Source organism: Macaca nemestrina, chromosome 8 (assembly GCF_043159975.1).
Source record: "Macaca nemestrina isolate mMacNem1 chromosome 8, mMacNem.hap1, whole genome shotgun sequence".
NCBI lineage: Eukaryota > Metazoa > Chordata > Mammalia > Primates > Cercopithecidae > Macaca > Macaca nemestrina.
The window spans coordinates 143,685,656-143,757,744 of record NC_092132.1 but is presented as its reverse complement, the minus strand read 5'-3'; the positions used below and the strand labels follow the sequence as shown (position 1 = coordinate 143,757,744).

At 43.1% G+C, this 72,089-nt stretch overlaps 2 long non-coding RNA genes and 1 pseudogene across 4 annotated transcripts; 2 read left to right on the top strand and 1 right to left on the bottom strand.

Moving 5' to 3' along the window:
• Nucleotides 1-38,277: 38,277 nt before the first annotated feature.
• LOC105491149 (uncharacterized) lies at nucleotides 38,278-42,679 on the bottom strand. Of its 3 annotated transcripts, XR_011607254.1 has the most exons (4): nucleotides 42,093-42,679; nucleotides 39,816-39,905; nucleotides 39,317-39,413; nucleotides 38,278-39,148 (listed from the first exon to the last, which is right to left on the bottom strand). It is a non-coding gene; the product is annotated as an uncharacterized lncRNA (long non-coding RNA). The 3 variants fall into 3 exon arrangements; XR_011607255.1 differs by lacking the exon at nucleotides 39,317-39,413 and having other exon boundaries at nucleotides 39,816-39,916; XR_011607253.1 differs by lacking the exon at nucleotides 39,317-39,413.
• Nucleotides 42,680-48,136: 5,457 nt separating this feature from the next.
• On the top strand, nucleotides 48,137-54,891 carry LOC105491151 (uncharacterized). The gene is made up of 3 exons (XR_011606574.1): nucleotides 48,137-48,369; nucleotides 50,205-50,435; nucleotides 54,628-54,891. It is a non-coding gene; the product is annotated as an uncharacterized lncRNA (long non-coding RNA).
• On the top strand, nucleotides 52,096-52,196 carry LOC112428269 (U6 spliceosomal RNA; annotated as a pseudogene).
• Nucleotides 54,892-72,089: the final 17,198 nt, after the last annotated feature.

Below are 72,089 nucleotides of genomic sequence, written 5' to 3'. Positions count from 1 at the left end.
GGCCATCAGGCTTCTACTAGCAATCTCTATAATATTCTTCAGGCTTTCACTAACACTGCCCTCAAAGTCCTTCCAGCTCCTGACCAATAGTCTGGATTTACACCCACATTTTTGGTTTTTTATTATGACTTACTCAACTGCCAGGTACCGAAGCCTTCATACTCAAAATGAACTCCAAAACTTAGCACCTTAAAACAATAATAAACATTGTACATAGTTTCTGTGTGTCAGGAATTCAGGAGTGATGTAAGCAGGTGGCTCTGGTTTGGGGGTCTCTCATGAACTTACTGTCAAGGTGTTGACTGGGGACTGAAGTCACTTGAAGACTTGACTCTGTTGAGTATCTTCCAGGGTGGCTCAGTCTGGTGGTCGGTAAGGTATGCTGGTGTTGTCCGGCTCCTGGCCCTAAGGCTGCTTGAGTGTCATCGTTAATTGTATCATGAGAACTGGCTTCTTCCAGGGCAATTGATCTAAGAGACCAAGCTGAAAGCCCCAATTTCTCTTTATAACCTAGCTTTAAAACTCACACACCACCATTTCTGCAAAATCGTAGTTGTTACATGGTCAGCCCTACTGAATATGGGAAGAGATTATACAAGGATATGAAAACCGGAATGCAGGCTCATTAGGGACTGTCTCAGAAGCTGTGTATCAGTATTTTTTCTCATTATATTTTCCTGTAATTAATAATTACCTGATTTGTTTATTTGATTAGCTTTACATGTCTTAATCTTTATTTTTTTCTCTAAGGCTTTATCATCTTTCAAATACCTGGAAATTATTTTTGCAAACCTTGAAATGTATTAGATTATTTCTGCTTCCATTGTTTTCTTATGAACATCATCCTTCATATTCCTCCATCCTTTTTTTTTGGCGGGGGACAGGGGACGGAGTCTCACTCTGCTGCCCAGGTTGGAGTGCAGTGGTGTGATCCTGACCCACTCCCGGGTTCAACTGATTCTCCCACTGCAGCCTCCTGAGTAGCGGGGACTACAGGCACCCGCCACCATGCCTGGCTAACTTTTGTATTTTTAATAGAGAGGGGGTTTCACCTTGTTGGCCAGGCTGGTCTTGAACTCCTGACCTCAAGTGATGCCTCCGCCTCGTCCTCCCAAGGTGCTGGGGTTACAGGCATAAGCCACCATGCCCAGTCGTATTTCTCCATCTTCCTGCTCCATCCAGGCTCATTCCTTCCTAAGCTTGATGCACAGTTGCGATCCCAGGACTTCCCTTCACTGCTATTTTGTATTATAACTCTTGTTTACTGGATCCCACGTCTTCCTCTTTGTTGGGTTTCTTGTTTATTTTTGCCACAGCACAGGCTACAGGAGTTTGAAGAACAGTGCATGGGAGAAGAAGTTTGTGAGTTCTGTGAAATGTCTTTATTCCACCCTCACTTGTTCCTTGGCTGTCCTTGCACTTGTAAAATTGAAGAACTAAAAAAACGAGCGTCAGCTTGGTGAATATGGGTGCAATTTGTCAAATTGTAGGCTCCTTTGTAAGATATCAAGGAGCATATGGGTTTTATTTTTGTTTTTCCATTGGTAGACTCTCAATTTTCATTGTGCAGAGATCATTCCTCTGGAGCCGATTAGTTTCCCCAAAGAAGAATCTTTCATTCTCTTCCCTGGGGTGGGAGGGATGTGCCCGTGATAGCTACCTTCCAGGAGCCGGGCTGAGTTGGAGGGCTGGGGGCCTCACAGTTCAGCAGGCAGGCCCTGTAACACCCTGGATTGCGGCATCAGGCCTCCTCTGTCTTCAGCTGTGCCCCTAATCTTCAGTTCAATTTCTACAGCAAACAAAACAAATGTTTCCCATTGCTCATGGGAAAGTGAGCAGAGGGGTTACCTGACTCTTCAGAGTGGGCTGGATCCTGCTGGTTCAGCAGCTCAGCATGGCGTCTTCCAAAGGACTCACCTGTTTATCATCACCCACTCCCATCTGAACTCCTTCACAAACTACCTTTCCAGTCAGAGCTAAATCAATCCCCCATCTGCTTTCTGTATCCTCATCCCATCCCTTTATATATATATCTTAGCTTCTGTTTTTTTCCCTTTTCCAGTGTCATTCTCTTTGCCCATGGGTAAATACCTTTCAAAAAATTGGTTTACTGTTTATTTAGTTTGAGACAGGATCTCCCTCTGTCACCCAGGCTGGAGTGCAATGGTATGATCACAACTCACTGCAGCCTCGACCTTTGGGGCTTAGGCGATCCTCCCACCTCAGCCTCCTGAGTAGCTGGGATTACAGTCGTGTGCAACCGTGCCTCGCTGATGTTTTAAAAAATACTTTTGTCAAAACGGGGTCTGTTGCCAAGTCTGGTCTCAAACACCTGGGCTGAAGTGATCCTCCTGCCTCAGCTTCCCAAAGTACTAGGATTACAGACATGAGCCACTGCACCTGGCTGCTGTGTTTTAAATTGGCATTTTGGAAAGAAAGAAAAAACCAAAAACACGTGTGATCATTTCTTTATGCATCACTGTAAGTACAGGTAATGGATTTCAATTTGTGAAACAAAAACATAACACAAAACCTCAAACCAAAGAAAGTCAACCTATGACCACTGCAGATAGGGAGCAAAAACCTACTAATATTGCCCGAGTGAGCCTGCCTCTTACAGCCCCTGTATTCTGCAAGACGGATCTTTATACCTTCCCTGAACAGGAAAGTTCCCTCCCTTTTCCAGTACCCAGCCTGCTCTCAAGCATCTGTAGCCAATACTGCCGATACAGACCTCTCAGCCAAGGAAAGCAGATGGCTTTCAGGCACTGATTAATTACCATTCTTCCTCCGCTTAGGTTTCCAGCTGTGGTTTACTTTCTCCTTCCTGGCACGGAGGCATGTCTTCTGGTACCTTCACTTCCCTGCAAAATGTCAGGAGCACTCCTGTCTTTTACTAAGTCTCTTCTGGCCATCAGCTCCACATTGCTGGTGATGAGCATCGCTTTTTGGCTTATCTCAAAGCTACCATGTGGCAATAACTTTCATCTGTAATGGAATAAAACTAATCTATGCTCGTCTGGTTCCTTGACCACTGATTGCCTGATGGAGCAAACAGGAAGCAGAAAGTCAAATGAAAGGAATCCTCCGAGGGTCAAATAAATCTTTCTGTCTGTCTTCTGGAGCCGGACCCATGAGAGAAATCAGCTCTGGGGTTTAGCTCCCTGTTTAGCCTGATTTTAAAGTTACAGGGCACATCCAAAACCAAAATTGGGTTATGAATAATGAAGCATTGGAGTCTGGCATATGGCTGGCCACATTTGTTAGCATGGAAATAGTCCATCTTGCCACGTGATTTTGGGGATTTAGCAAGCTCTCCTAATCACCTGTTTTCTCTAAGCAGGGGTTCTGCAACAGAAATGCATTGTACATCAGGATCGCCCTGGAAACCTTGACGTAAGACATATGTCCAGACTCTACCCCAGGAGGTTATTCCATCCAAGGCATTTGTGTTTTGAAAACAGCTCTCAGCCGGGCGCAATGGCTCACGCCAGCACTTTGGAAGGCTGAGGCGGGCAGATCACGAGGTCAGGAGATCGAGACCATCCTGGCTAACATGGTGAAACCCATCTCTACTAAAAATACAAAAAAAAAAAAAAGTAGCCGAATGTGGTGGCGGGCACCTGTAGTCCCAGCTACTCGGGAGGCTGAGGCAGGAGAATGGCATGAACCTGGGAGGTGGAGCTTGCAGTGAGCCGAGATTGTGCCACTCTAGCCTGGGCAACAGAGTGAGACTCCATCTCAAAAAAAAAAAAAAGAAAAGAAAACAGCTCTCTCAGTGATTTTGGTTAAGAAGCACTGTTCTAAAGAAATATCTAACGTGAAAGAGGCAACACAGTGTAACGATTATTAAAAAATAAAAACTCTGGATGCATGGGTGTAGGTCCTGGGCCTGGCTAAGTTGTTTTCTCTCATTAATCGGGAGACCATATAATTTATCATCCACATTAGGACATATTTGAAAGGAAAAGAGGGAGCCATTAATAACTATGTCAGGACAAGATGCATACATTGAGGCTGTGCGGACACACCAGTCATCCTACTCATTAGTCAAATGCGAGATTGAAGTAGAGAACTCTGAGGTCCCTTTCAGACTCATGATTCTATAATTTATGACAACTGGGACAAGTGCATGCAGGACAGAGTCTCATTCTAAGAGTTGTTGAGGCACCATCTACACTCAGGAAGGCTGAGATTCTAAGTGCAAGCAGGACAGAGTTGTTGAGGCGTCATCTATACTCAGGAAAGCTGAGATGGGCAGCGTTCACAGCTCAGAGGCTGAGACCTGATGGTGCGTGAGGCTGAGGGACCAGGCAGATCAAGCTAACAGGAGGAAATGACCCTTCTAGGGCAAAGGCCCCAAAAAGCATGGGTCAGGAGGGGCAGATTCACAATCAGGGTTCATCAGAGGCAGCTGCTATTGCCATCAGAACCCCCGAGGATGGGCATAGCTGTTATTTGAGGTCTACTGACTTTTTACGCACGCTTCTGGGTCATATTCAGTGTGATACTCTTAAGACATTTACACACATTTCTGTATTATCTCCCATACGTGACACAAGCAATCTGTACAGCCATCTCCTTGGTGCCTCTGCCATGTGGCACAATTAGGGAAAAGGGTATTTAGGTTAATCTAATGTTCTAGTTAATTATAAATTAGTATATAAATTATACCATACACGGCTGGGTGTGGTGGCTCACGACTGTAATCCCAGCACTTTGGGAGGCCGAGGCAGGTGGATCACCTGAGGTTAGGAGTTCGAGACCAGCCTGACCAACTTGGAGAAGCCCCATCTCTACTAAAAATACAAAAAATCTGCTGGGCGCGGTAGCGCATGCCTGTAATCACAACTACTCAGGAGACTGAGGCAGGAGAATCGCTTGAACCCAGTGGGCAGAGGTTGCAGTGAGCTGAGATTGTGCCATTGCACTCCAGCCTGGACAACAAGAGTGAAACTCTGTCTCAAAAACAATATATATATGGCATGGTGTATATATATATATAGCATGGTATATATACACACACACACCCCATACACAATATATACACCACACACATATACACCATACATATATATACACACACACACCATACACATGAATATGGTATAAGCAGAGATTTGAGGACAGAGGCAAACAGAGACAGAGCGAGAGAAGACAAAGAGAAGGAAGGAAGACCGAGAGACAGAGGGAGAAAAGGAGTGAGGAAAAGAAAGAGGGAGGAACAGAGGAGGAGGAGGGAAAAGAGAGAGACAGAGACAGAGAAAGCATGATAACATAAACAGAGAAGCAAACAGAAAGATGGGGAGAGACACCGAGAGAGAAGGAGAGACATACATGAAGAGTTAGATGTACAAACATGAGCATGCACACACATGAGTGTGTCTCCGGGAAAAATAAAAGGTAAGTCCAAGGTTAGATTTTGTAGTCAAAACCTTGGAAAGGCTTGTATTGGAACATAGGAAGTGGAACGGCTCATACAGTTGCTGAAGCTGTTTTGATGAACACAATCCAGTTCATTTCACGTAGATCTAAGCTCACGCTGTTTGGAAGGAAATTGCTCACTGCAGCTATGCTTTAGGGGTGTGATCAGAGGGGCTGGCATTGATGGAAAGCTTCTCCCCACCGCCCTAGGAGGAAGCCGGCAGATTGTGAACAGCTCTGTTCTCACAACTGTGGCAGTGTCATCTGTTTGTCAGAATCGTGCCCTGAATGCAGCATTTGGGATGTGCACATGCTTAGCCCGGGATTAGAATTCTCCTGGCTGCAAAATCGTTTTGCTTCTTGCTGATTTCTTACCTTTGGCAGAGAATGGCAGCACAGCAAGGAGAAATTGCTATTGTCTGGTTAAGAGTTATTTTCAGAGAGTCTTGGAGAGGCTATCTGTCCCTGAGGGAATGCAGGAGGAGAAGGAAGCCAAGAGGTAATTATTTGGCTTGACAGGTGACATGGGGTGATGTGGCTGAAAGGCCAGCAGGAGGCTGGGGTCTCCAGGAAGAGCTTTGTAAACAGAAACTTGCTTTCACTTGGAAAATGCTGTGCATACTTCTCCTCGCTGCACATCAAAAAGGACAAACTGAGCTGCAGAAGGCCTAGGGAGGGGCCAATGCAATAGTTAAGGGCATGGAGATCTGGGAAGATGGCAAGCATTAGGATCTTCAGTCCAGAGCGGCAGAGGATGAGGAGGGAGAGGATAGATCTCTGAAACAGAGGAAGGGAAAGGGTGGGGTGCATGGGCTCGGTCACAAGATTCCTGGATATCAAACCCTTGAAGGTTTAGAAAGGTCATTTTAGGAAAAAAAATTTTAAAAAGCATGGATTTTTATGGTGAACAGTAAACTTGGGAAAGTGTTAGACAAACTCAATGAACATGTTTAGAAATGATAAATGTTGAAGATATTAATACAGGCAGGAAGGGTGTAGACAAATCTCTACAGTGCACAAGAATGGCTTCGTCTGCTCACATCCCTTGCTAAGGGGATGGCCCTTTCCAGGCTTCTCCTGCCTAACTAGCTTGGCTTCAGTTTGCCCTTCCCGGGCCCCACAACCTACTGGGCTAGGCGGGGGCACCTAACCCAAGGGCAACCAACTCTATCCTATTGTTATTTCTTTTTTTCCCCCCCACTCAATCCTGCATGAAAAAGCTATACCTTAGACAATCCCATGACATAAAGAAGAGCATCGTCAGTACCCGGGACAGGGCAGGGCTCAACCCTCCTAAGAGTTAACTCTACATGACACCTACTGTATGCCGGGTACTCTGCTAAGTGCTTACCGTACATCGCACAGTCACATTTAATTCTCATAACTCAATAAGGCAGCAACTATTTTTAATTCCATCTCACAGAGGAGAAAGTCAAATGGAGAAGGATTAGCAAACAGCTAGGATTGGAGCTCCAGTCAGTCTGACTCCTGAGCCCAAGCTTTAACTCTATACTTTAGCTCTATACTGACTCCCATCAACTCTGGCCTCTATCCTCCTCTTGTTTTCCTTTTCTATTCATTCCCATTCTCTCCAATAACCCCTACCCTTTTCTGTGTCATCAAACTTCTATGACTGGTTGTGAAGCTCCTAAGTGTCATTTCGGGTACTTTCAGTAAGTCCATAGAAAACAAACTAAAATAATTTAAATAATAAAGATGATGATTTTTTTTCCTTCACATAACAGGAAGCTTAGAGGTAAAGAAAATCCAATGTTTTTCTAGCTAATGACTCAGCATCAATAACAAGGCTCTATCTTTCTCTTCTACCATCCTTTGCTTGTTGGCTAGCTCCCCTCAGGCTCACAAGATGGCTACAGCAGCTCTGGACAGCACATCCTTAAACCCCAGTTTCAGAGAAAACAAACATGACTCCTTTCTTATGCGTTTCCTTTAAATAATGAAGAAATATTTCTCAAAGTCCCTGGCAGATTTTTCCTCACATCTCATTGGTCAGGATTCAGTCACATGGCCATGCTAAACCAATCACTGGTAAGAAAAGTGGGATAACTGTTATTGTTTAGACCAACAATAATATACATGATTCGACAAGGGGACCAGTGAACAGAAGAACAGAAATCAGAATTCTGACAACGTAAAAGAAGGCAGAAGTCATTGTCAGGTAGGCGACCACAGTTATTTTCTTTTGATCCCAGCAAACATCTGCTTCAGTCAGTTAGCATCCTTGCACCTGACTCATTCATTCTTGCCTCATTAATTTCTCATACTGTTGTTTCCTTCCTAGACACTTTCTACCTGGTCAATCTCCCCAGGATCCAGCCTGGGTCTCTCCACAACTGTTTCTCTGATGTTTAATCCTTACTAACTTTTTCCTCTCTGAACTTTCTTATATTTACTGTGACTTTTTTTTTTTTTTTTTTTTTTTTTTTTTGAGATGGAGTCTCACTCTGTCACCCAGGCTGGAGTGCAGTGGCTCAATCTCAACTAACTGCAAGCTCTGCCTCCCGGGTTCTCACCATTCTCCTGCCTCAGCCTCCCAAGTAGCTGGTACTGCAGGCACCCACCACCACGCCTGGCTAATTTTTTTGTGTTTTGAGTAGACACGGGGTTTCACGGTGTTAGCCAGGATGGTCTCCATCTCCTGACCTTGTGATCTGCCCGACTCGGCCTCCAAGGTGCTGGGATTACAGTCGTGAGCCACCACACCCATATAATGTAGCTATTAGCTGTTATGAAATTGTCAGGATTTACTCCTGTTTCTCAAAAAATAGTTTGAGAAATTTCATTGGAATAGAAATTAGGAGAGATGATCTTTAAAGAGACTTTCAACTCTCATATTTTATGACTCCACAAGTCTACAATAACTGGTCTCTCTCCTTTGAGACTGTTTACTCACTGAGGACAGGGTCCAAGCCTATGTGTCTTTATGTGTTCAACAACATGTAACATGGTGATTTATGCATTTTGGGAATTCTGTAAATAATCATTGATTGACTGACTGGTCAATGGCTGCTCTAAACACCACTAATTCACTACTCAAGAGATTCTCACTGACTTTGGACATGAACTCTCCTAACTAGATTCAAGCAGGTGGTTGATAATTTGTTTTTCTGTCATGGCTGGATCTTAATGTTGGTATCTGCCCTAGAATATAGGTGATTTGCCCAACGACATTTGGACACCTGGTGAAAGGTGGAACACAGACAAGTGAGCAGGTGTACAGAGCATGAAAAAGAAGGTGTTCTAGAAGTGAGCTCAATAAACACCCACACAGAAATAGCCAGCATAGACCATGACAGAGAGTCATGGGTAACAGCACAGGGAAAGAGCCTTAGGTGATCCAGAATTCACCAGAGAGGGTGGAGCAGATCCCCCTTGAATGTGACTCAGGGCCAGGAGGGTTAGGCATATTTAATATACTTCATGTCAGTGTAATGTTCCTAAAAATAGAAGATCAAAGGTGTTCAATCTGCTTGATTGGTAAAGATATTCAGGAAATACTTTGTGCACGGTGGCTCACACCTGTAATCCCAGCACTTTGGGAGGCCGAGGTGGGTGGATCACAAGGTCAGGAGATCAAGACCATCCTGGCTAACACAGTGAAACCCCATCTCTACTAAAAATACAAAAAAATTAGGTGGGCGTGGTGGTGCGTGCTTGTAGTCCCATCTACTCAGGAGGCTGAGGCAGGAGAATGGCGTGAACCTGGGAGGCGGAGCTTGCAATGAGCTGAGATTGTGCCACTGCACTCCAGCCTGGGTGACAGAGCGAGACTCCGTTTCAAAAAAAAAAAAAAAAAAATTAAAGTTAATCAGGAAATAAAGAAAGCATTGTAGTGAACATGAGATTAAAATATAGGGAAACACCAGTCTGGCGTGGATGTCCCCTGCCTGTCTCCTGTAATTCCCAGCATTACCTATCCCAACACCTGGCATGCTTCACAGCAATAGTCTGTTTATGTGTCTGACTTTGCCAGTATTGTGAGACCTGTGATGGCAGAAGCCCTGTGTCGTTCATCAACATATCCCCTGTGTCTGTTGGATGAAGAGACCCAGTGTCCACTTGGCACTAACAGGATATGTGGTTGTCACTGTGACCTCCATATATTTCATCTGCCCTTCCGGGGCACTTAGCACCCTCCCTGGGGCTCCTCTTCTCTTCTGTCCTCAGATGCAGAAGCCACTCCATAGAGGATTCGATGTCCTTAGAGAACATGGAAGCTCCACTGCACAGATGAGGAAACCAAGGCTCAGATCAGGAAAATCAGGGGAAGCCAGAGGGAAGCAGTGAATCCGCAGCACATCCCGAGCCTCAGCTGAGACCACCTCTACATCCTCACTCTTGTTGCTAGGCAGCACTGCTTCAGATTTTCAAAGTTTGCTGAAATTCTAAAATAAACCACTGAAATTGGTTTGCTCACTTTTAGCTTTATGGAGGGTGGAAGTGAAAGGGGGTGAGTTAATACTTCATCAGTCCTCTTACACATAAGCTTTTATTTCCACTATAACATCGGTGAAGAGACATGGATAGTAACGTGAGTAGTACAGAGGTGAGGGATAGGGGAAGCTGATGGAAAAGAGGAGCCCAGTGGACCTGCTGAAGCCATTGTTCCCCTTCACCACTCATTCAGTTCCACTCCTTAGCTTGGCATTTAATGTCCTTCCTGATTCTTGCCTCACCTGCTTTGTTGGCCATATGTTTCCTAAATGATAATAATAACGCAACTAGAATTTTCAAATAACTTTCACATTCACTCTTGATTTGATCTGCAGATGACGAGATGTATCAGGGAGTAGGATTTGTCCAGGAGGAAAGGTCTGGGGCATGCAGTCTGTTGACCTTGCTGAGGTCAGTATGAAGTCCTCCCAGAAGCCACCTCTTCTAGATCTTGCCTGGGGCTTTCCCCCAAAGCCCTGGTCTCCCTCCACACCTCACTCACTCACTCTGCATCATTGTCACCACTCAGAATGCACAGCTGGCTGAATCCTTCCTTAACTCCTTTATTTTTAATTAGAGACAGGGCCCTACTCTGTCACCTAGGCTGGAGTGCAGTGGCATGATCACAGCACACTGCGGCCTCAAACTCCTGGGCTTAAGTGATCCTCCCTTCTCAGTCTCCTAAGTAGCTGGGACTACAGGCACAAGAGAGTACACCCAGCTAATTTTTATTTTTTTATTTTTTTATTTTTTGTAGAGATGGGGTCTCGCTCTGTTGCCCAGGCTGGCCTCAAACTCCTGGCCTAAAGTGATCCTGATCCTCCTGCCTCAGCCTCCCAAAGTGCTGGGATTACAGGTGTGAGCCAGTGCACCTGACCCTCTTTCCTCAACTCCAAATTCAAATCCCACTTACTCCATAAAACCTTCCCTGAACACTCTGGCCCTCTCTCAGTCCTCGCAACTTGAACCTGTTCCGATGGCCCCACCTTATGGGCTGCCTTGGACTACTCAGTGACTATGATGTATTCATGTCTGTCTCTCCTGAGCATGTCAGATACAACATGCCTCAATTTCATTTACCCACCGAGCCATTGTCAGTATCAGTTGGTGACTGACAGCTCCCCTAGGGTTGTGACAAGGAGCATGAGTCAAGCTGGCACGTACCAAACGTGAAGACTCAGTCTACTTGGTGGAACTCAACTAGCCCCAAAGATCCCCTGCTGCCTAACGTCTGGGAAAATTACAGCTGAGACTGGGACCTCGAATGTCATTAATGTTTTCTATTAAAAGCACCATTTCCCGTTAATATTTGGAGGGTAATTGATTTCTAGCAGTGCAGCTCAGGGAAGGGCTGAAGGTGTTATGGCGAGGGGGGAATGACTTCATAAGTCTCCCACTGAGCTGCCACAAAGCCAAATGAAACTATCTCCAGCTCCCTGAGGACCGAGAAGGAGATTAGATAGAGCTCAGGTGAAGACTATTGGATGAGTCACTCAGTCTTCAGAGGAAAAGCCATGCTTGTAATAGCATTGGCTTGCCAAAGATAAAACAGAATTTAAAAAACAGGTAATTTTAAAAGCCCCAAATCAGGCCAGGCGCGATGGCTCACGCCTGTAATCCCAGCACTTTGGGAGGCCAAGGTGGGCGGATCATGAGGTCAGGAGATCGAGACCATCCTGGCTAACACGGTGAAACCCCGTCTCTACTAAAAATACAAAAAATTAGCCGGGCCTGGTGGCGGGCACCTGTAGTCCCAGCTACTTAGGAGGCTGAGGCAGGAGAATGGTGTGAACCCGGGAGGCGGAGCTTGCAGTGAGCCGAGATCGTGCCGCTGCACTCCAGCCTGGGCGACAGAGCGAGACTCCGTCTCAAAAAAATAAATAAATAAATAAATAAAAATAAAAATAAAAGCCCCAAATCAAAGGTTGAGATACTTTATAAACTTTGAACCATGCCAAAAGAAAACCCTGATCATTTATTGCATCTGGAAAAGAGTGTGTTTACAACGAGTAAAGAGAAATTCATGAAATTTTCATATTTTATGACTGCCAATTCACTGATGTAATTATACCCTCATTTACTTATTCTCTCAAAAATGGTATTTTTCAGGATTTTCTCTGTGCCAGGCACTACTCAAAGGTTTGCGATAAAATCTTATGGGACAAATATGCTTACATACAAGTAACTCCTGTTCTAGTGGATTGTCCTTATGTAATAAGCAAAAGATATTATTTCCATTTAACAAAAGAAGAAACAAAATTTCAGAGGAACTTGGTGAATTTCCTATGTCACATCTCAAATAATTAAGAAAGCCTCTGGCTGGGTGCGGTGGCTCATGCCTGTAATCCCAGCACTTTGGGAGGCCAAGGCGGGTGGATCACGAGGTCAGGAGTTCAAGACCAGCCTGGCCAAGATGGTGAAACCCCGTCTCTACTTAAAAAAAAAAAAATTAGCCAGGCATTGTGGTGGGCGCCTGTAATCCCAGCTATTTGGGAGGCTGAGGCAGGAGAATCACTTGAACCCGGGAGGCAGAGGTTGCAGTGAGCCTAGATTGGGCCACTGTACTCCAGCCTGGGCGAAAGAGTGAGACTCCATCTCAAAAAAGAAAAAAAAAAAAAAAAAGCCTTTAAATTACTGTTGTGAGAACCTTCTCTCAAACCTTGACAACAGTCCCCAAAGATCTACATTTTATCACATAAGTCAGTAATTCTCAACTTGATACCTCTATTCTCTCTCCCTGAATCACAGTAAATCTTGAAGTCCACAAAAAATGGAGGTCTTGAATTGAGGTATGCATGTCTTCAGAATTCAGGATTATATGGCCAAACTCTCTATTGCCTCCCCCAGTGGTGTGGGGAACAAAATGGTTAGCCTGAGAACCCATGCATCCCAGATTTATGTGCACAAGTCATTTTTTATACAGACAAGAAACTCTTTTCTTGCACCAACAGAGCTAATCTTAGGGTCAGGAATATTCCTGAAGAATCTGGCAGAGACTCAACTCTGGGGTGCTGGGTAGCTTGTTTTAAGGTTGCATGAGACTAAATTTATTCTTCCCTCATGCTTAATTGGAGCATTCATTTCCCCCCTCTGGCTCCCTGATCTGAAAGAAACATCTATTACTGACACAGAGGAACAAAAGGACGTCTCCTCCAATTTGTTAATTATGTTCTGTTCTGTGACCAACAACAGGAGAATAAACTGTTGAAAAGAGAAAAAAAACCCAAGTTCTGGCCCTTCTGGGAGGGGTGCGGCATCCCTATACAGGAAGAGATGGAGCCATCTCTTTAAAGGACGAATAGGTTGATTTTTGGTGGGCTTTGTCAGTTTCATTTCCACACATTGGCTCTGAGGGGCACCCGCGGAGCAGCTTGATTTGGCTGGGCCCCAGCAGCATTTTCATACTTGTAGGTGGAAGATGAGGAAGCCAAGTGGAGAGGAAGTGAGGGGCTCTGTATTAACAGACGATGACTTATTGCCGAACTGAATAATGTGATGGTTTCAAATGCTGTGTACCTGATTGATCTGTCCTTTTCTTGTCTTCAAGAATTCATGTATAAATGTTTTAGAAGATTGCTAATGTCGTGCCAATGAATCTCTTCAAGAGCTCTTTTTTGGGGAATAAATAGCTATAGTCTCTTCTGCTTCGATGTTGCTCATCTTTTCTGATGGCATTGTGTGGAATCAACGGGCAACATTTCAACTTTCCGCATGCAGACACAAACCACGCACACGCATACACACACACACGCAGAGACACACACTCTCACTCTCTGTTTAGAAATTTTTGCCTTGTAGCCTACTTTTTAAGGAGGCTCTTAGCTAATTTTTTAAGTCCCTAACTGGCCTTAATTTTTTTTTTTTTTTTGAGACAGAGTCTCGCTCTGTTGCCCAGGCTGGAGTACAGTGACAGGATCACTGAAGCCTCTATCTCCCCAGACTTAAGCAGATCCTTCCACCTCAGCCTCCTGGGTAGCTAGGACTATAGGTGCATACCACCATGTCCAGCTAATTTTTAAATTTTTTTTAAGGACTGGGTCTCCCTGTGTTGCCCAGGCTGGTCTCAAACTCCTGGGCTCAAATGATCCTCCTGCCTCAGGCTACCAAAGTGCTGAGATGAAAGGCATGAGCCACTGCACTGGGCCAGGCTTTTATTTATTTATTTATGTGAGACCGAGCCTCACTCTGTCACCAGGCTGGAGTGCAGTGGCCCAGTCTCGGCTCACTGCAACCTCTGCCTCTCAGGTTCAAGTGATTCTCCTGCCTCAATCTCCCAAGTAGCTGGGATTACAGGCACGAGCCACCACGCTCAGCTAATTTTTGTGTTTTTAGTAAAGATGGAGTTTCACCGTGTTGGCCAGAATGGTCTTGATCTCTTGACCTTGTGATCCATCGCCTCGGCCTCCCACAGTGCTGGCCAGCACGAGCCACCCGCCTGGCCAGCTTTCACTTTTTAAAAGCCTCACCTGTCTATTAACTCTCCTCAAGTGCATTCTTTTTAGACAATGGCAAGGCTGGAAATACAAAGGCTTTTTTGTTTTAGTTCAATGCTGGGCATAAAACAGGCTCTCAGACTATTGGTGAATGGAGGCGCCTACCTGGGGAAACTTCCTAAGCCATGAGCAATAGGAAGCCTTACTCCTAAAAGACAGGAGCTATTACCGTGATTTGCAAAACACTGTTGAGGATTAGAGCTCAATCAACAGACAGAAGGCAACTCCATCTTAAGCAGAAGGCAATGCTAGTTTTATCTCTGAGGACCAACATTTTAACCTTGAACGAGGTTAAATTAATCTTGCTTAAATTTTCTGAGCCTCCATGTCCTCGTCTGTAAAATAGAGACAATATTACTGCGTGGCTTGGAGAGCTGTTGTGAGAATCGGATGATACAAGCATGTATAGCATGTATAGCACAGTGCCAGGCATAGGAAAAACACTCTGTAATTGAGCTCTTATAATTTTTAGAATACTCTGATAATTATTCCAGTAACCCAGAGGCCTTCTGGTGGGGTCGAAAGATCACTGGCTTAGGAGCCAGAAACCAGGGAGCCTGCATTTAAAGTATCAGTCAAAAGGTAGCCGTGCCTATCACTGATTTCACATATGATGTCCCATTCCCCAGTGCAATTTAAATGGCAGTGGAGTTACACACATTTTCTCTCCCCACTAAGATGTGGGAAATAACAGGGAAAAGTCAAAGTGTGACAAAGAGTGTTTCCATTTAATTTATTGAGTAGGCTACCTTTATGGCCTTTTTTTTTCTTAAAATGCTTGGGGCCGAGTTGGAGAAAAGCTAATAGAACATTTTCTGAGGAAAAGTGTTCTACAAGCTTCACTGAAAGAAGATGGACCATCTTTCTCTTTTAAAAGGCTTTTTGTGAGGAGCTCCAGATGAGCCACAAAACAGCAAGATCCATCATTTTGGCAGGATGGTTTTGCAAGGTGGCCCTGCAGCACTAACCGTAGCCCTAAATGGCAATCTCTACTTATCTGGGACAATTTCATAGAAAAAGAGAAGCAAAACCACTTTTCATAGAGTTTCAGTTTCTTATTAGATCTGTAGAGAGCTCCCAAACTTTAGAAAAAAGGACAATAGAATGTTTCAGTGGTTTTTATGATGATTTCCTTCCATTGCTTATTCCTTATTTTTACTTGGCATGTCTACACAGCATACGGCTATTTCCAACCTCATTCTTCTACTTAATATTATGATGAATATACGTTTTCATGAATTGGCAGAGCTTACCTATTCATCAATTATAATATTTCTCAGCTGTGAGATTTCCTACATGTCATAAAACTAGAATTATTAAATGATAAAGCTAGATAGATAGCTATATTACATCTCACAAAAGCCAACTTTTAGGAAATCCTTACTATGTGTCAGGCACTGTGCTAAATGCTTTACATATTCATTTCATGTAACCATCCTAATAGTCCTATGAGATAGGTCCAACTAAACTTTCCATTTCATAGATGAGGAAACCAAGGCTAAGGTGGCTAAATGGCTTGTTCAGAGTCATACAGCTAGCAGGGCTGAAATGCAAACTTACACTTAGCCACTAGGCTATGAGCTAGGTACCATATGGTCTTTATGTTTCAGAAGAGGATCCTTGGAGTCCCAAAGAGGTGTATGAGTTTGCTCAGAGCCATCCAGGGCTGGAACCCAGTTTTCTGGACTCTGAGGTCCCTGATCATTCCGCTGTATACCTCACTCTGCCTCTCAGCAAGAGAAGTGGGGCTCCTGTATCTTTTTGGAACTCTCCTTTTCCTTCCCGTGTTTGCAAAATTCACAGTGAATACTCTTATGTAATTGAAAATTAAATTTTTATGTAAATTAGTTTTGACAATGACACAGCTCCTGTTTTTTCATTCCTGCTCCTCAAGTCATATTCTCTTGGAGCAGTCTACATTTTCCAAAGTTTTAGGTTCAGAAAGCTCCCTTGAAATCCACAAGAACTCTCCTGGAATCCTCAAATGACAGCTCTGAGGCACCAGATTCCCCTGGGACAAGATAACTGTCCACTCCAGTCGATCAGTTGCTAGGGCTTTGTCTCTTTAGGAAGCAGAAGAAAACCCACGTGTCCTCCCCATAATAGAACCTAAATGAAGAAAATGATCAGATAAGAAATGCACCCAGATTCAAATTAAGTTTAAACAAGCTAAACAATCTTGTTTTCAGCCTGTTCCTTCTAGATATAGCCGTGGCAGATCCTTAAACAAATGGTCTCAATGTGCATTACCCACACCTGTCAAAATCGCATGCAGTCCTAGCCGATCCGGGTATCACTGTTTGTATCCCATGAGGAGAATGATGGATGAGACCTGTTCCTTGTGTGTGGCATTGTTTATTTACTTTCCAGATGAATTCATATTACAAGAAACCTCTGGAATGGTTGTTATCCCTGTAATCTAATTTACTGCTCTGGGCACCTGATATGTTCTATACCTTAGATAATGTTAATTTTATTCTTTTGTGAGCTGTGCCTGGTGTTCACAAAAAGCCATAAGATGTAATTTATTTCTCCCCACTTGCCTTCTAAATATTAATTCTATTGAAAAATGGTTAAATAGATTATGTAAATCATGGTCATTGCAACCACTTTAAAGGTTAATCCTGCCATCATGTAGCCAGATAATTAATTTGAATTCGCTTCCAAGCACTAACTCTCAGGAAAGCCAAGGTGTAATGGGTTGGAGTACCCTATTATGGAGGTCACTGTGTGCCTGCCTGTGATTAAATTTGGAAGAAACAAATCTCAAAGTTTTGAGAACAAAAGCTCCTTCAGGCCATCGAAGATCCCAGTGCATCATGGGATTAGAGCCACACTTTGTCTGGAATTTTAGGAGATAGATTTTACTTATACATCTTCTGCTTCCTTGAGTAAGTGCCACTTCCTTTATTGGGAAGCCAGGCATGGTTTTGTGTCAGGGATTCTGGGGCAGTCCTGCTGCTTCCAACGAAAAAAACTTCACCCACTTTCCAAAAATTACAGGCCAGAGGAGACCTTATCAGATGTTGTCATTAGCTTCAACTGTCTGTTGCCACACCTTACACCTGAGCACATCCACTGATGAGTCATCCATCCAAGGGCATGAGCCACCAGTCTGGGTTGATAGAGGATCCCTCATTGCCAGCTGAATCGGAGGATCTTTTCCACTGATTCATGCTCCTTAGTCAGGGTGATGTGCACTTGAAGCTTATTCAATTTTTCAGGCCTTCTTTTTTTTTTTTTTTTTTTGAGACGGAGTCTCGCTCTGTCTCCCAGGCTGGAGTGCAGTGGCTGGATCTCAGCTCACTGCAAGCTCTGCCTCCCGGGTTCCCGCCATTCTCCTGCCTCAGCCTCCCGAGTAGCTCGGACTACACGCGCCCGCCACCTCGCCCTGCTAGTTTTTTTGTATTTTTTTAGTAGAGACAGGGTTTCACTGTGTTAGCCAGGATGGTCTTGATCTCCTGACCTCGTGATCTGCCCGCCTTGGCCTCCCAAAGTGCTGAGATTACAAGCTTGAGCCACCGCGCCCGACCAGGCCTTCTTTTAAGAAAAAACCCCGTCTCTACTAAAAGTACAAAAAAATTAGCCGGGCGTGGTGGCGGGCACCTGTAGTCCCAGCTTCTTGGGAGGCTGAGGCAGGAGAATGGTGTGAACCCGGGAGGTGGAGCTTGCAGTGAGCCGAGATCACACCACTGCACTCCAGCCTGAGCGATTGAGCCAGACTCCGTCTCAAAAAAAAAAAAAAAAAAGAAAAATATAAATTTAAAATTAGATGCAAAATGAGTATGTACTTAGAATGTGAAAAGAAACCACAGTCATGAATTTTAAAAAGCTAACACTATAAATATAACTGAAGCCATAAAATGACACTATTTTATTTTTTAATTTCCTGACATGCCTTTATAATACATTTTTCCTAATTTTCTGACTGCCTACTCTTTGATTGTGTCTTTGTATGACAGCAATTTTGTAATACCATTTTCTATAGAGAGAATAGGAAGATAATTTCATCCTTCCTCTACCATAGATCATCGGAATTTGTTTCTTATTATTGATAGGTTGAATAAAAGATACCAACTTTACAGAGACATATTTGCTATTTTTAATACAGTTTCAGATTTAGACCCTACAAAAAGAGGAATTCTGATGAATTCTATTTCATGTAATTTCCATCAAAAAATTTAAAAAGTATATTTAAGGTGAGTTTATAGTTGTATATCTTGCATTATCGAGTATCTCCCTGACAAGAGAGAGCTTCAATTTTGACTAGGCATTGATGCGAACCAAGTCATTCTCTACTTCAGTTTTACTCATGTGATGATTAGAACTTTCCTAGACTAGCTTGGCTCCAAACATCTCAAAGCTTATTTCTTCTCCAATACCCAGATACTTTCCTGCCAGTTGTGGTGAATTCATTTATATTCTGATGCAACTTCTGGCCTTGCATCTTAAGTTATGATGCTAAGTAAGTCAGCACAGTCAGTGTTAGGTATATTTCTGGAAGTATTCCTCCACTGAAATGACTACACATGGAAGTGATTAAAAGTCATATGCAGGCTGGGTGTGGTGGCTCATGCCTGTAATCCCAGCACTTTGGGAAGCCAAGGTGGGCAGATCACTTGAGGTCAGGAGTTGGAGACCAATCTGGCCAACACGGTGAAACCCTGTCTCTACTACAAATACTAAAATAAGCTGGGTGTGGTGGCGGGTACCTGTAATCCCAGCTACACAGGGGGCTGAGGCAAAAGGATCACTTGAACCTGGGAGGCAGAGGTTTCAGTGAGCCGAGATCAAGACACTGCACTCCAGCCTGGGCGACACAGCGAGACTCCGTGTCAAAAAAAAAAAGAAAAACAAAACAAAACAAAAACTATATATATGTGTGTGTATATGTATATGTATATATGTATACATGTTTTATATATCTCCCCTTAAACCCAGACTAAATGTATCCCCAACTCAAATTCCCCTTAGCCAGCCCATGACCATTGCAGAGCCACCTGCTAGATGAGGAAGCAGGACAGAAGGGAAGTTGTAATGAAAAGCCATTGACCTCCCCTCCAATTAAAATATCCCCCCTCCAATCTTGCCCTTCCTATGATCATATGGATACATTGTTAGCACCTCTTATAAGCCCTGGAAAGGGGCCTTTGGAATGACTTTCAAACTTCACCTTCACAGTGTCTCTGCCTCTATTTCTCCATGGTGTTTAGTGGTTTCCTGTCTTCCCTCTCCTGCAGACACCTAAACCTACTTGTCAAACTTTGAGCACCAAATTACATCTCTGCCTGCTTGACTTCATTTCTTTTTGACTGTCTCTTGGATTACTACTCTTCTCTTGTCTACAAACCTCTCATTCTAATTATCTAGAACATTCCAAAGTATACCTCAAATATTTCACCTTTTCAAGAAGCTGACATCTGTCGCTGACATCCACAGCCTCTATGATTTGTGAATATCTCAGGCGGGTGACACACAGCACAGACTCTGCCTTCTGGTCACCTGCATGTTCCTCCAGGGTTTCTCCCCTACCAGCCTAGCTCAAAAGCCCTCTTGTTTGATCCCAAGAAATTGCTACAGCACATGCTGTTGGGGCACCCGAGTGTGTAGGGGGCTCCTGGAGGGATCCTTTAAGCCTGCCTCTCCCTCTTTGGTAGTTATAACTAGAAAGGGTATCCTGCAAAAACCACCAAATTTCTCCCTGGATCTTCTCAGCCTCCTTACCAGGCAGCAAGAGCTGAGAGAACTTTGCGTAGAATATTCTAAACCTTGCTCCTGATCTGCTTCCTTGCCTTAAGAAAAATCTTTTCTCCCAGATTCTGCTGTCTGTAGACTCATTCTCAACTTACTGATCTCTTTAAAATTTCAGTCATTCTCGGAGATTATAGGGCAGAACGCAAAGAACATAACGTAGGAGTCAAATGGAGCCGAACACTTCAATCACTCATGAGGTGGCTGTGTGTGCTTAGGTAAGTTCTGTAGCTTCTCTGAGCCCCAGCTTCCTTATAACATCACTGAAGTCCTAACAGCTGTGAGAATTACATATGATACCTGCAAATTTCATGAAGCAGCACTTGGTGGTTAGTAGTTAGTTTTGAAAAGGTTGTGCTAAAATTCCAGGGCCTCTTGGGGGTGATGCTTTGCTAGGTTTTCCCTTTCTCCAGGTAGCTTTCAGAGGTAAAACCTCAGACCCAGACACTGCCCACCCCTGCTTTTTTTTTTTTTTTTTTTTTTTTTTTGAGGTGGAGTCTCGGTCTGTTGCCTAGACTCTAGTGCAGTGGTGGTAAACCCCAGACCCCAACACTGCCCACCCCTGCTGTTGCTGTTGTTGTTGTTGTTGTTTTTGAGACGGAGTCTCGCTCTGTCGCCCAGGCTGGAGTGCAGTGGCGCCATCTTGGCTCACTGCAAGCTCCGCCTCCCGGGTTCCCGCCATTCTCCTGCCTCAGCCTCCGGAGTAGCTGGGACTACAGGCGCCGCCACCTCGCCCGGCGAATTTTTTTGTATTTTTTCATGGAGACCGGGTTTCACCGTGTTAGCCAGGAAGGTCTGGATCTCCTGACCTCGTGATCCGCCCGTCTCGGCCTCCCAAAGTGCTGGGATTACAGGCCTGAGCCACCGCGCCCGGCCTCCCTGCTTTTCTTTTTTGTGAAGAGTATAACAGACTTCTCCGGGCTTTGTGTGTCTTGATCATATCTATAGATTGGGCTCTAAAATATTCTGGGGTCTGGTGGATAGAGTTCTGTCGGTTCAGCCACGAAGTGCCACACAGCCTGACTACAGAGAATAAATATTCATTTCCCTTCCCTTAATTTTAAAAGAAGTTGATATTATAACGAACAAGCCCACTGGTGACAGCACAAACATCAGCATTGTCTGCTCGGTGAGACGGCAGCGGAATGTTCTGCACATCTCGTCTTGCAGGAAATGTTCCAAGCATTCAAATGCAAATGAGCACAGAGCCAGCCGGCACTGATCACTGATTTGCATTCGCTCTTCGGGAACCTGGTTTTTCCCTCTTAAATTCACATTATGTGCAGATACGATACTGCACTGATGGGGCCAAAATAACGTTTTGCCTTTTCCACTCTGTCCTTTTTATCCAGTTTTGCAAATCCTTCCCCCTAAACCCCATTCTTTCACTATATTGTTTAATTTTGCCCTCATTTTGCCAAAATTCCCTTGTGCTGTGCTCCCGCCAGCCCAGCCATCCTCTCTGGCTTCATTCTGTGTCCCAGTTCACTCGGTGCCTTCTTCTCCTGAGGGATTTTGCAGCTGTCCTCTTGCGTTCTTCTCCCACCGTGACCTCTTGCCCAAGTTCTACAAAAAGCACATGAGAGGCAGCCCATAGTGGACACATGTGGAGGACCAGGAAAGCTGGATATGCCTAGAATCAGATGCCAGACCTTGAGGGATTCAAGGCTCCGTTAAAGCAAATTTTATTGATGTCTCACATACATAGAGAAAGTGCAGAAACCACGGGATCTGGATGAATTTTCATAAAAATACAAAATAATTAGCCGGGCTTGGTGGCGTGCACCTGTAATCCCAGCTGCTTGGGAGGCTGAGGCAGGAGAATCACTTGAACCTGGGAGTCAGAGGTTGCAGTGAGCAGGGATCATGCCACTGCACTCCAGCCTGGGCGACACAGCGAGGCTGTCAGGGAAGGAAGGAAGGAAGGGAGGGAGGGAGGGAGGGAGGGAGGTAGGAAGGAAGGAGAATTAGAATAGTAGGGCATTGCTAGAAAGTAATCACTTCCCTCTCCCAAGGGTAACTACTCTTCTGACTCCTAGACTGTAATTTTGCTAATAGTGACCTTGACCTAATAGAATAATACAATATGTACTTTACTGTGCTGCTGCTTCTATTTTGTTTGTAAGGTTGATCCATGCTGCTGTTCCTTCTCACCTGTGTGTGCTGTCTTCTGTTGTGTGGGTATCTTGGAGTCCGTTTATCCATTCTGCCTGAAATGGATTTTTGGGTTGCTTTCTATTTGGAGCTATGAACATTCTTTCGTGTGTCTTTTGGTGAGTACATGGACACAATTTTGTTGGATATGTGCTTACAAGTGATGCTGTTGCCTCATAAGTAGACCTTATGGCTTTTCATGAGACTGTTTTGATGACAGGGGTGTTTTGAGGAGGTCTGAAGAACTTTGGTAATTAAGTGACTTGTAAAATTACAGGTTTGTTATGTGCTATGGACTGAATCGTGTCCCCCCCAGATTCATTTGTTGAAGCTCTAACCCCAATATGACTGTGTTTGGAGATAGGCCTTTTAGGAGGTAATTAAGGGTAAGTGCGGTAAAAAAAAGATGGGGTCTTAATGTGGTAGAATCGTTTTGAGAGGAGGAGGAGGAGAGAGTTCACTCTCTCAACATGCACACACCAAGACAAAGCCCTGTGAGCATAGAGCAAGAAGGTGGCCTTCTGCAAGCCAGAAAGAGAGCCCTCACCAGAACCTGACCCAGCCAGACCTTAATCTGGAACTTCTAGTCCTCAGAACTGTGAGAAAATAAAATTCTGTTTAAGTCACCTAGCCTGATACGGCAGCCTGAACAGACTGACATTTTGTTCTGTTTTGTTCTTTGAAGTTGGAAAAGTACCTTTTTTAAAAAAATTATGGGCTGGGCATAGTGGTTCACACCTATAGTTCCAGCACTATGGGAGGCTGAGGTGGGAGGAAACTTGAGCCCAGGAGTTCAAGACCAGACCAGCCTGGGTGACAGAGAAAGACCCTGTCTCTACAAAAAAAAAAAAAAAAAAAAAATTAGTCAGGTGTGGTGGTACATGATGGAAATTATATGAAATAGAATTGATCAGAATTCCTCTGTTTGTGGGGCCTAAATCTGAAACTGTGTTAAAAATAGCAAGTATGTCTGTGTAAAGTTGGTATCTTTTATTCAACCTATCAATAATACTTAGGAGGCTGAGGTGGGAGGATCACTAGAGCCCAGCAGGTCAAGGCTGCAGTGAGTTGTGATGGCAGCACTACACTCTAGCCTAGGCAATAGAGGGAGACCGTATTTGAATTTTTTTTGTGTGTGTGGTAAAATAGACACAACAAAATTTGCCATCTTAACCATTTTATTTATTTATTTATTTATTATTTTTTAGACTCTTCCTCTGTCGCCAGGCTGGAGTGCAGTGGCATGATCTCAGCTCACTGCAACCTCTGCCTCCCGGGATCAAGCAATTCCCCTGCCTCAGCCTCCGGAGTAGCTGGGATTACAGGCACCCGCCTCATGCCTGACTAATTCATCTTAACCATTTTTAAGTGTATAGTTTAATGGTATTAAATACACTCATAATGTTATTCAACCATCACCTCCATTCATCTACATAACTGTTTTCACCTGGTAAAGTAGAAACTCAATACCCACTAAACAGTAACTCCTCATTCCCCTCCCTTCATTCTGACAACCACCATTCCACTGCCTGTCTCTATGATTTTGATTACTTTAATCACCTCATTTAGGTAGAATCATACAATATCTTATCCTTTTGTGTCTGGCTTATTGCACTTAGCATAATGTCCTCATAGTTGATCCATGTTGTGGAATATGTCAGAATTTCTTTCCTTTTTAAGGCTGAATAATACTCCATTGTATGTGTAGACCACATTTTGCTTATTCATTCCTCTGTCAATAGACACTTGAGTTGCTTCCATATTTTAGTTATTGTAAATAATGCTGCCATAAACGTAGTATGCAACTATTTCTTTGAGACCCTCTTTTCAATTCTTTGGGAGTGCATACTCACAAGTAGAATTGCTGCATCATATGGTGATTCTATTTTTAATTTTTTAAAGAACCTCCATACTATTTTCCACAGTGACTATAACCATTGTACATTCCTACCAACAGTGCACAAAGGTTCCAATTCCTCCACATCCTTGCCAACACTCATTTTCTGTTTAGTTTTTTTTTTTTTTTTAATAGTAATCATCTTATTAGTATGGAGTGAGTGGTGTCTTACTGTAGTTTTGATTTGTATTTCTTTCTTTTTTTTTTTTTCAGATGGAGTCTTGCTCTGTCACCCAGGCTGGAGTGCAATGGCCTGATCTTGGCTCACTGCAACCTCCATCTCCTGGGTTCAAGCGATTCTCCTGCCTCAGCCTCCCAAGAAACTGGGATAATAGGCACACGCAACCATGCCTGACTACTTTTTTGTATTTTTAGTAGAGATGGGGTTTCACCACATTGGCCAGGCTGGTCTCAAACTCCTGACCTCAGGTGATCTGCCCGCCTCGGTCTCCCAAAGTGCTGGGATTATAGGCGTGAGCCACCGCGCCAAGGATATACTGATTTGTATTTCTCTTATCATGAGTGATGGAAAGGTATCATTTTAACATTGCTTATCATTTTCTATTATTTATGGACCACTTTCTTCATTTGGGGGAAATCACCAATGGGCCCTTAGTCATGTAGATGTGAAGCAGTCACTGCCCCGTTTGAAGGAGCCCTGATGTCATCCTATTGGCTGCAATGCAGATGTTTCATATAAGAGGTGGGTTTAGTGCATTCTTAGCAGGACTGAGTCTTTGCAGGCTTGAAAAATGCTCATCTGTCTTGCCTCTAATTTGAATTTAGAGTGGATTGGTCCTAAAAATTGTTTGCTTTGGGGAGATGGGCGGTCCTCTATGCGGAAGAGAGTGGCTCAGAAAGGATCAGCCTCTATTGAGGGCTGCTCGGTGTCTTGGACCCTGAAGGGAGGGGGCCTGTGTCGCCCAGAGGTCACCATGAGAGGGGGACGTCACACCGCCTGGGGTTTCCCATTGAGCTGCCCCTTGTGTTGAGCACTTTATAGGAACTATCTCATTTAATTGGCATAAACCCATTTAAGGTGAGTATTATTATTATCTTCATTTTATAGATGAGCAAAATAAAGATTAGCGAAATTAAACAACTTATCCAAGATCATAGAACTCGTGAGTCACAAGGCTAAGATTCAAGATGAGTCTGATTTCAGAATCTTTAACCAGTGTGTCCTGCTCACACATACTCATACACATGTGTGCACATGGGCCAGGAGAGAGATGCAGATTTAGTCTTCCCTTTGCTGATCATGGAGGAAAGATTCTAGAAGTACCTAAGACTAAGTTTGGATGTTGCAATTTCATGGGTGTGCCAGAGGCTCCACTGGTGTGCAGGTTATTCTCTCTCTGCCCCACTCCCTCCCCAATGCATTCTCTGCCCTTCTCTATTCTGTTCTATGCCATGGGACACTGATGCCTGTAGCCTGCATCTCTACAGCCTCTTGCTGGCTGACTGCCATGTCGATTTGATCCTGGGAGACAGTGGCAGGGCATCAGAGAGTGGAGGGAGAGGACAAATGGAAAACTCTCTCCATGACTTCAGCATCTGCCAGGTGGCCTCGCCTTCGCCTTCCAGCTCTCACCCAGCTCTGGTAACTCTATTTCTTCCTTATCTTTCGAATTTTGGGGTGCTAATAACTTCCAACGTTGCTAATCTCTGCATATCTTTAATCTCTGATGTGTTTCCATAATGCAGATCACACATCGGTAAATAGTTCTTCATAAAATCTCTCCATTTGAGGAATGAAGAGAGTCTTCATTCACCTATTCTGTGTCCTCTCAGAACCCTGAAGGATACACATGGTTTTAGTTAAGTCAAATGAGCCAGACTTTGGCAAAAGCACTGTTAACAATTGTTACTGTATTCCTTGGACTTGGGAGCAAGGTCACTGTCAGTCAGCTTGGTACTTCAGAGGATGGGAGTCTTGGACTTCTTCCTCTCTGGAGCCAGGGAAGTTTGAGGTCTGGACTTGAAGAAAGAGACCCAAGGTCTCTTTGGTGGGCAGTCATCTGGCCCCTGCAACATGGTGATAGGTGGAGGGAGATACTAAAGATAGACAAGGCCAGTAGGAAATTCCTCATGGAAAGTCATGGTCCATGGACTCAAACCAAATCAGGCTCAGATTAGTTAACAGTGGCTCAAAGATGGGGAAAAAATACACACTTTCCCCTTTTATTTTTTGAGATGGAGTCTCGCTCTGTCACCCAGGCTGGAGTGCAATGGCGTGATCTTGGCTCACTGCAACCTTTGCCTCCTTGGTTCAAGCGATTCTCCTGCCTCAACCTCCTGAGTACCTGGGATTACAGGTGCCTGTAATCTTTCGTATTTTTCATAGAGATGAGGTTTCACCGTGTTGGCCAGGCTGGTCTTGAACTGCTGACCTTGGGTGATCCACCTGCTTGGCCTCCCAAAGTGTTGGGATTACAGGCGTGAGCCACTGTGCCAGGCCTTGTTTTTAACTAGTTCAGTTAAAAAACTGATTTTGGCACCCCACCCTGCACCCCCCAAAAAAACCTTACAAAACCAGAAAACAAAAATAATGAAAAAGATAAGATACTCCAAACTTGAGGTTCAGCCAAATATGTATGTATCTATTTAGTTGTCAGCTTTGGGGTTTGGGACATCAGTGCACTCTGCGACAACTTTGGTCACAATTGTCAGCATGTGATTGCAGAAAAACAGGAGGAATTCTCCCCTGATGTATCCTCTACAGTAGACATGCTCCTTTTTCTGCCTGCTCTGCCTCTTTTCCTTTGGAACTCTCCTACACTTCATATGATTTGTGGGTCCTGTCAGTCAAGAGTTCTTACTTCCTCTGCCATGAGGGCAGGTTCACAACCCAGTCTGACTGACAGGATTACTCTGGAACTGTGCATGCTCTAGGGACAGACCTGAGGCCAGTCAGAATCCTGCATTAATGTAGATCTTGGGAAAGGAGCGTTAAGAGCCAAGTAAGCTGGAAGCCGCCCCAGCCATCTTGCCTCACAAAGAGAAAGTCTTTCAGATCATAAAGCCAAGCAGAGTGAGAGATGGAATAGGAAGAGGGCCCTTGGCTGTTATTGGACCCCCTGAAACCAGTGAGGCCTGTAGCCCGCCCCTGGGACATCCATTCATGTGAGCCAATTATTTCCCCATTTAAAATTAAGTGGCCAGGTGCAGTGGCTCACACTTGTAATCCCAGCACTTTGGGAGGCTGAGGCGGGAGGACTACTTGAGCTCAGGAGTTCAAGACCAGCCTGAGCAACATAGCAAGACCCCATCTCTAAAAAAAAAATTTAACCTGGCCAACATTGACGAAATCCCGTACATATGTATATGTATATGTATATATGTATGTGTGTATGTGTGTGTGTGTGTGTGTGTGTATAAAATATCTGGGTATGGTAGTATGGTTATAGTCCCAGCCACTCAGGAGCTTGAGGTGGGAGGATCACCTAAGCCCAGGGAGGTCAAGGCTGCAGTGAGCCAAGATTCTGCCATTGCACTTCAGCCTTGGTGACAGAATGAGATCCTGTTTCAAAAATTAAAATAAGTAGAGCTAGTTGTGTTTCTATCATTGTAAAGGGAAAAGGCCTCCACTAATTCTTCTACCCTCGAGAATAACTAATGTTAATATGAGAGGGTGTGTTGTCTTTCTCCATAAAGCTTCAAAGAAGAGAGTTGTTGCTGTTCCACCTGTTTCAACAGAGAAGCTCCTCCTTCTACAGATCTCCCTAAATTCCTCCTGTGGCAACGTTACTACATAACTACGATTCCTTTGTTCTTTTCTTCAGTTTAATGTGCAAAATAGCTGGTTACCATCTTCCATAGAGTAATCTTTGTATCCTCCAGGGAAGACAATTGTTGACAGTTAACACGTTACCCCAAAGCTCGTTTCCTCCAGGCCGACAATCCTAGTATAATAACTTAAGTCCTTCTCAAAGATATTTTTTAGTATGCTTATCTCTGAATTGTAGACTTTTAAACCTTCTCTTTTGATCTGGAAAGGTAAAGGAAGCCCCCCAAAATTGGCATGGAAGGTCTTTATTGAAAAACCATAAAAATTCTATTACTGAAATGAAGTAAGACTAAGTAAATGCCGTTCAAGTAAATAAGGCACAAAAAATTTCAGGCAGAAAAAAATACAAATATGTGTATCTATAAACTTTTTTTTGGTTCAGTTCGAAATAGTTTAAAAGCAGATGGCAGTTTTGTGGGGATGCAGTTAGTGGTTGGGTTTTGCCATCTTATCAATGTGTTGTGTGAAGAAGGAGGTAAGGGAGCCTTTGATGTGTAGGAGGTGGGGTCTCTATGGGGTTCCTCACTGCTTGAATCTTCAAAGCTCGTAAGTAGAGGCTTGGTTGCTCCCAGGTTCTGTAGAAATAAGCATTTTGGGAATCAAGCCAAAATATGGGCTTGGTGGCTCATGCCTGTAATCCCTGCACTTTAGGAGGCCAAGGTGGGAGGATCACTTGAGGCCAGGAGTTCCAGACTAGATTGGGCAATATGGCGAGATCCTGTCTTGACTATATATATATATATATTTTTTTTTAAGTAGCAGGCCCTTGGGGCACACCTGTAATCCCTGCTACTTGGGAGGCTGAGATTGGAGGATCACTTGATCCTGGGAGGCTGAGGCTGCAGTGAGTTATACTTTGCCACTGCATTCCAGTCTGGGTCTCAGAATGAAACCCCATCTCCGCAACAACGAAAAAAGAGAATCAAGCCAAAAAGACTAGAATTCCTAAAAGCATGTCTCATACCAGGAAGCTTTAATTAAAGTAGGGGAGGTACCGATTTCCCTAAAGAAAGACCTCTGTTAAAGATCTATTTGTGACCTTAATGAATATGCTATTACTTCAAAAGCCTTTTGGACAAGACCCAAAATTTTACCATGAGGTCCTTTCTTCTGTCTTTAGCCTAGGAACATGACACAAAATCCTTTAAATAGAAAACTTGTTAGGTTTAAAGAGAATTCTTCTCTCGGTAAAATAACGTTCAGAACAATTAACTTTCAATTTTCTTTAATTACTTTTAAACATACATAAGTTCTCCAACATCAAAGTAACACTGTGCCCCAGGGAATCCTGGGGGTCGAGTGGAGGCAGGGGGCTTGGTCCTCAGATAAGCTGTATTGCAGATAATCAGCAAATATTGCATGCATGTTCCCCAATAAACCAGTTAACAAAAGTCAACTCTTCCTTCTCCTCCCCATTTCCCCTCTTACCTAGTGTCTAAATATAATTCAATCATAGTTTGAGTAACTTCATTAAATTACCACCACTATCTTCAAAAACAGTATCTATTCCTGGTTAGCTAAATTACTTTGAGGCAAATTGAACATGTAAAAGTGGCTTGCATCTCTGTTTGCACATTCACGTTACCTGGGGAGCTTTAAAAAAAATGCCACTATCCTGGCTCCACTCCCAGAGGTTCTGTTTTAATAGGGATGGAAGGGAGGGCAGCAGCTATTAGTATTTTTTTAAAGATCTGTACAATTTTAACCTGCAGTCAAGGTTAAGAGTCACTGATTTAGAGACTAAAATAGATCAATCGCGGGTTTCAAAGCAACTCACTAGGAAGCAGTGTGGTGTCACAGGAAAAGCATGAGAATCAGAGCTAGGTGTTTTTATCCTGTCTTTGTTCACTGGGCTCGATCAGTGTGCACAGTCTCTTTGTGCATCATTTCCTCACTGGTAAAACTGGGATAATTATGCCCACCTTACAGGGTTATTTTGAAGGAAAAAAGCTCCTGGCTCATGACAGAACCTTTACAGCAAGATCTGCTATTTGTGTAGCATTAACTTTTCCTGGAAAAACCATCTTCTCCCCTGTTCCTCTTAGTTGCCTCCTTGTGCCAATAGGAATCCAAATCCACACTGTTTCTGTAGACTCTGAATTCTCTGAATGTGCATGGATGGCACCAAAAGCCACATGAAGGTTGCAGTGTCTTAGGGTTTAAAAGACTTGTTACTTCCCGTGCTTTGCTGAGAACACCTGAAGTAGCGTGGCTCAGTGAAATAAGCCTGAAGGTCTGAGTTCAGTTTTCTTACAAACCTACTGCGTTACTATCTCTGTTACTATGGAAAAATTATTAACTAGCTCCCATCCTCTCTGTGTCTTAATTGGTAAAATAGGATTCGACTAGATGATCTCCCAATTTTCTTTTAATAATCAGAGCCTGTTAGCTTTAAAGAGACTGTACGATCCAAGCCAGAAAAGCCTGCACATATTTTTTACCTGCTACAGGAGAAAATAGTGCCCAAGCAGCTTCTGCCATGAGGAGGTTCCATGAAGAGAGTAGATTTTTCTTCTGGAAGGCTGATTCTTTTGTAATCAATAGTGGAAAGCAGTTCTATCCTGACTTTTGGCTTGAGGACAGCATACATGAGTCTCCCAGTCAGTCTTGATGGAGAGTAAGGTCTCTCAATTGATCTTAGGCTCAAAATGAAACCACATCAGAGCCTCCAGAGAGACTGAGCTTTCTGATTGCCAGAAAGGGACTTTACTGAATCCATAGGACATAGAGATTAAATTGCCCATGCAAGATTTTGGACTAAAATTGTCAGTGCAGGTTGCACTTTAGAGGCTCTCTGGGTCCATTGTTTTCAAACTGAACATGCATCAGCATCACCTGGAGAGCTTGTTAAATCCCAGATTCCTGGACCCCACCCCCAGAGCTTCTGCCTGAGGTAGTCTGGGATGGAGCCTGAGGCTTTGCTTTTCTAACAGATTCCCAGGTGATGCATGTGGTACAGGTGGTGCTGTTCCTAGGATCTCACTTTTAGAAACACTGCTTTAGGTTTCACTCCACAAACTTCTGTGTTGGTCTGTTCTTGCACTGCTGTAAAGGAACCCCTGAGGCTGGGCAATTTATAAAGAAAAGAGGTTGATTTGGCTCCTGGTTCTGCAGGCTGTACAAGCACGGCACCAGCATCTGTCCAGCTTCTGGTGAGGTCTCAGGAAGCTTTTACTGATGGCAGAGGGCAAATGGGGAGCAGGGGTGTCACCTGGTGAGAGATGAAGCAAGAGTTAGAAGGGAGGAGGTGCCAGGTCCTTTTAAACAGCCAGCTCTTGTGTAAACTAATAGAGCAAGAACTCACTCATGACCAAGGGGAGGGCACCAAACCATTCATGAGGGATCCAAACACCTCCCACGAGACTCAAGACTCGGCTCCACCATTGGAGTCACATTTCAACCTGAGATTTGGAGGGGGTGCTTATTCAAGCTATGTTAGTTGTTAAGAATCACCTGGAGCATTTGTCAAAAACACCAATTCCTGGCCCGGCACGGTGGCTCGTGCCTGTAATCCCAGCACTTTGGGAGGCCGAGGCGGGCAGATCACGAGGTCAGGAGATCGAGACCATCCTGGCTAACACAGTAAAACCTCGTCTCTACTACAAATACAAATATTAGCCGGGCATGGTCACAGGTGCCTGCAGTCCCAGCTACTCGGGATGCTGAGGCAGGAGAATGGCATGAACCCGGGAGGCAGAGCTTGCAGTGAGTGGAGATCGTGCCACTGCACTCCAGCCTGGGCAACAGAATGAGACTCCATCTCAAAAACAAAAACAAAAACAGCAATTCCCAAGTCACTCCTGATTTAGTAGAGAGAGTCTGATTTAGTAGATTTACAGTGTGGCCCAGGCTGTTCTTATCATCAGGGGCCATGAGGAAACCCTGAGTCAATCAACTACCCATTAATTGCATGAGAGTCACTTGGGGAGATTTTAAACTCTGAAATGCTGATCCCTGGGACCTAGTCCCAAGACTCTAATTCTGAAGAGTGGAGCTGGGAGAGACTGCATTTTTAAAGCTCCTCAGATGACTCTGATGTGTAACTAAGTGGTCTCATTTTGTAGATGAGGACCCTAGGGAGGGTAAGGCATTGCTCGGAGCTACTGGCAGAAGCAGAGCCAGAACCCACATGGCCTAAATCCCTGTGCTCAGTCCACACTACCATTTTCCTTCTTGTCTTGAAACTGTCCCCACAGGGTTGCTAAAAACTGCATGCCAGGTTCTAGACAGAAACAGAGTTATAATAAAGCATAATTTGGGCTTCACTGCGGCCCACTTCCTTCTTGCTAAGTTATGCAGCACTAGATACTAACCCATTTGCATCCTCATTGTTCCTGTAGACAGGATCTCTGACATTAGACTCACAAGGCTTTTGTTTAAGGGTTGCTTAAGATGTTTTTCAGATCCTGAATTCCAGCAACCAGTTTAAAGACTCCACAGAGGAATGGGACCAGCATGAGAATACAGCTTCTTCATTTCCCTGTCCCAAGATTTCACTCTGCCTTCTTCGACTAAACAGTGACCACACTTCAGCCCACTCCAAAACTCTTAAAAACCCTAACTTCAAAGTCCTTAAGGGGGTGTATTTAAGACTCCCCTCTCATTTCCTCATTCAGTGACCCTATGATTAAGCCTCTTTCTCTGCTGCAACCCAGTATCTTGGTGTATTGACTTGCTTTGTGTCCCAGGCAATGAACCTATTATGGTTACAGTCTGGTCAGAGACAGTGGCTGTTTCCTCTGCCATTGACTTTCAAATGGAGAAGTCCAAGGAATGGGATATTACACTAAGATCCAATACTAGCTCTCTGACACCAACTGGAAGTCTCACAATTCAATTCTAACATTGACCTACTCTGAGTTAGTGTCAGATCCCACAAGTTAAAGGGCAAAGTCTCCAACAAGACTGCCGTTACCTCAGATGCCAGTCACAAATGTGGTCCCCAGGATACCCACACTTCTGTCTAATTTGACTACAAATTTTCATCATCTCACTATACAACCCCTCAAGTTTGATAACTTGTTAGAATGACACAGAACTCAGGGAAGCACTATATTTTGGATTACTGTTTTATTATAAAGGGCACAAATGAATAGCCAGATGAAGAGATACACGGGGCAAGGTCTGGAGGGTCCCCAGCCTAGGATCTTTGGTGTTCATGGAGCTGGTGTGCACCATCCTCTTGGTACATTGATACATTCACCAGCCAGGAAGCTCCCTTCTACTTTGGTGTCCAGAGTTTTTGTGTGGGTTTCATTGTGTAGTCTTGATTGATTAAATTATTGGCCATGTAACTGAACTTAAATTCTGGTTGCTCTGTCTTCCACAGAGGTTGGGGGAAAGGCTGGAAATTCCAACCCTCCAATCACATGCTTGGTCTTTCTATTAATAGCATGATCAGTCCCTCCCTTGAAGCTCTCTAAGGGCCCACGACCAGTCACATTAACATAAGCTCAAATGTAGTCAGAAGGGTCTTGTTATCTCCTGTTGGGAAATTCCAAGTATTTTTGAAGCTCTGTCCAGGAACTGGGGACAAAGACCAGATCTATTTTTTATGATATCACATGCACCCACATCCTCCCAATCTCAGCCTCCCTTGGAACACAGCTTCTTAGATTATCATCTTCCTACCCCTCACCATTTACAAGGAGTAGAGCAATTAGGCAGATTCAAATGCAGACTGAACAGCTGCTCAGCTCAAAAAAAAAAAAATTATCTTTGCCTTCACAGAAACAGCCTCTGGGTTCCAGTTCTGCTTAGCCTCTTGAGCAATGTTTTCTCTCTAGATGTGCATAAGGGATTTGGTTTCTGGCCAGCAAGGTCCCAGCTGTAACTTGCTCATTCCAAGTAACACAGTTCAGAGAGCTCTGCATCTTGGTTAATAACACCTAGTTTTGGCCAGGTGGGGTGACTCACGCCTGATGGGAGGCTGAGGCAGGCGGATCACGAGGTCAGGAGATCGAGACCATCTTGGCTAACACGGTTAAGCCCTGTATCTACTAAAAATAAAAATAAAAATTAGCCAGCTGTGGTGGCAGGTGCCTGTAGTCCCAGGTACTCGGGAGGCTGAGGCAGGAGAATGGCGTGAACCCAGGAGGCGGAGCTTGCAGTGAGCCAAGATGGCGCCACTGCATTCCAGCCTGAGGGACAGAGCAAGACTCCGTCTCAAAATAATAATAATAATAATTACAATAATACCTAACTTTTGTTTATTGCATTACTACTTTCAAAATACTTTACATTTCTAAGTTAAGCTCCACAGTGAACAACCCTGTGAGACAGGCAGGAAAATGTAATAATAATTTCCTTATTTTTTATTCAACAAACAACAAGTGCTTACTGTGGATGTGCTCAGCACAATTCTAGCTACCGAGAAACAAACATGAACAAAATGTGGTCCTTGCTGTCATCAGATTGGAAAACCATAGTTCAGATAAATGGAGTGACACCTACTCAAAGCCAAGCAGACCTTCTGATTCTTTTCCCAGTGCTTTTTCTGCTACAGGGTGCTAGGAGCACGAGCCTTTCATTAGAAAAGTCTCAGGGTTAGGCTGACAAAGTGTGAGGTGTACCAAGGGGACCTGTGCAGGACATAGAGCTTCTCTAGGATGCAAAGACCCCAGGTGACTTTCCCCTTGTTTTAGCTTCCTGTGGCTGTTGTAAAAAAAAAAAAAAAAAAATGACCACAAACTTGACAGTTTAAAACACAAAAATTTGGTATTTCCCAGCTCTGGAGGCCAGAAGTCTGAAATCAGCATCAGTATCACTGGGCTGAAATCAAGGTTTTAACAGGGTTGCACTTTCCCCAGAGGCTCTCAGGGAGAATCTGTCCTCTGCCTCTTCTGGCTTCTGGTGGCTGCTGGCATTCCTTGGGTTGTGGCCACATGGCTCCAATCTTTCCAGCCAACATTGGAGACACTTTTCCTGTTCCATCTTCACATCACTGTGTGTGTGTGTAAAATTTCCCTCTGCTCTCTCTTATAAAGATACTTCTGATGGTATTTAGGGCCCACCTGGATAATCAAAGGCTCTTTTTCCAAATAAGATAACACTTACAAGTTCCAGAGATCATTTATGACCGTTATTCAGCTTACTAAACTCCTGCAAACCAAAGCACTCTTTGAGAAGCGGTCATAAGTGTTTATCTTTTCATCTCCAAAGATGCTCCACGCAGAGGCCGGAACACCGGCTCTAGAAGGGAGCATGAAAAATCCAGTCCAACGCAAGCCTTTCACAGGTTACTTGTGCCAAGTTAATGCTCACAGAAGGATCTGGCCTCCTACTTTCCAGTTTTCCAGTCTTGGGCTGTTTTGCAAAGAAGTTGAGACAGGCCACAGACCCTTCTTGGGGGCCTCCTGGGCACCCCCCAAGCATGGAAATAAGGGAAAATTTTGAGTTCCTTCAAGGGAAACTCCAGGCACCGAGCCAGCTTTGAAAAGTAAAGGAGCAACTGATAAGCAAGAAGGCAATAGTAGCCTAAAACAATAGCCAAGGAAGTCAGAGTCACAGAGTGTTTGGTTCCTTTATAGAAACTAAAGATATGGGTTTATTTGGGTTTTTTTTAATACTGAGTCTCGCTTTGTTGTCCAGGCTGGAGTGCAATGGTGCAATCTTGGCTCACTGCAACCTCCACCTCCCGGGTTCAAGTGATTCTCCTGCCTCAGCCTCATGAGTAGGTGGGATTACAGGTGCCCGCCTCTGTGCCCGGCTAATTTTTGTATTTATTTTATTTTATTTTATTTTTTAGTAGAGACAGGGTTTCACCACGTTAGTCAGGCTGGTCTTGAACTCCTGACCTCAGGTGATCTGCCTGGCTTGGCCTCCCAAAGTGCTGGGATTACAGGAGTGAGCCACCGTGCCCAGCCAATAATATCTTAATATATGTCCCCTGAGAAACTTAGAAACCCAGCCTAACTTAGAAACCCAGACCTCTACCAAGTGGACCCACTGGCTGCACAGACCTCAGATGAGGGGGAATGGAGGACTGAAGTCTGACTGTGATTCTTTATTCTAAATTTCTTCCTGAGGGGCCTGGATGGAGCCACACCCACAGGTCAGAATTTAAAGTTCCTTCCTGCCAACCCCAAGTTTTTAGACAAAACTTTCCTTCCTTAGCCAACTGCAAATCAGAAAATCTCTGAATCCACCATCCACCTGTGGCCCCACTTTGAGATGTCCCACCTTTATAGGTCAAACCACTGTGTAGGCTTCACATATTGATTTATGACTTTGCCTGTTACTTCTGCCTCCCCACCTTTAATGGAAGCCATTGAGGAGTTCAGGTCTTAAGCAGTAGCTGACTGATTCTCTTGCTTAGTGGCCTGCAATAAGTGCCTCACCTGTTCTCACTGCAAATCCTGATGTCAATGTTTGGCCTTGCTGCACCAGGTGGGCAGACCAAAGTTTGGTTCAGTAACAAAGTTTTCCACTGAGATCAGGATATACACTCTTTACATATACGAGTCCCTCCCCTCTGGACTCACTCACTGCCTGGGACTCTCTCCAAAAGTTGCTACTAGGGTGCTGATGTGAAGGCAGAGGGGATAGAGGGTGGGCAGAGGAGGTGGGCAGGAGGTCACAGCCTGGTTGGGAACTGAAAGAGGGTGGAGAGTGGACACTGTCCATCTGGCATAGGGAAGATCCTTGGTCTGGTCCAAGGATGGTCCGGAGACCACTGCCAACTATTCCTTCCCCCTCCATCTCTAAGCAATTCTGCAATAGACCTTCCCAAGGGAGCTGGTTCACAGCCTCCCTACAGAATCCCAGGCTGCCAAGGCTGATAAGAGACCAGAGCAAAGGCATTGCCATGTCTCATTAGAGCCAGGCTGCAAGGTAAGGGCTCTGGGAATGCGGAGATCAGGGAGCCTTTGAAGTGCAAATTCAGAACTGCTGAAGGGCCTTGGTTCTTTAAAGGGAGATTCCTCTTAGTGACTGGTTAGATGAAAACTCTGGAAGTTTCATGTCATATAGCATAAAAGCCAAATACTAGCAGGGAGCTTGCCTGAAAGGACAAATACATCTGGAAGAAAGTCATCCTCTTTCTTAAACTAGCTCCCCCTGCCTGCATGGCTGCTAGCAGCCTAGCAATTCTCTGCCCTGCAGGCTGAGCCTCCATTGTCAATGGAGGACAATGAATTCTCCATCATTCCTGATATCCAACCAGCTAGCAAATCTTAGAGACTTGCTCTCTGCAATTCAATTCACATCAGTCATTTCCTTGTACCACTGCCCTGTTTATGGTCCTCATTTCTACGCCTCATCTTTATTTTAATTACAAAAATAGCACATGCTTGTTTCAGAAGGGCCCAAGAGCCAAAGAATGCAAGGAGTGAAGTTCTAGAAGCTGCAAAAGACACGAAAGCAAGTTCTCCCCTGGAGCCATCTTGATTTTGGACCAGTGAAACTGGTTTTGAACTTCTTACTCCAGAACTGTACGAGAATAAATGTATGCTGTTTTAAGTCACCACCTTTGTGGTAATTTGTTACAGCAGCCACAGGAAACTAATACAGGTTGTTTCCAACTTTTCAGAATTATAAATATTTTATTGTCTTATAAATCTTCATGGGAACCCTTGACTCCAATCTCCCCTGGCTTGGGTCTGTCCTAAGTAGCCACTCCTCTGCTACGGGGCCTGTAATGATTCCCCTACTGCTGGAAAGTGAAATCCAAACTCTTTAGCTCAAAGATCCTCCACAACCAGCCCCAAACCACTTTTCTAGCCTTAAAATCAGCTATTTGTTCTATGACCACTCCACTCTCAACATGCACTTTGTACATTCATTGGCGGCTCACAAGATTTTCTATCTATGAAATGGCTTCCTTAGCCCTTAGCTCTTCTCTGCAGATGGCTCGAAGCTCCGGCTCAAATGGGATCCCTTCCTATAAGGTCCCTCTTTGTCCTCCACCCACACCCAACAGGATGTTATTTTTGCCTTCATTGAACATGCATAACACTTTGCATCTCTTTCCTGGCAAATATCAATTCTATCTTGTGTTTGAGTTATACATTTATATATTATGTGCCTAGCACTTAAACAGTTTGCTGAATTATTTGTTCATTAAATATTTGCTGAATTGAATTGAAATGTGAACTATGCTATGTAGAGAAGAAGGCCTACTTGTTGCTTGTGCTCTAGTTTGATATGGTAAGATGGAATCACCATTGATTTAACCAATTTTTAAATTTATTTTTATTTTTATTTTTTTGAGACAGTCTCACTCGGTCCCCCAGGCTGGAGTGCAGTGGTGCAATCTCGGCTCACTGCAAGCTCTGCCTCCCAGGTTCACAACATTCTCCGGCCTCAGCCTCCCGAGTAGCTGGGACTACAGGCGCCCGCCACCACACCCGGCTAATTTTTGTACTTTTAGTAGAGATGGGATTTCACCGTGTTAGCCAGGATGGTCTCGATCTCTTGACCTCGTAATCCGCCCGCCTTGGCCTCCCAAAGTGCTGGGATTACAGGCGTGAGCCACCGCACCCAGTCCAACAATTTTTTTAATTTTAATTATTCTGAGTGTATAATAGTTCTATAAACATAATTGATTTTAACAACAAAAGATGGTCATTAGAAATGGCCAAGTAAAGTCAGCTTAAATCATGCTTCTAATTTTTCAAACCTAATCCTTAATTTATTGTGCCTTTAGAGATGCAAGAATAAATGTGATGGCAATTCATGAGAAAAGAACTGGAGAATATGAGCTGACCCCAAACTCAATAGTGATTCCCCACTGTGATTCCGTTGTTAAAAACACTAATACCATCTCAGGCTGCATTTACAAGAGTTGCAAGTCCAGAACAAAGAGGAGATTGTCTCATGGTTCTTTCAGATGCATCTTCTGTGGGAGATCTGATCAATGTGGTCACTGTGTTTTTCAGACCTAGTAGAGCCTCAGAATAACTTGTGAAGCTGTTAAAAAAAAAAAAAATACAGACTTCTGCATCCCACCTCCAGGAAATTCTGCATTCGTAGGTTGGGAGAAAGCCTAGGAGTTTGTATTTTAACCAGCACAAATTATTGGAGGCTCACTGGTCTAAAAAAAAACTCTTGTTTTTTTCAGTGATGGAACTCTATTATTCAGAATATTGTGTCCAGTTTCCGGTTCCAGAGTCTCAAGCTCCCTGATTATTGTTTCTGCCAGGTCTCAGCATAATCCATCCCAAGTGTTGGTCTTTGATGCTGTACCTACCAGGAAACCAACGGAGCAACAAATCAATTGGCTAGCAGGGAAGGTCTGGGGTTTTAACTAACTGGTTATTTTTTGGTCAGTCACTGTCTTAGTTCATTTATGTTGCTATAAAGGAATACCAGAGACTGGGTAATTTATAAAGAGAAGAGGTTCATGTGGCTCACTGTTCTGCAGGCTGTACAAGAAGCATGGCATCAGCATCTGCTTCTGGTGATGCCTCAGGCTGCTTCCACTCATGTTGGAAGGAAAAAGCGAGGCTGCCTGTGCAGAGATCACACGGAGAAGGAGGAAGCAAGAGAGGACGTGAGTGGAGACGCCAGGCTCTTTTTAACAATCAGCTCTACAGGGGACTAACTGAGCAAGAACTCACCCACTCCCCTCTACCCCTGTCTCCTGAGGGGCATTAGTCAATTCAGGAGGGACCCACCCCTGTGACTGTAACACCTCCCAGTAGGCCCCACCTCTAACACTGAGGATCGAATTTCAACATGAGGTTTGGGAGACACAGGTCCGAATTATAGCAATGAGCCTCAATTCCTCCATCGGGAATGTGGGCTGTAATTCACAAGCTCCAGCCACCTGATTGATTTCACAGAGATGAATGAAACAGGCCTAGACTATCATCACAGCAGAGGAGCCACCAAAAACAAAAATACGTGTTACCGGTAGTCTTGTGAGTGTGGTGGTGATAAGATCCTCAAGTGACCGTGGTGCAGGTAGAACTGGTACCTTGTCTGAGTCGATCCTATATTCCTGAAGGAGATCTGAATGATTCAAGGAAGTTATATTACCCATAACCCTTCCCTCACCCCAGAGGCAGAAACAGTATCAGCCATTCCCACTGCCTGGGGTGGAAGCAGTGGAAGTGGTGGGGAGAGCCAAGGCCATGGGTCACAAAGCTCTGCCTCTCTCACGCTGTCCATTCTAATGTCAGAGATTTACTGCTGCCACCCACATTAACAAAGCCACTGGAAGAGCCCAGTCCAGACAGATGACCAAGAGGAAGGAATCATTTCTCAGCCTTAGCACTATTGGTTTATCTTGTGCCCACTGTCATTAACCTGTGAGAGTGAAAGCAGGCTGGCCCATTTCATTTTCCGATCACCCAGTTTATGGCATCGTTAAAATTAATAGAGCACTCATCTCAGCACATAACGAGCAGACCATGTTGAGGAGGAAGTGTTCCTGGAAAAATACTGGCAGAGGCCCCGAGTCTATGTTCACTGTCAGCGTGGTGCAGCCCGGGCCCAGGTCCCACGCAGGTGCTGAGAACAGCTGGGAACCTTAGCTAAGATAACTGCACTGTTAAAATGGGCACTCTGTGTTCTCAGCCCCATTGTTCCTTGGTAGAAGGCACTGATGAGCTGAAGCAGTACTTGGAGTCAGAGAGGAGAAAGTAAGACAATTTGCACATTGATTTCTTTTGGGTAAAAGAGGAAGTGGAGGCTTTCTGTTTGGGATGATGAAAAAGTTCTGGAAATGGATGGCAGTGACGGTTGCCCAATATTGCTCAATATACTTAACACCACTGAACTGTATACTTAAAAACGGTTAAAAGTTTTCTGGGTAAGTTTTATGTTTTGTGTGTTTTATCACAATTTTTTTCAAAAAAGAAAGTGAGCCAGCTCATTCATAGAGAAGTCCAGTCATAAGTCTGAAGGTAGCTAAACATTTGCCACTATGTTGCTTCTTGATTTTAAATGTCACACTGAACACATAACCCTCTGTCCTCTCAGTACAGTTGACTTATCTTGGGAACAGTGACAAAAGCTGCCTCTTGTTGTAGGGACCATACATGTGCTTTTGCTGGTTCTAATTATGGGGCATTTGAGAACAAAGGGGGCTTCTTCAAACACTTCAGTAATTTTCAGAAAGGCTTGAGCCCTGGCTGGGTGCGGCGGCTCATGCTTGTAATCCTGGCACGTTGGGAGCCTGAGGCAGGTGGATCATCTGAGGTCAGGAGTTCAAGACCAGCCTGGCCCACATGGTGAAACCCCATCTCTACTAAAAATACAAAAATTAGCCGAGTGTGATGGTGTGCGTCTGTAATCCCAGGTACTTGGGAGGCTGAGGCACGAGACTTGCTTGAACCTGGGAGGCAGAGGTTGCAGTGGGCCGAGACGGCGCCACTGCACTCCAGGCTGGGCGACAGAGACAGACTCTATCTTAAATGAGAGAGACAGCAAGAGAGAGAGAAAGGCTTGAACCCTTTTTAAGACAGGAATAATACAGCATAGTTGCAGGACAATAGAAAATTCCAGGCAGCAGTTTTACATGACTAGCAAAAGGAAACTATTAAAATAGCTGCAGAAGCTAGGAACGGCTAAGACCCTGAAAAACCAGGGTGTGGACCAAGCGCTGACTAAGACCGACTGGACCAAACGTGGTGCTGGACTTGAGCCAGGTTTCACCTAGGACCTCACTATCTGCTCATTAACATCCTAAATCACACATTCACCAGAGCCATGACAGTTCCAGGAACAACCATATTCGGTGTAAAAATGGGCAGCACCACAGTTCCAAGAAATCTCCACCTTTTCCCAGGAATTTTCATGGATCTTCTACCCCTTGGTTAAAGAAACCTATACAGGCAGCAGCCCCGAACCCCCTTGGTGGATCTCTGTCTTGAGTACACCTGCATTCCCGTTTTACGAGTGTGTGCTTTTCCCTTTGCAACAAATCTCTGTACTTTCACTACTATTTCCCAATTCATCTTTGAATTCATTCTTGCAATGGCGTCAAGATCCTGGACACTGGTTGTGGTCGAGGTTCCACCAGCATTTGGGGACCTCCCTCAGCCTACTGGTGTCACTTTTATCCTTTGAAAGATAGATAGAAAAGCATTTGTCCCGGGGGTAGACCATCCTATTTTTCCTATGGAAATAATAAACAATTCATCCTAGTTAGTGTAGATAATATATTGTTTATACACCAACTCACCATTTGTCTTTCTCTTCCAGAACTGGATACTTCAGTAGAGTGCTGGACTAGGTAAGGACTTTTGCATTTCTGGCCCAGATTCACATCCCTCTGTTAAATTAAGTTTAGCCTAAAGCTGCCTCCTTACATATTTTAAGTTCAGCCTAAAGGTTTCTCCATACATTGTGAACTATTACCTAACTGGATGTGTGAATAGACTGTAACCTACTCTTTTGCCAGTCACCAAGTTTTGGCCAATCAAAGATAGCCAGCTGTTCAAACCATGTTCAAATAAGGCAAAGGCTGAGCTCTAACCAATCCAGCTGTTTCTGTGCCTGACTTCCATCTTCTGTACCTCACTTTCCTGTTTCTCTCCATACATCCTCTGCAACCACAGCACAGAGTTCTCTGAACCTATTGAGGTTCAGGGGACTGCCCAATTCATGCATTGATTTGCCCAACTAAAACTCTGTTAAATGCAATTTGTCTAAAGTTTTTCTTTTATCACCTCTGCCGTATTTAGGCCTCTGAATGTCTTCACCATCCAGAGACAAATAGAATGACAAGGCTGAAAGAGGCCTGAAGTGTCCACTTCTCTGAAACCCCATGCAATGCTTGTCAAATAAATGGTCCAGACACCTCTGACTTGGCTTTCTCTTTGAGAAAAGTCACACCCTGTAACTATTACTCATTCTATATCCCCAGAGTGCCTGCCGACATACATCAGAGCTCAGACATAAATTAGGTTTCAGACACAAATAGATTTTTTAAGTATCTTCCACCAATCTCTAGATCTCTATTGGCTTTAGATTGGGTTATTTTAATCTTCCAGGAAGACTTTTGTAGGCTCAGAAATTTCAGATCAATTCACATTTTCTACTTGCAGTTTCTAGCTGGAAATCATGTATGGAAGCTGAGTCATCTCCGTTTCTCCTAGAGCCTGAGCTGGCTGTCACCGAGGCCTTGCTCATTATGCAGACTCATTCACCTGCATACCAAAAGCAGCACCTGACGGTCGGTCGTGGAAGATTTCCATCCTCACAGGTCATGGAATGCGTCTGCACTGGAATACTTGTTGTTTATCACCTACACTAAGGATTTACAACTGTCTAAGCGTTGTATTTCTAGTGACTGTATTCTGAATGAAAATCTCCTGCCCTGAAGCAAGGACAACTTCTTTATTCACATGGAGAATTATAGCAGGTAAAGGGGGAAAAAAAATCCCTCTCTTCATATGTGCAGAATAAAAATCTTATTAAAATAAGACCTTTCAGGTGCTTCCTTTCACTGTTCATTTGGGAAGGTATTTCACAGATGGTACGAACACCCTGAAATGTTGCCCGGTCGGAAATCTTTTATCTGCAGCTTTAGAAGAACAAAGGGTATAACATATGGAAAGGCAGTAGATGGCACAGCTAAGGACAGGGACAGGAATGCAAATTATGATTCTTGTCTCAAAATATTTCTGGTTGGTTTCTACCCACCGAGGGCCATCTCTGGGTGCAGGGTAGAGATTGCACATGGCGTGATTAAGGGCACTGTGATTTCTTGACACCAATGCAGAACTGCGAGCTTTGCAAGTCCTTGCCCTTTATCAAAGACACACTTTTTTTTTTTTTTTTTTTTTTTGAGATGGAGTCTTGCTCTGTCGCCCAGGCTGGAGTGCGGTGGCGCGATCTTGGCTCACTGCAAGCTCTGCCTCCTGGCTTCATGCCATTCTCCTGCCTCAGCCTCCTGAGTAACTGGGACTACAGGCGCCCACCACCATGCCTAGCTAATTTTTTTTTTTTTTTTTTTTGTATTTTTAGTAGAGATAGGGTTTCACTGTGTTAGCCAGGATGGTCTCAATCTCCTGACCTCGTGATCCGCTTGCCTTAGCCTCCCAAAGTGCTAAGATTACAGGCGTGAGCCACTGCGCCCGACCCAAAGACATACTTTTAAAAGAAATGAGGAAGGTGGATTTTCATTTTTACAAAGTCATCGTCGGGATGGGTAAAACTGTGTTTCCCCAAAATTTGTATGTTAAAGTCCTAACCCCTAGTACTTCACAATGTAACCTTATTTGGAAAAAGGTCATTGTAAATGTAATTGATAGATGATACTGGAGTAGGGTAGGCCCCTAATCCAGTATCACTGGTGCCCTTATAGATAAAGGGGAATTTGGATACAGAGACAGAGAGAAGACCGTGTGAAGACACAGGGAGATGCTATCTACAAGGAACACCAAAGATTCCCAGAAAGCCACCAGAAGTAAGGGGAAAGGCATTAAACTGATCTTCCCTTACAGCCCTCAGAAGGAACCAGCCCTCTTGACACCTTGATCTTGGACTTCTACCCTCTTGAACTGTGAGAAAATACATTTCTGTTGTGTAAACTACCCAGCTTGTGGTTTTTTGTAATGATAGCCCTAGAAAACTAACACAGTGGTCAAACTGAAAGCATTTATTTCAGTGTATTGTTTTTGCAAAGTCATAGAAGCTGTAATACCTAAAAGTACAATTTTATTTTCAAAGCATTATGACTAGAAATATTTCTTACTATCTTGATTTCTATTCTATTGCTCATACACACTCCTCATGTACACATGTAGATTTGTATATAATTCATAGAGTCTTTCTCTATTCCTGATTCCTTATGTTTGGAATTCCTATTCTTGGCCCTTAAAAACATTTCCAAAGACTTCTTGTCTTAGATCCCTCCCTCCCTCCCTCCCTCCCTCCTTCCCTTCCTTCCTTCCTTTCTGCCTGCCTCTCTGCCTGCCTCCCTGCCTGCCTGCCTGCCTTCCTTCTTTTCTTCTCTTTCTTTCTTGCTTATTGCAGCTGAAAATGTTCTCTCACAAAGACGCACAGAACCAGATGGAACAAGAACCTCTTTAGATGCTCATTTTCATTCCACTCTATCGATTGTGTAAAGGTTTTCGTTTAAATTATGCTAGTAATTTTTATTTTCTTTGATGTCAAGAAGTTCCTCTTCCTAACTGATCGCAAGGTACAGTAGCTCCCCCTTATCCATGGGAGATACTTTCCAAGACCTCCAGTGGTTGCCTGAAACCTCGGATAGTACCAAACCCTATATAGACTACGTTTTTCCCTGTACCTATTTATCTATGATAAAATCTATCAGTTATGCACAGTAAGAAAATAACAACAGTAACTAATAATCCAATAGAACGTTTATAACAATATGGTGTATTAAAAGTTACATGAATGTGTTCCTCTTTCTCAGAACATCTTACTGTACTGTACTGTGAGTAACTAAAACCATAGGAAGTAAAACCACAGACGGTGGGGGGACTAATGTATTTTATTTTGGTATTTTTAGCAAATAGGTTAAAAAGTCATTAAAACTTTTTTTGAAAGAATTTTTAACAGATTTTTTTTTTTTTTTTTTTTTTTTTTTTGAGATGGAGTCTTGCGATCTTGGCTCACTGCAAGCTCTGCCTCCCAGGTTCACGACGTTCTCCTGCCTCAGCCTCCCGAGTAGCTGGGACTACAGGCGCCCGCCACCAAACCCGGCTAATTTTTTTTTTTTTTTTTTTTTTTTTTTTGTGACGGAGTCTAGTCTAGCTCTGTCACCCAGGCTGGAGACGCCTGGCTATTTTTTGTACTTTTAGTAGAGACGGGGTTTCACAGTGTTAGCCAGGATGGTCTCTATCTCCTGACCTTGTGACCCACCTACTTCGGCCTCCCAAAGTGCTGAGATTACAAGCGTGAGCCACCGTGCTCGGCCCATTAATAGATTTTTGATAGTTTCTTTAAGTGTAATAATATGAGAGTTTTTATATGTGACACACAGAATTTTTAAAGTGAAAAAAAAATCACATAAACTTGAAAATGTTTCCAAATATTCACTTTCAAATTATTCTTTTCATAGCATGCATTTCTTCAAAAAGATCTTCTCACAGATTGGCCATCTTGTTTTAAAATCTGATAGATCATCTCTGATTTTTAAAATAACTCATGATGTGGGCAGATACAGAGCCCACTTGGCAAGTAGAATAAATGTCAGGTCTTCCTTTTTCTTGATGTTCTCTTGTGCATACGTTCTTATTATCTTCAATGGACTACTCAGGTTGTTTGGACATTTTCTGGGTCAGAGTTTTCTGCAGTGATGACATAGGCAATTCCTTGAAGGAATTGTTTTAAGCCACTTGTTCATTTTGTGAGGATTAGTTTAATCTAAATACAATACCTGTAAGTGCATTTAACTGGGAGCATGTCCAGTGCAATATTGTCCAATAACCTGATAGCCTGATAGTTCATGGCTAAGTAAGGGGCTTCCATCATTATTCTTTTTTTCTTTTCCTTGAGACAGGGTCTTGCTCTGTCACTCAGGCTGAAGTGCAGTGGCACAATCTCGGCTCACTGCAACCTCTGTTTCCCAGGCTCAAGTGATCCTCCCACTTCAGCCTCCCTAGTAGCTGGGACTACAGGCACATGCCACCACACCCAACTAATTTCTGTGTTTTTGTAGAGATGGTGTTTCACCATGTTGCCCAGGTCTGGAACTCGTGGGCTCAAGCGATCCACCTGTCTAGTCCTCCTAAAGTTCTAGAATCACAGGTGTGAGCTACTGTGCCCAGCCCATCAACATTCTTGATCAAAGAATCTCCACTCTTCTCTTAAGATCCTGGGAACACTACATGGGTCCCATGATGATGTTTGGGACCTATAGACTAAATGAGACTGCCAATTTAATACATCTATTAATATTAGTTAAGTTAAACGTCTTATTTTTTGATAAAACTAAATATAAGTGGAGGTTTTAGCATTTTCTCCAGCGCTCCAACGAATCAGTGCTGGACATTCTGTTTGGGACATTCTAGATCAAGGGCAGTTGGAAGGGCTGTGAAATTCTTTAATACTTAAAAAACAATTTAATTTTAAAAATGGACAGATAACATGATGTTTTGAAATATGCCTACTTTGTGGAATGGGAAAATCAAGCTCATTAACATATGCATTACTTCACATAAATCCTTTGATACTTTTGATTAGACTCTGCCACATTGCTTACTATAGCTTTGGGAAACACAGGGGCAATATGGATAGATCACCATTGTACAGTCAAAGAAACTCACAGTAAGGCACCCTGGTCACTTCCAAGATTGTGGATTACTGGGGCCATCTCTGTTTAATTACCTCTAATTACTAAGTGAGTCTTAGCCCCATTTTCTTAAGGCTGTGTTGTTCTTTTAGACTGGCTCCAGTGGGGCTTCCAAACATAACCCATAGAATATCCAATAGCAAACAAGCTGCCAAGTTGGCCAGAATGATTTGTTAGGATTTCTTTTTTGGCCAATTAAAAAATAGCTGTCAAAAGCACTACTTTTCAGGACTCATTAAGGTAATGTTCAAATTGTCTCTAATGATTTTTTGACCATGATTAAGCAAAACAAATAACACAAAACAAAAATCTTCCTATTTCCCAGAGTCCTGGGTTGATCACAAATGCTATTAAGGTTATGACAAGTTTTGTTCTTTGATAAAAGAAGAACCAAGTTTGGAAATTATCATTACCCTTTATTTTTCAACACACACACACACTCCTACATTGGTTTGTTTCTGAGTGATGTGTAAGGGAATTTTAAAAACCATTTGGTAAATACATGCACTAGTGTGAATGGGTAGAAGTTATTAGTTTTAAACACTTCATATAATATGGAGTGCAAGTAAAAAGGCTCCCAGCTGAAATAATTAAAAAGTGATATTGTAGAAGAAGATGTGGTCCCAGACTCTTCCTGTACCAGTGTTACTTGTTGAGATTGTTCCAAATCTGCCTATTCTCAGGTTCCTCCTCCGGGATGCTGATATAGCAATAACAGGGATTTTTCAGCCGATTCTTAGGAACACTGGAGTTTAAGCACCATTGGTCTAGGCTGTGTGTCAATAGAGATAAAGGTATCAACTCAAGCGTTTACACAGTGCAGTCTGCTGTACTGGAAATGACTTATTTATTCTAGGTTCATTCACAGCTTCTGTTTATGGCATAATACCTTCTGAGAGTAGGCCATTATGACAACAATGCCTCTGTATCCTCCAGATTCTTGGCTGTCACTATCCTGACCTACCACCTGTGTCACATCCCATCAGGTTCTGTGGATGAGGCATGGTGCTTGGCACAGACTGACACACTTCGGGGCAAACTTGGCAGAGCAGCCTGAGCCAAAGCAAAAAACAGAAATGAAGCAAGATACAACCTTTGTGGAAAACCCTATTGAACAAAAGCAACTCTGTGGAGTATCCTCTCAGCTGCAAATTGAGACAGAATTGTGGGGCGAGCTTGGCCACTGATGGAGGTGATGAGCCTGGGGCTGGCATGAACAATGGGGACACAGATTGTTGGCTCAGAGCCAGTTTCTCTGACATGCATTTCCCAGCGTGTGTTCTATAGAACACCGATCTTACCCGATATTCCAGGAATAAGGGGTTTCATGGTTAAAACCCTGTCTTGGATATTCTTAAGTCTTTTTTTCTTTAACTTTCTATTTTGAAATAATTATAGACTCAAGGGAAGTTGCAAAATAGTCTTGTGTATCCTTCATCCAACTTCCGCCAGAGGGGCATTTTGTATAGCTGTTGTACAGTGTCAACCAGGAAATTGATATGATACAGTGTCATTAACTACAGGCCTTATTCCATTTTCAACGTTTTTTACATGCATGCATTCAGGTGTGTGTATGTGTACAGTTTGCTGCATTTTTATGCTGTGTGTGGATTTGTGTAACCACATCATCACAAAGTGGCTCCCTTGTACTATCCCTTTGTATTCATCCCCTCTTTCCATCCCTGTTCCCTGGCAACTCTGATCAGCTCTAATCTTTACAGTTTTGTCATTTCAAGAACATTGTATATATGGACTCACACAGGTATGTAAAATGTTGAGATGGGCTTTTTCCACTAAGCGCAATGCCCTTTAAGATGGGTCCAGGTAGTTGCATGCATCAATAGTTTGTTCCTTTATGTTGCTGAGTAGTATTCCCTGGTGTGACTGTACCATGGTTAGTTTAACCATTCATCATTGAGGGATACTTGGATTGTTCCCAGTTTGGGGTGATTATAAGTAAAGACATGACCGTTCAGGTACAAGTTTTTATATGGACATACATTTTCATCTTTCCAGAATAAACGTCCAAGAATATAATCGCTCGGTTGAGTGGTAGTTGCACATTTAGCTTAATAAGGAACAACCAATGCACCATTTCAAATTTCCTCCAGGGATACACGAGAAATTCAGTTTCTCTGCTTCTTCTCCAGCATTGTTGCTGTTCTGTAGCTGTTCTAACAGGTGTGTCGGGATATCTCATTGTAATTGTAGTTTGCATTTTCCTAATAGTTGATGATTATAAATATCTTTGCATGTTCTTATTTCATCTGTATCTCCTCTTTGGTGAAATGTCTGCTCATGTTTTTGCCCATTTTGTAACTGGATTTGGGGTTTAATTGTTGAGTTTTGAAGGTTATTTACATATTCTAGATTCTAGTCCTTTTTAAGTTACGTGTATCTCCTCCCAGGAGTAGGTTGTCTTTTATTTGCTCAACTGGGTTTTCCACAGCACAAAAATTTTTCATTTTGATGAACTCTAATTTACTTTGTTTTCATGGACTGCATTTTGGTGTCATGTCTACTAATCTTTCACCTAACCCTTGGTCCTGGAGATTTTCTCTTATGATTTCTTCTAAAAGTTTTATAGTTTTACATTTAAATCTGTTTAAATACAATATATAGTCCCAGTTTTACATTTAAATCCATGATCCATCTTAGATCACCTGATCTAAGCTATGAGCTCATAAGCTAGGCTTATGGGTCAAGATTTATTCTCAACGCTTTGTCATATATTAAGGGCTAATTAACATTCCAAAGTCAAAGAAATGTATTTTTAAGTTTAACCCCAGTTTCTGAAACTTGGCCATCTCTTCGTGCAGTCAGTATTTATTGTGCAATTTCTGTATACAAGGCACAGGGTTGGATATTGGGAAAATGGGCAGAACCTCTGTTCTCTATGAACTGGTTTATTTTTATTCATTTGCATACATATATTATTTGTTTACACAACACCTTTGGAACTGTATTTTGTGGAAATATTACTGAAACACCAGGGATTCTGTCTGGATTCTGTGGCTTGCTACACAGAAAGCCAGTGACTGACAGCCAATGACTGAGACTATGAGTATTGCCAAGGAAGAAGGCTTTAATCGGGCGCTGCAGCTGAGGAGATGAGAGCTCAGTCTCAAGTCCATCTCCCTGACCAACTAAAACTAAGGATCCATATAGCAGGGAAGAAAACAGGAACTAGGAAGGGGCAAGGAAGCCATCGTGATGAATGAGGGGTCAGGCATCTCATTGTCTGGATGTGGCAATCTGGTGAGTTTCAGTTCTTTGATACTTTTTTGGGGAGGTTGGAGGTCATTTCCTGAGGAAGGAACTCAGACAAAATAAATGTAGTTTCAAGTTTTAAGACCAGAAAGGTCAATCTCTATGTTTGTCCAAAAAACTACCTATGGGAGGATTGAGTTGGTTTCAGAAATTCTTTAGGAATTTCTGCTCAAGGCAGCAGACAAACAGAGAGACTGAGTCAGGTACCAGTGGAAGCAAAGAGAGATGCAAAATCAGAATGGCACACAGGCGGGAGTCAGGATCTGTTAGAAACCTGGAGTCAAAAGCCAGGAGGGCAGACAGAGGAAGAGGGCTCAGGAGCTGGAGGGACAGTGTCAGGGATCAGACACGTCTGATGGACTGTGATGGTCAGTTCCCAGTCCAGTTTTTAAAGATCTGAGGGCCTTTTTCTTTCCTTTTTATTTGCTGGGCAATGCAATGTTAGTGTCTGGCAGGAATCAGCTAGATTTATATACACACATACACGTTAAAAAAAACTTTTTTAATGCAAGGAGGCTTCCTTGTCCCTACCAGTTTGGAAGCAAAAACATATGGTCACAGCAATACTTGCAATACATGTCTCTGGCATTTCCAGCTGCCCCGCATCCTGTGAAATCATGATGGAGGTGCCTATGTGTTGCCTGTGCTCCACGCCTCTTCCCAATGACCTGAGGAATGACCCCTTTACTGTTTCCTATTCCAGCTCACAGTGGCCACACCTGGGGCTTCTAATGTGAATGCTTTTGTCACGGATGCTGCTGCTGTTCCTGGTTCTTACTCTGCTTACACCAAGGAGACTGATGTCCCTGCCATAACCCTACTTCCAATGCAGGCAGCATTTCCAATGCATTGCAGCTTTCAGGATTTTCTCACCGTGTCTTTGCCTCTCGTTTTCTTTAAGACACGAGCATTTGTCTACGGGGATGGCCTGAAGTGCAGTCTCCATTACCCAGAGTCATCTCACTCTCTGACCTTGACTCATGATCTGAGAACAAGTGCTCCCCTGCTTGTCTTCCTGAGGGGCATCTGTCCCTCTTGCAAACAGATATCCTTTGGGCTCTGTCATTTAGAAATGCCCTTATTTATCTGAATTATAGTTCCAGTTCAGAACATTTACAAAGGAACAGATTGTTCCCAATTTAAAAGCAGGTAAATTCTAAAAGTTGGCGAGACAGTCATTTAGAATTTGAGCCTCATATTCCATAGGTATGAAATTATACATAATGAAAAAGCTCCCAAGGCAGCTCACAGAAAGTCTACTTATACAAAATAAAGCTACCCTGGGGTAATACAGCTCTATGGCTTAGCCACATTCAGCAACGTGTTTCCACTAGAATGCATGTCTTATATCAACTGGGAAGCCAAGAAGGCAGTTCAGAATTGAACTGAAATCTATCCTGTTGTTGGGATTTTATAGCCAGATATCAGTAAACCAGGCCCCAATGAGTGGAGAAATCTTGGATTTAGATTCTCATGAAATTCTTTATCAAATCCCGGGATCTTCCAAAAGACTGCGTAAAATGGTAATTTAATTCTGCAGAAGCAGAACCTCAATTGGATATCATCTACCAAAGCACTGCAATGTCTATCTTTTTGGGATCATGTCAAAGATCCTAAATCTGTGCTTACTTTGGCAGCAAGTATTCGTATTTAGTACATTAGTAATTAGCACATTGGAATGATACAGAGAAGATTAGCATGGCCCTGCACAAGGATGCTGTGCAAATTTGTGAAGTTTTCCATATTTTTATTGCATTTACTCAGTCATATGTGGGAGCTAAAAGAAGGTGATTTTATGGAGGTAGAGAGTAGAACGTAGTTACTAGCAGTTAAGAAGGACATGAAGGTGGGGGAATGAAGAAAGGTTGGTTAGAGGTATAAACATAGAAAGAGTAAGTTCTAATGTTAGATAGTAGAATTGGGCAACTGCATTACATATTTTGAAAATAGCTTCTAGCTATCTTCTAGATAAGGCTTGAAATGTTCCCAGCACCTGGAAATAAATACTCAAGCTGGATACCCTGATACCCTGACTTGATCATAACACATTCCATGCATGTAACAAAACATCACATATACACCATGAATATGTGAAAATATTATGTATCAATTACAAAAAGATACTAAATCAAGAAGGAATGCAGGCACCGCTGTTGGGGGTGGTCCTGGCATCTGGTGATGAGTAGTGGACAGAGAGACACAGGTGGGACATAGGAGAGGCAGCAAACTGTAGGTGCCTGATGCAGGAAGCCCTTTTGATCCACTGTGAATGTAATTAAGTTGTGTTTTCTGTTCCTAAAGGATAGCTTTCTCTTTGCCATTTGTCTACTCCCCATTTTTCTGTACTAAGATTTCCTTATCTTACACTGATCAGGTGAAAAGATTATTAAATAATACAAGGAAGAAAACGTGAGAGATTGTCTTTAAAAGTGATCAAACAGCAAAGAGGATTCCTGACCAAAGGGAAAGAGGAATGGAGTGACACCTGCTATGTGCCAGTCACTGTGCTGTGTCTTTGTTTGTTTGTTTGTTTATTTATTTATTTGAAAGGGAGTCTCCCTCTGTCTCCCAGGCTGGAGTGCAGTGGCGCGATCTCAGCTCACTGCAAGCTCCGCCTCCCGGGTTGACGCCATTCTCTTGCCTCAGCCTCCCGAGTAGCTGGGACTACAGGCGCCCGCCACCACGCCCGGCTAATTTTTTGCATTTTTAGTAGAGACGGTGTTTCACCGTGTTAGCCAGGATGGTCTCAATCTGCTGACCTCGTGATCCACCCGCCTCGGCCTCCCAAAGTGCTGGGATTACAGGCGTGACCCAACCTGCCCGGACTGTGCTGTGTCTTTTCAACTGCCTATCTTTATCCATTCTCATTAAACACACGCACACGAAATGGGTATTGTTATCCCTACTTAACTGATGGAAATGGAAGCCTGGTGGGTTACAGTAGACTGAGAGCCTTTAGTCAGTAAGTAAGGGGCATTGCAGGGATTGAAACACAACTTCTCACATCAGAGTGACACTTTTTCCGCTGCTCCTATCACTGAAATAGAACATTTCCATGTCACCCCCTCTAGAAACAAAAACATTCTACTCAATTGTTTTTCAACCAGGAAATAAAAATATTCAAAAAGCGAAGATCACCCCTTCTCCTCTTAACTATATTTAATACGGGGAAAGTGATAGAGAACACAGTAGGTTTGGCAGTAGCTATACAAGGCTGGTCACACTGAATTAGAAGGGCACAGTTTGTTGACAGCCCCGATAGACGGTAGATTCTGTGAAATGGACCCCGAGCCAGTTAACAGTGATGGAGAAGAAGCCCACCTGCTCGTTAGACTTCGTGTGGGGCCCGGCTCAGTGCCTTAAAGAAGGGATCATTATGTATACAATTTGAGAGTAGAAAGAAAGAAAGAAAAAAAAAAGCACCGTGCTGTAGAAAAAGTGTGTAAGCTTTTTAGATTACAAAATGGGAGCTATAACATCCACTCTGGTGGCACAAAAATTAAATCTAGCCACCAAATCATATCGAAGCCAAAACACAAAAAAGAGATGTGCTTCTCGTTAGAAGAGCCATAGGCACCAAATCTAATCGCGTTCCAGCTCAGCCTCCCCAATACCAGCTCCCGCGGTCCTGTTTCTGGTGCTGCATGACAAGCTCCCCCTAGTGGGAAGCAGAGACATTTCAGCATCCATGCTCAGCTGATTCAGAACAATAGAAATGTCTCAGGGTTTCCATTTTTTAAAATGCTGCTTTAGTTGGACACTGAGCAAAAACTGGAGCCAAAACCAGTGGATTTTCATGGAATGCAGGTAACAGTGGGACTTTTCACCCTCCCCTTGTGCTTATGCTCAGGAAATCCTAATAGGACACACCCTGAAAGTGCAGGGATGTGTGAACAATCCCGTTCGTGCCTATGCACACATCCGTCTCTCTCAATCCCTTACCTCCAATGGGATCCAACAACAAAATGTATCCTAGGTTGTCGCAAACACTGTATGCGGTGCACATCATCAGAAGGGCCCTTCGAATGCTGCTGACCCGTGACTTAGTTGGGTAGAACCCCAGCTTCACATCTGCTTTGCCTTCAGCTTTACCAATAGCCTTTGTGTGCACTCAAAGGGCTGCTGACAAGATATGTCCAGTGACATTTTTATGTGTCCTTTAATCTTATTTTACTGACAGGTCAGCAACCTGAACCAAGTGTGAGGAAGCCACTTGCTCCAAATCACAGTAGAAGGTTGAGCATATGACTATTACCAAGAGGAAGTGGAGATACAAGTGATGCCATCTTGGGGGCTAATTTGCTGTTTTCACTTCTGATTAGCCCTTGTCTCGTGAATGCCTCCTGATTATTACTTGATTTACTGTCCCTAATGTAAGAACATGTCAACCTGGATGTTGTTGCACAAATTACAGGCTTTGATGCATGCAGCATTCTTGCCTCTTCTGGAGGGTAGGCTTTCATTGTCTTGCACAGGGCACCCATACCCTTTCCCTATGGTATATAAGCCCTGGTTCTGGGGGTGACAGGTGCAGAGATCTACCTGTATTGCTGCCACTAAAGACCATGCTTCCATCTGTAAGTTCCCCCAGTAAAACATCCTTTACTAACAAACTGGAGTTGTCTGCCTTGTTCTTTGGTTTCTTGGCTCTTTTCACCTTTGGGGGCTACTTTGCATATATGACCCTTTCATGGAGCAGGCATGTTCCCATGATATTCAGCTGGCTGCCGCCACTGCCATAGAGCAACTCTCAGAGAGAACTCGGCCACCTCTCCCTTTAAGTGTTGAAAAGAGCAGGAAGTACAGGCTACTCCATAGGCCCAATGCCCAAGGCCCTGCTGGAGCTATCCAATTCTCACTGTTAGCCTAGGCACCCTCCAGGAGACCAAACATTTTGTATTTAGGCAGCCCTCAAGAAGAGGCAGTAGAAGAATTAAGCACACTTCCCAGGTTAAAAACTCCTTGTGTTACATACACCATGGAATACTATGCAGTCATAAAAAAGGATGAGTTCATGTCCTTTGTAGGGACATGGATGCAGCTGGAAACCATCATTCTCAGCAAACTATCGCAAGAACAGAAAACCAAACCCTGCATGTTCTCACTCATAGGTGGAAACTGAACAATGAGAACACTTGGACACAGGAAGGGGAACATCACACACCAGGGCCTGTTGTGGGGTGGGAGAAGTGGGGAGGGATAGCATTAGGAGAAGTACCTAATGTAAATGACGAGTTAATCGGTGCAGCACACCAACATGGCACATGTATACATATGTAACAAACCTGCACGTTGTGCACATGTACCCTAGAACATAAAGTATTTAAAAAAAAAAAAAACCTCCTTGTGTTGCAGATCTCAGGACAGGCTGAAGCTCTTCTGGGGAGCATTTATACCCATTAATGCATTGTCATCAGGGTAGGGGGTATAACCTACAAAGAAAGTCATCACACAGTGATACGACACAGTATCCAGCTGCCATAAAAGAAAATCGATTGTGCTGCATGGATTTGTGCAATATAAATATTTCTTGAAAGAAAGAAATAATGAACAATGACATCACTAGTTTTTAGGCACTGATTTTTGAGAATTTGTATATGTAGAAGTTGGGTGTTCTGAAATTAGTACATTATGAATGGGGAAGGAGTCAACTCGCTTAAGGGAACAAAATAGCTCCAGGGAGCTGGAGACAGAGTAGGATGAGGCAAGAAGAAAGGCCTGGAGCAGGGCCAGGACTGTGAGACCCACAGTTGGTGATTTTTTTTTTTTTTTTTTTTTTTTTTAGATGGAGTCTTGCTCTGTTGCCAGGCTGGAGTGCAGTGGCGTGATCTTGGCTCACTGCAACCTCAGCCTCCTGAGTAGCTAGGACTACAGGCATGCGCCACCACGCCCAGCTAAGTTTTCTATTTTTAGAAGAGACAGGATTTCACTGTGTTGGCCAGGATGGTTTCTATCTCCTGACCTTGTGATCCACCCTCGGCCTCCCAAAGAGCTGGGATTATAGTTGTGAGCTACCATGCCTGGCCCACTTGGTCCTTTTAACAGGGACCTCCTAGGGCCTAGGGGATGGGATTAGCCCCAGACCTCACTGTATCCAAATGTCTCTCCACTGTTAGGGAGAGAAGAGAGGAAGGCAGAGAAGGCCTGACCAAGCCTGGCTGGGGAGGGCTCCCAGGGTCCTTGTGGCAGAGATGACTACCCACACTTGGGAAACTGATGTGTCAGGAAAGCATGCAGAGGTAACTGAGATGCTAGTTCAAGGAATCAGAAAAGAGAGTCGGAAGGGATCTAGGCGTTGATATGAAAAGCCATGCTGTCAAACCAGAGTTCAGAGCCTGGGCTCGGAGGGTCTGGAGGGTGAGACGGCAGTGCTGGCCAACCACACAGACCAGGCACTGGAGCCAGTGAAGGCCTAGGTGTGCTGGCTGCAGCCCAGCTCAGGGCTCAGGGGAAGCTGGCTGCATTTAAAGGACTGAGGCACTGCAAAATGTTACACCCCTAAACTGTGGAGGTATTGGCCAAAGCTCCTTTCAGGAGTGGCAAGAGCTGTGTATCTGAACCAGTCCTAGTAATGGCCCTGATCCTGATAACGTGATTACGTGTGCTCTTGAGTTAAACCAATCTACAGAGGTCACCTGGAGTGTTGGCTTCATTCCCTCCTTATCCCACACAATCCCCCTAATGCTTTGCAGAATAGAGACTTCTCAAATACTGTAAGAAGAGGTACGTGAATTTGGGTTAGCCCAATTGGTTTCGTGGTTTCTGTTTGGGCTGTCAAGAATTTGTTCTGATGGGTTTGGTTGGGTGACACAGTTATTAGTTAACCAGACCTAAGAAGAGGTGGGAGCCATGTATAACCTGCGTAGCACTGGTAGTTGGCGTCAAACCCGAGAGAGGCTCCCATCTCTCTCAAGTGGAGTCTTATCAGGTACGTCTCTCCGTCCCCGCTACTCCACCTCATTTAGTACAGAATAAAGGTACACATTTATAGGCTCCCAGAGGGCAGGGACCATGTGATGTAATCCTTTATATCCAATGTTAGACACTGTCTAATATGGTAGCCTCTAACCCCTTCAGAAAGGGCTACCCTGAATTGAGATGTGCTGAATTTTGAAGACTTAATATGGAAAAAATAATGTAAAACATCTTATTTGTATGTTCTTACATTAATTATGTTGGAATAATAATATTTTTGTTAAGGGAAATATATTATTAAAAGTAATTTCTTCGGTTTCCATTTACTTTTTTTTAATGTGGCTACTCAAAAATTTAAAACTCTGTACAAGGCATGATACTTCTGATAGGTAGCACTGTTTAATACCTTCTCTGGTGGCAAATCCAAAACACAGATCTTATATAATTTGGATAACAAACCCCCTTCAGTCACCAGTGAGCCCACACTGATAAAAGAAACTGATCTCAGAGCCGCCGAGATCCCAACCCAATTAAATACTGACCTTTGTTCCTTCTTTTCACAGCCAGTTAGGAAAGAAATTACTCAGAGGAAAATCTTAACAATTTCTATCAACTGAAAGTCTTGTCTCAGACCCAGACTGACTTTCATTCAATCCATTCTCTGAAATTTGAGCATCTAACCACAGCCTGCCGGGGCTCGTCTAGCTGAGACAGGGATCCTTCTGGAAAGAATAGACACAGTCTCTGGGTGCTTCTAGCTTCTGGCCCTGTTCCCTCAAAAGGTCAGTTTCAATCTCAGATCACACAGGTCATGCGCTAGAACTCCTTCTCCCTGTGTTCCCCCAGGGCCCTGGTCAGCCCAGCAGAGCCTGTGTTATAGGTCACAGTTCCAGCCATTGTTCTTTCTTAGCTCTGTCGAAGCCACACTTAATATTGATCCTGAAGACTTTCTTTTTCTACATCACTTTGTGCTTGACTGGGATTAAATGGAAGACTTATACCATCAGCAAATTGGCTTTCCACACCTCACAAACCAACTCACACGCTTCCTCCCAATCCTCGCGAATACCGGGTCTGATTCCCGAAGTCGGCTGGCATTTCAGGCCAGGATCCACCCGAGCCTCCATCCACGGCCTAGTGAGAATGGCCTGTTTGCCTAAGAGGATTAAGTGGAGAGCAGCCAGCTAAGCTTCCACAGAGGCGTTTTAATGACTTCAGCGCTAATCGCTTCCTAGGCCTCATCAGCCACCACCAGTCATGACTGGGCTTTTTTAAGACGGATGTCACTAATCTGTTCCACTCCAAGGATGCCAGAGCCCCTCTCTTTGTTGTCTCTTCTACTTCCCCTTCGCAGGCTCCACTTTTATTCTTCCGAATAATATAACTCCCCTACCCCCCACTCCTCATACCTCTCAACCTGCCTCGCTCACCTCACCAGTTTGGCCTTCTCCAAGAATTCTGGACAGGAAGTAGAACCTCGTTCACAGGCTCACATCATCATTTTGGAATAACTTACCTAAATGGAACATTCACTGTCACAAAAGGAAACTTACATTTCAGGGCTTTGTGCTGTAACTCGCCCCTGTAATCCCAGCACTTTGGGAGGTCCAGGTGGGAGGACTGTTTGAAGCCAGGAGTTCAAGGCCAGCCTGGGCAACACAGCAGGACCCTGTCTCTACACAAAATTTAAAAATTAGCCAGATGTGGTGATGTGCACCTGAAACAGATTAGTTCCAGCTATTCGGGAGGCTGAGGCAGGAGAATCACTTGAGCCCAGGACTTTGAGGCTGTAGTGAGCTGTGATTGTACCACTGCACTCCAGCCTGGATGACAGAGTGAGGCCCTGTATCTAAAAAATAAAAATAAAAACTTTGAAGAAAAAGAAACCTGCATTTGATTAGAGGAATCAGAGAAAATATTTATGAGCAATTTCTGGCCCCAGTTGTCTATGACTTGGAAAACCTGTTTATCTGCAGTTAACCTCTTGATTCTGATTTCAATTCTTTTACCCGGTGGTTCTAACATTCAGCTAGATCCAAAGACCATGATCAAAACTCAGTTTTCTCATGGTGCCCTTTTGTATTTTTGAAATCTTTAAATTATTTTTCTTTTATAATAGAGCTACCTTTACTCTCTGGTCAAGGAGCTGTTAGAGTGTGTGTCAGTTGCAAAAAAAAAAAAAAAATTCTAATTACGGTGTCAATATTTAAAAAAATATTTTGGCACTAGCTTATTACTAAAACTTGTCTACTGTTTTGTGAGTTTTGTGTGTGCACTATCCAGTTTTGGTATTAGTGTTATGTTGGCTTTATAAAGAACATTGGACATGTTGACTTTCTTTAGAAAAGTTTTGAAAGTATTAGAATAATCTCTTTCTTAAAATTTTTTAAATTTAAAATTTCATTTGTGAAATTGCCTGTGTCCAGCATTTGGATAAATTATTCATTTCATGTATATTCATTCCTTAGGCTTTCTAATTTATTTGCATAGTTAAAAAGTGTTTTCTCTTTGTGTTATTTCCCACCCTCCTTTCTAATTTTATGTATTTGTATTTTGCCCCTCATTTTTTTAGGATATTAATGGTTTATCTGTTTTATTTAAAAGAACCAGGACTTGGAGTCATTTATTTTTCTCCCAAATATCCATTTTTTAATTTATTCACTTCAACTCTCATTTTTATTTCTTCATTTTGCTGTTTCATAATTATGTTCTCTTTCAAACTTTTTAAGTTGAATAACTAATGCATTATTTTGATTCTTTGTATTTATTAATGCTAAGAGCTTATGCCTAATAATTTTCCTCAAAACATTGTTTTAATCATGTCCTTAGGTTATGAAGTACAGCTGGCAAATTTATTCATAATTATTATTGTCTAGTGGTTTTTTTGTATTTTTTTTTTTTTGAGATGGAGTTTCACTCTTGTCCCCCAGGCTAGAGTGCAATGGCGTGGTCTCAGCTCACTGCAACCTCTGCCTCCCGGGTTCAAGTGATTCTCCTGCCTCAGCCTCCTGAGTATCTGGGATTACAGGTGCCCACCACCACACCCAGTTAATTTTTTATATTTTTAGTCGAGATGAGGGTTTCACTATGTTGGCCAGACTGATCTCAAACTCCTGACCTCAGGCGATCCACCTGCCTCAGCCTCCCAAAGTGCTGGGATTACAGGCATGAGCACCCGGCCTATTGTCTAGGTTTTCTGCACAAAAGTGCTGTGCTCTTTGCCCTGAAGACCTACCTACTTTTGCTCTTTGACTTTCCCCTCTTTTGTGGTGAGCAGGGCTGGTAGAGGGGTTGTCTTTGAACACACAGATGGGCTGTCCAAGGGTTTCTTCTTATGACATCCACATATCCTGACATTCTGAAATGACAAACTGTATTAGTCTGTTCTCATACTGCTAATAAAGATATACCCAAGACTGGGTAATTTATAAAGGAAAGAGGTTTAGTTGATTCACAGTTCTACAGAACTGGGGAGGCCTCAGGAAACTTACAATCATGGCAGAAGGGGAAGCAAACACCAAACACGTCCTTCTTCACATGGTGGCAGGAAGGAGAAGTGCAGAGCAAAAGGGGAAAAGCTCCTTATCAAACCATCAAATCTCATGAGAACTCACTTAATATCATGAGAACAGCACGGAGGTAATCACCCCCATGATTCAATTACCTCTCACTGGGTTCCACCCATGACAAGTGGGAATTATGGTAACTACAAGATGAGATTTGGGTGGGGACATAGCCAAACCATATCACAAACTTCAGAATCCCACCATAGCAATGTTTGGTTTTTGTTGTTGTTGTTGTTTTCCCCTCCTGCTTCTTCTCTGGGAATATAAACCTAATTGTTCCAAGCATAGCGTTTTGGGTTGGATTTCACAGAATCCTTTCACCTACTTTCAGAGATGTTAACATCCTGCAGTAGATGTGGTGAGCACATGTTTCCTTCCTTACTTCATTCATTCATTCATTTACCAACAGTTACTGAGTGTCAAGCCCTGGTCTGACTGTGGGTATTTCTTGCTCCTGTTAATTCTTGCTCAGTCAGATCCAAATATTCCTCAGGATGGTTTGCAGAGCTGCGGATATCATTTTCTGTGTCTTTCAGAAAAGGAAAGTGACAGATAGCATTTTATCCCACCATCTGTTATTGGATGTGTCAGTAGTTAATTTTTTGAAGAGTATTTGAAAAGTGTTGTAGACGCATGGAGCTCATGTGAAACTGAAGCTTGGTTTCCAAGTGACCAACTTCATCAACAGAGAAAGAATTCTCTTGGCTTAACCATTTACCTAAGCCTCAACTGATCTTTCATTTCCTAAATACTATTCAGCCTTTACGCCTTTTACCTTCCATCAAGCAGGTAGAGTTTATTGGTCAGAATTACTCTATTGAAAACATGGGCTTGGGCAGGCTGGAAACAAAGACAGGGTGCGGCCTTCTGCCCTTGTCTAAGGAGAATGCCCAGGCTCTCAGCCCTTTGCAGACCTGACTCTGAATCTGAAAATGTGCTCAGCTTCTTTTGTTCTTGCCTAAGGCTGTCTAAGGGTAGCTGGCAACAACAGCTGATGCGGAAGGTCAATAAGTGTGTCAATAAGCCCCCGCCTGGACTCTTTTTTTTTCCCACCTGCAAAATTGCTTTGGTTAGCAGAAACCCCAACTGAGAGGGCCTCTCTGTCTTTGGGTCATGCAGTTTCTGTTCGCGCCCCTGGACAAGACTAACTCCAAAGAAAGAGAATCAAAACCTAATGATAAGTCACACTGGAGGCTTTACATAAAACTGGAAAATAATCAGAAGGAGTCGAGCATCTCTCAGTCAGACCTTTGCTTGGGGCCCACGGACATATCAATGTGATGGCCTCTTTCACCCTGTGCTGGATGCTGCAGGCTTCTAGAGAGCAGCTTGGGGACTGAGGCCAACTCTGCAATCAGGGAGGCTGAAGGCAGTGCCAGGTGAGTTTGGACACAGTTTCCAGCCACCTGCCTCACGTTACGATCCTGCGAAATGCTTCCAAGCCAGAGATCCACTCCATAGGCTGGCTCAGGCTTTTGAAATAAAACACCCGCCTGAAACAAGCATTGGCAGGTTCTCTTTCAGGGATGTGGCAGAGGCAGGGACCCTGGCCTTGTCTCCATACAGCTTTAGGTGATGGAGGGTTTTTTAGTTTGGCTTCTATTCCAAGCACTTTCTGAAAAAGAAGAGCATAACCAGGATAGTTCCAAGGCAGATGGTGCTTCTGTTTATTTTTTCACAGGAGTGTGTGAGAAATGGAGACAGAGTGATTGGAGAGATGAGGGTGGGGGATCTGTGGTCTCTGGAGCCCCCCATGCTTGTATGAGGGTGGGAGCTCAGGTGCAGGACAGCCTCTACATAAATTACTGGGGGATCCAGAAGTGACTTCCACATAATGCTTCCCTTCTGGACTTCACTCTGTTGAAAGGAAAGATTTGTCTAGATAATCAGGAAGGTAACTGATGAAAATATCAATAAAAGTAACATTAAAGTTTTTCCCAGGGTACACCAGCTTGGCCATTCCTGAGAACTGACAGAGGCTCTGGGTTAAAAATTACCTCTCCTTCTAGAACTATCTTTGAAACACTAAATCTGATTTTCATCCCAAGGGCATTTGTTAAACTCCAGTGGCCAGGCCACAGGAGAAAAAGCCTAGGGTCTTTGCAAAAGTATAGAATCTAATAGAAGACCACACAGAAAACTGGGCCCCAGGGGTTTATATCTTTAGTATGATCACAAATTGGAGAGAAGCTTACTCCTCCCCTACAACTACTACTAACCCCAACCGCTGCTCTTACCATGGACATCAAGGAAAAACGCCTTTCTCCAGACTTAGTACTTGGATAAGAGAACAAAATATCTGCCTTGATTATTCATAAACACCAGGCGATTGTACAATTTTCCAGCTTCAATTCACACTACCTGGTTAGTCCCAAAAATCTCATGCTGAGAATTAGTGTAGAATGCTGCTGACTTGGAAGTGGCTTTAGGCTCATGGTACTAAGAAAAGCAAATCCTTTCAGATTTGTTTCAAAGAATTCCCATTGATAGAACTTTCAAAACACATGAGGTCACCAGCACAGATCACAAAACTCACAAAAATACCATGCTCTGGAAGCATCATACACGTGAAAAAACAAACAGCAGATTTAGTTTCCAAAAGGTGTCACATATTGGGTTTTCAGACAAAGAATATGAAACAAGGATTTTAAATTATGTTTGAAGAAAAAAAACAGAGAAGGCTGTATTAGTTTGCTAGGACTGCCATAATAAAGTACCACAGACTGGTGGCTGAAACAACAGAGATTCACTTCCTACAGTTCAGGAGACTGGAAGTCTGAGCTCAAGGTGTCGGCAGGGTTCATTTCTTCTGAGACCTCTCCCCTTGGCTTGTAGGTGGCTGCCTTCATCGTCTCCATATGCTCTTTCCTCTCTGTGTTTTGTATCCTAATCTCCATTTCTTACAGGAAGACCAGTCATATTGGACCAGAACCCACCCTAATAACCCCATTGAAACTTAATGACCTCTTTGAAGACCCTATCTCCATATGAAGTCATATTCTAAGGTTCTAGGAATTAGAACTTCAGCATATGAATTTTGGGAGTAAACATAATTTATAATAGAAAATATAAATAAAGAAAAAAAGGTTTTTTTTTTAGACAGAGTCTAGTTCTGTCGCCCAGGCTGGAGTGCAGTGGCATGATCTCGGCTCACTGCAACCTCCACCTCCTGAGTTTAAGCGATTCTCCTGTCTCAGCCTCCTGAGTAGCTGGGATTACAGGTGCCCGCCACCATGCCCAGCTAATTTTTGTATTTTTAGTACAGACAGGGTTTCACTGTGTTGTCCAGGCTGGTCTTGAACTCCTGACCTCATGATCCACCCACCTCGGCCTCTCAAAGTGCTGGGATCACAGGCATGAGCCACTGCACCCTGCCAAAATTAAAGGTTTTTAAGGAGATTCAAGAAAAAAATCAACTAGAACTTCTAGAAATGAAAAATATTGTAACAAAGTCTTTATAAACCTCAGTGGGTGGTTTGAGAGAAGATTAGCATGAGTGAAGAAAGAATTAGAGAACCGAAAGACAGACCAGTACACTGTCCAGACAGAAAAAGGGATACAGAGAAATGCCCAGAATTAATGAGACTCCAATCCTTAGATTCAGAAATCCCAAGGAACCCAAGCAAGATTTTTCACAAAGAAAGAAATATATACCCAGATACAGCCTAATGAAACTTCAAGACAGACAGATTGCTTACAAAGGAATGACAATGAAATTGACTTCTTGATAGCATCCATAGATGCTACAGGTGATAGTGGAACAATATTTTGTTGTTGTTGTCACTGTTTAATTTTTTTTAACTTTTATTTTAGCTTTGGGGTTCATGTGAAGGATTGTTTCACAGATAAACTCATGTCATGGGAGTTTGTTGTATAGATTATTTCATCACCCATAAATTAAACCCAGTACCCAACCGGTATCTTTTCTGCTCCTCTCCCTCCTCCCACCCTCCACACTCAAGTCTGTTGTTTTCTTCTTTGTGAAACAATATTTTAAATATGCTGAGAGAAAATAACCATCAACCTAAAACTGTATATGCAGTAAAGATAGTTTTCAAAAATAAGAGTGCAGTTAAAAAATTGAAGTAAGGAAACACAGACAGTGATTAGAGGAAATTATGAGGGTTTGTCTTAAGCAGAGGGAAGGCAATTCGAGTGAGGAATGTTGAGATGAAAACATCATGAGCCAAGAAAGTGGCAAATACATAAGCAAATCTTTAAAAAACGGACTGCATAAAACAATGGCAATAAACTTTTGTAAGTAGAGGGATAGACATGACACACAAAGCAACAATAGCATACAAATTGGGAGATGTAAGAGGATTAAAGAGTTCTGAGTTCATGTAATGTAAAGAAGGAGAGTAAACCTATTAATTAAATTTAGAATATGAGAAGTTAAATATGCTTGTTAACATTCTAGGATGAGTTTTAGAAGAAGGGAATTTGATATATAACTGTATTAGTCAGGGTTCTCCAGAGGGACAGAACCAATAGGATGTAGGTGCATATAAAAGGGAGTTTATTAGCGAGAATTGGCTCACAGGATTAAAAGGTGAAGTCCCATGATGGGCCATCTGCAAGCTGGGGAAAGAGAAAAGATGAAAGTGGCTCAAGTCCAAGTCCAAATGTCTCAAAACTAGGGAAGACCGCAGTGCATCCCTCAGTCTATGACCCAAAGAGACGGAGTCTGATGTCCAAGGGCAGGAGGAACAGAAGGAAGCGTCCCACATGGGAAGAAGAAAAAGAGCCAGAAGACTCAGCAAGCAAACTTATCCCATCTTCTTCCATCTGCTTTGTTCCAGCTGTGCTGGCTGCCGATTGGACGGTGCCCACTTACACTGAAGATGGGTCTTCCTCTCCCAGTCCACCATTCACATGTCAGTCTCCTCTGGCAACACCTTCACAGACACACCTAGAAACAATACTTCACCAACCATCTAGGCATCCCTCAATCCAATCAAGTTGACACCTAATATTAACCATCACAATAACTTTCCAAGTAGTAGAGAGAAATAAAAAGTAATCAGCTCAAAGGAAGGCAAAAAAAAAAAAAAAGGGCAGGGGAAGGAGAAAAGAAGATATATATAATACGCATATACATATATATGTATATATATGATTATATATAGATATATAGATATAGTATAGATATATAGTAAATGCAGGATAGTTATAAAAGAAAAAATAAGATACAGAAATAGGCCAGGCACAATGGCTCACACCTGTAATCCCAGCACTTTGGGAGGCCAAGGCAGGTGGATCACTTGAGGCCAGGAGTTTAAGACCAGCCTGGTCAAGATGGTCAAACCCCATCTCTACTAAAAACACAAAATTTAGCTGGGAGTGGTGGCACATACCTGTAATCCCAGCTACTCAGGAGGCTGAGACATAAGAATCATTTGCACCCTGCAGACAGAGGTTGCAGTGACCCGAAATTGTGCCATTGCACTCCAGCCTGGGCAATGGAGCAAGACTCTGTCTCATTAAAAAAGAAAATGAAAAAAAAAAAAATCTAGTAATAAAATATTTCAGTGATTACATTCAAATGAACATAGATTAAATGCCTCAGTTAAAAAAAATCAAAACTTGTTAGACTGAATTTAAATACACTTCTATGAGAGATCACGTTTAAAACACAAAGATCAAAAGGCTCAAAGTACACAATGGAAAAAGATACAACAGACAAATCTAAATAAAAGTGTCACTCTGTTTTTAGACTTTAGGGTAAAAATGTTTCTAGCGATCAAGAGGCTCCCAATGTATTGGTGGAAGTTTTAGTTCAACAGAAAAATACAAGCCTAAACTAATTGGTACCTAAAAACATTGTCTCAAAATACATAAAGCAAAATTTAAGAGATCTGATAAGGAGAAATAGACACCATAGTTACAGACTCAAATAATTCTCCTAGTGACTGGACAAATATATTTTTTAAATCAAGGAAAATAAACCACACTGGAATAATGCTTCAGACAAGCCACACAGAAATGGGTTCCAAAAATTTGTACTGGAGTCCTTGCAGGTCTATGGCTGAGGGTTATGCTGTATATACAATGGACAGCTACACCTGAGGCTCGCCAAGTAGCAGCTGCTATAGGGTTGAGGGAGAAACAATGGGATGAGAGATCAAGCAAGCAGTGCTGTGGACATTGAGTTCTGAGCCTGGCAGAGAGCAGAGATAACACCTCATGAACACGCCTGAAATCCAGGTCAAACACAGGAAGCTTGTGCCTTATGGGTACAGATGACATTCTGGAGCAAATATTTTCTCTAAAGAGTCAGATGCTAAATGTTTTAGACTTTGAAGTCCATATAGTCTCTGTTGCAAATACCCAACTCTGCCATTGAGGCATGAAAGCAGGCATAGATTAAGACATAAATAAATGAGTAAACCTGCTTTCCTGTAAAACTTTTTTTGCAAAAAAAAAAAAAAAAAAAGGTGTTAAATGTGGTGATGTTGGCACAACTGTGTGACTATCCTGAAAACCACTGAGCTATATGGGTAAATTATATGATATGTGAATTATATCTCAATAAAGCTATAAAAAATAAGCAAAATAGACAGTGGGCCAAATTTGGCTCATAGGTCATAGTTTGCTGACCTTTGCTCTAAAAAATACGACTTGTAGGCCAAATTCAGCTGTTGCTTGTTTTTGTAATAAAGTTTTATTAGAACACAGCCATGCTCATCTGTGTACTTAGTGTCTGTGGCCGCTTGCATGTTACAATGCAGAGGTGAGTAGACATGACAGGATCGTATGGCTCTAAAATTTAAAATATTATTTTGCCTTTTACAGAAAAAGTTGCTGATCTCTGACATAGAACAGTGCCTATCAATAGAAGTTTCTGTAACAGAAATGTTCTGTAGTTGCACAATTTTAATCTGGTAGTCATTGACCCATATGGCTATGAAATACTTGAAATGTGACTATGGCAACTGAATAAGTACATTTTTAAAATTAAATTAAATTTTATTTATTTATTTGAGGCAAGGTCTCACTCTGTCACCCAGGCTGGAGTGCAGTGCAGATCATCACTTACTGCAGCCTTGACCTTACAGGCTCAGGTGATCCTCCCACCTCAGCCTCCCAAGTAACTGGGACTACCGGCACATGCCACCATGCCTGCCTAATTTTTGTATCTTTTCTAGAGATGGAATTTTGCCACATTGCCCAGGCTGGTCTTGAACTCCTGGGCTCAAGAGATCCACTTGCCTTGGCATCTCATCCCAAAGTGCTGGGATTATAGACACGAGCTACTGTATTGTCCTAATTCACTTAAATTTGAATAGCGACTGTGGTACAACTTACACCGTACCCACTCTTAAAAAGCCTAAACCTGAGCCCTGATAGGATCGTCATGAGAGACAGTTTGGAGAATGAGTCTTCTAAGTTAGCACTTAGGAAACACTTCTGATTTTTTGCTTATCTGTAATATGAGAGCATAAAACCAGACATGGACATTCCAAGGCGATCAGATAATAATCAAACTGCTTACTAAAATGAGAATCAACATTTTTCTGAGGAAGATAGTAGAATCCAGGTCTCTAAAATATATAACCTACAATGTCCAGTATTCAGTGTAAAAATCACTAGGCCTTCAAAGAAACAGGAAAACATGATTGATAATCAAAGCAAAAAGCACTCAAAAGAAACTGAGATGGCCCAGATATTAGACTTGGCAGCAAAAGACTTTAAATGAGTTATTAAAACTGTTATCAAAAGCTGGGGCACAGTGCCTCACGCCTGTAATCCCAGCAGTTTGGGATGCCGAAGCAAGTGGATCTCTTGAGTCCGGGAGTTCAAGACCAGCCTGGCCAACACTTCTATAGTAGTAGAAACCCCATCTCTACTAAAAATACAAAAATTAGCTGGGCGTAGTGGTGGATGCCTGTAATCCCAGCTACTTGGGAGGCTGAGGCAGGAGAATCGCTTGAACCTGGGAGGCGGAGGTTACAGTGAGCCAATATCATGCCACTGCACTCCAGCCTGGGCGACAGATGGAGACTCCATCACACACATGCACGCGCGCGCACACACACACACACACACACACATTGTCAAATAGTTAATGGGAGATGTTCAAAGAAATAAAGAAAAATATAGATGTAATGAATTAGTGACCATGAAATCTCACTTGAAAAATGGAAACTATTTTTTAAACCCTATGGAAACTCTAAAACTCAAGTATATAATACCTGAAATGAAAAATTCCCTGAATGGGCTTATTAGGGATGACCGAATTAAAACTCAGTACAATTGAAGTCAGATCAATAAAATTAAATCAATCTGATAAATAGAAAATTAATTGAAAAAATGATCAAAGCCTCAGGGATTAATAGGACAGTATCAAATGGCCTAACTCACCTGCAATAGGGATTCTAAAGGAGAAGAGAAGGAGGATGGAGGAAAAAAACATTTGAAAGAATAATGGCCCCAGACTTCCCAAAAGTTGTTGAGAAACACCAACTTTTAGGTTTAAGAAACTCAGTGAACCCCAAGCAGGATACACATAAAGAAAACCACATCTAGGCACATCATAGTCAAACTGCTGAAAACCAAAAATGATAGAAAATATATAAATCGTCCTGGCGCGGTGGCTCATGCCTGTAATCCCAGCACTTTGAGAGGCCGAGGCAGGTAGATCACTTGAGGTCAGGAGTTCAAGACCAGCCTGGCCAACATGGTGAAACCCCATCTCTACTGAAAATACAAAATTTAGCAGGGGTGGCACATGCCTGAATCCCAGCTGCTCGGGAGACTGAGGCATGAGAATCGCTTGAACCCAGGAAGTGGAGATTGCAGTGAGCTGAGACTGCATACTACTGCACTCCAGCCTGGACAACAGAGCAAGACTCTGTCTCAAAAAACAAACAAACAAACAAACAAAAACACCAAAAACCAAAAAACAGAAAATACGGAAATCATCCAAAAAACAAAAGACACATTGTATATAGGAAAACAAAAATAATTTCTGATTTTTTTTTTAGAGATAATGGAGGCCAGAAGACCAGGGAATAACTCCTTTAAAATGCTGAAAAAAATCTCACCAATCTAGAATTCTATATAGAGTGAAAACAAACTTTAAAATAATGGTAAAATTAAGACACTTTGAGATAAACAAAAGCTGACAGAATTTGTTAACAGGCAGAACTGCAGGAAATTCCTCAGGGCATTCTTCAGAATGAAGGGACATAGTAGAAGATACAAACTTGAATCTACGGTAAGTAAATGATGATTACTCGAAACCATGCTGCAAAGTATCTGACAGAAGAGAGTGATGAGAAGACAAACATTTGTGTGTTCTTCACTTTAGCTTAATTTCCAGATGTGGTGAGAGAAGATTCTATAGTTGACGACAAGCATTCAAGATTGCGGTCTTAAAAGCGTAACATAAAATGCTGTAGAACCTGAATGTTTCATATAACACATAGCCAATTTGTGTTGAAATTGCCCTATTGCCATGTTTTCCTCCTGAATTAGGTTTGCTCTTTTTCCAGTGAAGCTTTCTACCAGAAAAAAAGCCAAAGAACCTGGTTTTTCTGATAAAGTCCAATGAGAATGCTCTGATGACACTGGAAAAGCTTTATTTCATTCATCCACCCACTGCTGACTTGGAAAATAGCCTCTTTACCTTCTGAAGAGAGAATAATGCTGAATTGTTCTGAATTTTTTTTTTTTTTTTTTTTGGAACAGAGTCTCGCTCTGTTGCCCAGGCTGGAGTGCAGTGGGGCCATCTCCCCTCACTGCAAGCTCCGCCTCCTGGGTTAACGCCATTCTCCTGCCTCAGCCTCCCGAGTAGCTGGGACTACAGGCGCCCGCCACCTCGCCCGGCTAAGTTTTTGTATTTTTAGTAGAGACGGGGTTTCACCGTGTTAGCCAGGATGGTCTCGATCTCCTGACCTTGTGATCCGCCTGCCTCGGCCTCCCAAAGTGCTGGGATTAAAGGCATGAGCCACCGCGCCCGGCCTGTTCTGAATTCCAAAGATGGGAAGTGATGTATCACTAAAACGGTGAGCTATCACTGAAACAGGAACTCTTCTACCAGTGTGGGTCTGAGCCGATCTCTCCCTCCCTCCCTCCAACCATGCAATAAATATTTCATTTTTACAATTTTTTAAATTTATTTTTCCTAGAGTCCTTGTTAAAACACAAAATGAATATTTTGTTGTTTACTTTTTATTCATTTGATTTATTTAGAGACTGGGTCTGGCTGGAGTCCAGTAGCCCAATCATGGCTCACTGCAGCCTTGAACTCCTGGGCTCCAGCTATCCTCCCAGCCATGAATATTTCTATGGAAACAATTATTCATCATGCACAGTACTAGGTGCTGCAGGGAAGGGAATAAAAATAATATTTGGCCTTGAGGATTTCATGAACAAAGAAGGAGATACATGCACAGAGCTAACTATAATGCAACTTAGATCGAGTGCTAGTGTTTATTTATCATCTATATATGAAGTGTTGAGGAGGAGATATTATAAGAACCTAAGTCATTTCCCCTGCCTTTAAGTGGCTGATCATCTCACTTGAGGTACAGAATGTAAACCTGCTAAACAAATCCCTGCAAAATTCCCATGAGTGACCTTGGATTCAGAGTTCGAGGAGCACAAACTAAAAGAAAAACTCGTCCTGGCCCATAGCTGTGCTTTCTCCCTGTCCTCTGGAGCAACAATGATATGTCTCTGAAAATGTACCTCATCTCTGTGTGTGGGCAGGTCTGCTGGCAAATACTTTTACAAGCTGTTTTCATCAGCCCTTCGCCTGCTCAAGTGAAATTCCCAGGGCTCAAGAGACCCATTGCTTAACCAGAGTAGAGCTGTATTTCCATGTACATTGACAAGCCTGGCATTTAAAGCACTAACAACAGCAGTGTGGATGCCCTAGCAGTCCCAGGAGCCCATTTTCTAGACCAGCTCTGTTCAATGGAACTTTCTGCAGTGATGGAAAGGCACACATGCTGTAGCCACCAGCAAATGCAGCTACTGAGCACTTGAGATGTGGCTAGTGAGACAGAAGAAAAGAATTTTTTTTTTTTGAGACAGAGTCTCGCTCTGTCACCCAGCCTGGAGTGCAGTGGCGCAATCTCAGCTCACTGCAAGCTCCGCCTCCTGGGTTCATGCCGTTCTCCTGCCTCAGCCTCCCGAGTAGCGGGGACTACAG